This window comes from Lampetra fluviatilis, chromosome 34 (assembly GCF_964198595.1).
Source record: "Lampetra fluviatilis chromosome 34, kcLamFluv1.1, whole genome shotgun sequence".
NCBI classification, from domain to species: domain Eukaryota; kingdom Metazoa; phylum Chordata; class Hyperoartia; order Petromyzontiformes; family Petromyzontidae; genus Lampetra; species Lampetra fluviatilis.
In genome coordinates this window covers 3748901-3820989 of record NC_136308.1, presented here as the reverse complement: position 1 = coordinate 3820989, position 72089 = coordinate 3748901, and the positions used below count along the sequence as shown (strand labels likewise).

The window sequence follows — 72089 nt, the reverse complement described above, 5'->3', positions numbered from 1 at the left end:
AGCAAGCATCGTCAGCGGTTGGGATCGAATCCTCGACCTCCTGCATACCAGGCGAGGTCGTAAACATCCGCACGCATCGTCTCGTCGGCGAAAACTCGCCCCCCCCCCCAAACAGCTAATTACTCTTTTTCGATTTAAAGCTTTCGTGACTGCAGGGATTCATCTTCTTGGTTCTTTCGGTAAAGTCACGTAGACGCTGTCTCCCCGACAGAACTGGTCTTCACCTGATGGCGGCTGCTTGCGTTGTGGCCGAAACGTCGTGAGAATTATTTTATTATGTTTTATTTTATTATTTTTATTGTTTCCATTCTACGTGACTTTACCGAAAGAACCAAGAAGAGCTAATTACTCGCTTGCGCTAATTACGCGCCAACGCGAATTATCGGACCGAGCGTCTCCACGTCTCTCCGCCGCTGTGCGTTGTGGCTGGGAGGGGTGGCCGAGACGGGTGGGGAGGGGGCGGCGGGGGGGTGGGTTTGGTGGGGAGGGGGGGGTCTAAGTTGGGGTCACGGCGTGGCGAGGTCACGGCGTGGCGAGGCCGCGTTAGAGAAGATGCTGCTCGCCGATGGGAGCCCGCAGAGCTCGCCCGCTTCCTTATGGGAATTCCAAACTCTGACCACCGCCACGGCCCAAAGTCATCGCGACCGCCGCTGGGGGCTGTCGACGTTGCGAAATCTCGCGAATCCCGGCGAAAGCAGCGGTCTGCGTGTTTCGTGTGTTGTGTATTACGCTGTTTGCGGAGCGGTGGGTGTAGTGGTTAACGCATTGCACGCTGCAACCTCGAGAGCCCCAGTTGACCCGAGTTTGAATGCAATTCAAGGCTAAGGTCACCGGCGAACGACGTTTGGGTCGGCGTCTGGGCCCACCCTAGTTTGAGTCAGCCACAAATGAGTGTCGTGGTGCGGTTGGTAACAGTCGGCAGTGCGTCGTGACAGCCTTAATAGGCACTCGCTAATGGCACTTGCCCCCAACAGGCTGTATGATTACATGGTAGACCTTTGTATTTATACATACGGGGGGGGGGGGTTCAAATTGCTGCAACACTTTGAGGGGTAGTAAGTGTCACCAATACATTTACCGTTCTATTTTAGCTTCTACGTAAAGATTTTAACTAATCAAAATAATTTCATGTTTTAGCAAATTAACCCGGTATTTTTAAATTTAATTTCATGTGTTTGTGTGTTCCTCCCCCCACACCACCACCCCTTGCTATAGAAGCCAAGTTGATTTAACAAAGAAAATAAAATAATATATATATTTTTGGAATGTATCTGTATATGTGTCTGTCTCTGTCGGCCTGTCTCCGACTCAATCTCTCTCTCGCTCTGTGTCTTGCATAAATCTCCCTTGTCTTCCCTTCCCTTCCCTCCGCCAAGCCATCCGTCAATCCATCCATCCATCCTTCCTCCGTTCTTTCATGGACTTTATTCGAGTCACTTTGAATGGCACCCGCAGAGCACGGGAGCGTAATCTACGCAGCGGGGCCATACACAAAGGCGCTCTTCACGACGTACGCGAACAAACCGCCGTCTCCGGATCTTTCCAGAAATCGTCGTTTTAATGACCGACGAGCCGTGCGATTGCGCGAACAAAAAACAACGGTGGAGGAGGTGGCCCGACGCAGTGCCATTGCGCAAAAAAAACCACACGCAAAAATCCGCTCATTTGTAACACGCGAACAGTTCAATCGCTGGCAGTGATCGTCGTCGTGAGGATTTAGCGCCGCGTGCGAGCGGCCGCTGCCTTTGTCTCTTGCCGCGTTTAAAGTACCACGCAGATGCAATCGTACACGCACAAAGACAAAGATTCCCCCCTCTCGCATAGCCTTAGACAGACGTTCGGGCAAGTGCTGTTAGCGAGTAGCCATCTATGAAGGCCGGAAATGGCACACGAGGGGGTGAGTGGCCAGCAACCACGCCCGGCCACGCCTTTGTCTCCCGGGTGGCGATGTTTACACACCGCGCAAGCTACTCATTTGAGGCTGAGCCGACCTGGGGGGGGAGAAGCCTAGGACCGTTTCAAATATTCGCCACTGTTAATTGATCGCGAACGGGAATCGAACTCGAGTCGCCGGGTGCGTAGCGCAGCGCGCTCACCGCTTCACCCCGGCACGTGCACAACGCGTGACGCGTCCCCACGTGCATCATGATTAACGCGATGGTGCACGATGCGATTTGTGCATGTTAAGCAGCGCCGGTGTGTTCGGAGGTAGCAGCTAGGCCTCGGCAAGGTAAGGTAATTGTACCCTTTTTACCGGGCAAAAGGGTAAAGGGTAAAGGTGTCGACATGCCAAGGGGTAAAGGGTAGGGTAAAAGGTAGGCTCGTTGGTTTTTACCTTTTACCTTACCTGCTAAAGGGTAAAAGGTAGGGTATAGTGATTGTATTGTGGTAAGGTAAAAGGTAAGGTAAAAGGTAGGCTCGTTGCTTTTTACCTTTTACCTTACCTGCTAAAGGGTAAAAGGTAGGGTAGAGTGATTGTATTGTGGTAAGGTAAAAGGTAGGGTAAAGGTAGGCTCGTTGTTTTTACACTTCTACCTTACCTTGCCGAGGCCTAGTAGCAGCACGCTGCCACCGTGACTCTGGCGCTCTGTGATCGAAGCGTGTGAATTTCCTCGCCGCTGTTTGTTGCCCTCTCACGCTCAGAATATTTGTTTTAGGCTGGAGGAATCCGATGAGCAGTGAAGCTCTTTAGTCACAGACGTTCAGTGGTTTCACTGCCGAGTTGGATTTCACCCCCCCACCCCCACAACCCACTCCACCCCGATGGGTTTGTGCGAAGGCCGATTGGCCCGTTGGGTTTTTGTTTTTTTCCCAAGCCCCCCCCCAGCGTCGTGTCGCGTCTCGTTCAGTCAAACGTCGCAATGGGGAACGCTGCGACGTCACAATGCGGGGGTTGGGGGGGGCAGCGTTTATATCGTATATACCCACAACAGCTGTTTTTGTCACTCCACTGCTAGATGAGGACCCCCCGCTCGCATCTGCATGGGTCGCGATGGTTACGTGACAGTACTTTAGCACGCTGGTCAGTGGTGTGGCTTGGTGAAGGCGGTGGGTATCTGGGAGCATAGACGTAGAGTACAACAATGGGTGTTGCTGCGCCACCATCTGCTGCCACACAATCCGTGCGACAAACCTGTTCGCGCATCGGGACTACCCACCCGAGCGCTATCCACGCTTATCCTCGCTTCGCGCCCGAGCTGCTCGCATTTTAAACACCACCCGATATGTTACTCGAGGCTATTTCTGCACATTGTTTAGGCAGCAGTGTCGCTGAGCTGTGTAACAGGCTCATTTAGGATGAAGCCTTGTGCGTCTCCGCTTGGGTGTTCTGATCACAACAATCGCAGACTCGCCAAACAAACCTGATCTCGGCTGCGACGAGTTCTTTGCTGTAGCGATGCACAGTAAATGATTCTTGACTCCATTCTTGCAGTGGTTGAATTGTTTGTTTAGGTTTAAACAAAGATATATTGGGTGCCGTACTCTAATGTCCTTTCACATCCCCAAAACACTTCTAAATGGAACTGACCAAACATATGAATGCAGACTCCTCCTGAAAATAATATAATAAGGAGTCTTGAGACTCATGAAGACTTTCATGGGTTTATAAAGTACACTATTAGTATTTTAAAAAACAATGTGTGGCAAAGTCATCAGACGTGGTCGCCTCAGTGGTGGAATGTTAACTACCTCGCTTGGTATATTTTGGAGTTTGCGTCTCTCTCTCTCTCTCCCCGTGGTGGCGTGGATTCTTAGCCGGGTACTCCGGTTTTTTGCCTCCACATTTAAAATCAACATCACTCGTTTAGAGTATTTGGCCGTTGTACATTTCCATGTCACGAGCCACTTCATTGAGCTATCATTACGTGTGGTTAGGGCGTTTCTAAAAATATTAATCGTTACATGACAGCAGTGTGGTAAAACACACGTTATTTGATTTAACTGACTTGAACAAAACAATTAGGTAAAATAAATTACTACTATTGCAGGCAAAATTAAATCCACCTTCTTTTTTTTAACCAAAAAGAATAAAATTCGAGTGTGCATATCTAATGAAATGGCAATTTTTGTTATTATTATATCAGTCAACAATGATTCACTGTCGCATTTGCAGTTGCTTCCGCAAAGGCTCCTAAAAACGATGGCTCGTGACAAACCCTTTGCTGACTTCGAAAAAAAACATTTCCATCAGCTTTTTTTTTTGTTGCGCTGGCCCACTTGTTGATTGAATGCCGGATCATATGGCTCGCCAGATCTCAGACAAAAGGGGTCATTATTACCACCACCACCACCATCATCATCATCTCCTTCCCAAACCGCCTCGCTCCCTCCCTCCCTCCTACCTTTTTTTTCTTCGACCGCTTTAAGTGAGAGAGAGAGAGACGGAGAATCGCGACAAAAGTTCGCTCGCTTTTGACACAAGCCGAACACGGCCCGCTTCGCGATCGCCACGATGCTCGTGACGCCGCACGTGGATTTCCTCGACCCGAAAGAGTCCGCGTGTTGTCGCGGCACCAATACAAAATGAACGGGGAGAAGGGGGGGGGTAAAGGAAACGACTTGCAGCCAGGGTGACATGGCGTTTAGGCATCGGGGGGAGGTGGGGGATGCCGTGGAATGCCACTGCATGGGTTTAAAGCACTGCCAACAGCACGGCCCTCCTCGCATTATCTCATCGCCTCGGGCCCGTGCACACACCTGTGCATGGTGGAGGGCACTGGGGGGGGGGGGGGGTCGGCAAACTATGGCTGCCGGGAGCCACGTGCGGCTCTTGCAGGGCTGGCCTCGTGACGTTGTTTATTGAGGACCCACCACCGTCTCGTTTTCACCACACATTTGCATTGTGGCTCTTGAAATATTGAGGGTTTTTGTTGTTGCTGTTGTTGTTTTATACCGAATTGGACACACACACAAACAATTGCCTCTTCTCGATTTAAAGCTTTCGTGACTGCAGGGATTCATCTTCTTGGTTCTTTTGGTAAAGTCACGTAGAAGGAAAATAATAAAATAAAATGCGTTGTGGCCGAAACGTCGTGAGAATTATTTTATTATGTTTAATTTTTATTATTTTATTATTTTCCTTCTACGTGACTTTACCGAAAGAACCAAGAAGATGAATTGCCTCTTCTTGTTATTTTTATTTGCCGACCCATGTTATAGGGAATGTATCTTGGGGGAAAGGCTGCTGTATTTTCAAACGAATGAACTGATCCTGGGTTTAATTCTGTGTTCCAGCCATACGTGATTAAACCACGCTGTCAAGTCTAATCCTCATTTAGTATTTTGCAGGTGACTTTTTTCCGTATAGGGATGCGGTTTTGGCCAGCACCAGTCACAGTGTATGATTTTGTTTTAGCTATGTGAAGAAACTGGAAAACCCAGTAGAAATCTATGGAGCACAGAGGGCAGAACACACAAACCCCACTCACTTATACGAGACAAATATCCCCCCGTGTAGCCTGTTAACAGACTGTAGAGGCAAGTACAAGCACGGTTGAGGGCCGAAATGGTACACGAGGAGGTGAGTGGGCATGACCACGCCCGACCGCCTTTGTCTCCCCTGGTGGCGATGTCTACACATCACACCAGACACTCATTTGAGGCTGAGTGACCTATGAGAGGCCCAGAACCGGTTCAGATAATCGTCGCTGGTATTGGCGGCCGTGATCAAGAATCGAACTCGGGTCGCCGGATTCGTATCACAGTGCACTAGCCGCTACCCCACAGCTCCCCACACTCACTAACACACTCACTAACACACTCACACTGCAGAACAGGGGTAGAGCGCACGAACCCCACTAACACACATTCTCACCAATTCTATATTGGAAGCTTTCGTGACTGCAAGGATTCATACTCTTAGGTGTTTTCGGTAAAGTCGCGTAGGTAAAAAATAATAGGAATAAAATAATAATTGAAAATAAATCAATTAAATCACGACGTTTCGGAGGCAACACAAGTCTACGTCTTCAGGTGGGACCGCCACAGCTAAATTTACTGTATCAAATCTAGAATTTAGTTGTTTTCATTTATTTTATTAACCGTTTTACCTACGTGACTTTACCGAAAATACCTAAGAGTACACATTCTCACGCTCACACGCACACGCAGAGCAGAGTGGGAACACACAAACTCCACGCAGACAAAAAACGCACCCGAGTCGGGAATCGAACTCGGGCGCCTTCTTTCTGCCGAGGCCCGAGTGTGAATCACCGGTGCTACCACGCTGCCGCACCACCCGACTCTCCGCTGAGCGGCTCCTGTTGGCGAGACGCGCCGTGTCCACTTGCGGCCGTTGTCCCACCGTAGTGCCAACTTGATTGATGACGGAGAGAAAAATCCGCAAGAGGGGGGGGGGGCACGGCGAACCGGACAAACATCTCACTCAGTGTGGCATTATTCAATTCGGTTTGACGTAAAGCCCCGTCCCCCCCCCCACTTCCACCCCCCACCCCAAAAAAAACCCCGCCGTTGTTAAAATAAAAACGGGAGGAAGGAACGGGCAAAAAAAGTGAACCTAAAATAAGGGAGCAAACTTAAAAGGGCGCTGTAATTAGTGTCCGTCGTGACGTGCAGTCAGCGCAGAATGTTTTGCCGTCCGCGTTGTCAGAAGAGTACTGGGACATGCGAATTAACTTGAGCTATTCAATCACGAAGGGCGCGGGGGGTGGGGTGGAACTTGGGGCGCCGCGGTAGTTTGCTGTTAACTACCTCGCCTGGAATGCAGGAGGTCGTGGGTTCGATCCCGACCCTGACGCCTGGATATTTGGAGGTTGCGTTTTGTGTTCAGTTGTTCTTCCGACGCACAACCGATTAGCGCGGTTGGCTACGTAGGGTGTGAAAGAAGTTCAACATACATACATACATGCGAATACGACGTCCCCTTAGCTTGCGTTTGTTAACTTTGCCCCGAGGCATTGGAGAGAGGCCTCCTTGCAGGAGACATAAGACAGCGCCAGTTGCGAGGGTCAGACGCGCACGGCCTCTCCTTCTTGGAAAAATAATAATACATACTTCCGCTGTTTAGCCAAGTTGCTCTGAGCAGCTCTGTTATCTGCTAAGAAAACACGAGAGCCCAAGTCCAGAGGGAAGGCAAAATAACACCGCAACTTTGGCACAGGCTCAGTGACGTCAAATTTGGGCTGTGCGCTTTTATTTATTGCCTTGGTATTCCGTTATTTTTTGTTTTTAGAGAATGACAAATATGTTTACTTTTGGGTTGAGTGTTGCAATTATTCGAGTCCGGCTGCGGATTATCAACGTGTGGTTTTGTCTTATTATTGTTTTGTATTATTAGCTGGTTGCAGACTCGTCATCAAATGACTCCATGCATTCACATTTCATAGCTGTCAACCCATACGGTTTAACCAGTATTCTTGTACAGGGGAATTGAGTTTTCAGGTCCACACGGCGTACAGCCGTTTCAATATGGGCAAAAAAATGTTGTTTGTCTATTTGTTTGTGTTTCTCCCTTGTGATGGGACTTTGTATGATGAACGTTGAGATTTATAAGGGCACCGCGGGGTGACCAATAAGGTCTGAATTGTTCTGTAACAAGGTGGGGCACTGATAAGGGGTTGACAGGTATGACATTGTTCGTTCCATCACGTTATTTGGCAAAATTCCTGGCCGAAATATATATTTTTAGTTTTTTTTACTGCCGTGCAAAAAAAAAATACCAAAAAAAAACATTGACTCTCCTATGCAGAGTGGGTGGGAAAGTGCCCGCGCTCCAACGCGTGGATCAGAGAGGTCACGTGAGGGCATCTCAGCGGCGTGGATCAGCGATTTCCGCTTCCGGCGGGCCGCTTCTGCAACGCGCTGCTGATCGAGGGATCGGAACGGAAGAGTTCGTCGCGACGCCGACATCGCGGTCGGGATGAAGTTGGGAGGGGGGACAAAAAATGACACGGAGGAGAAAAATGCATTTCATCAACGGTGATTTTTGGGAAACGTTTTTGTTGTTTTTTAACAATTTTATTATTGTTTAACCATTTTATTATTGTTTAACCATTTAATTATTGTTTAACCATTTTATTGTTGTTTAACCATTTTATTGTTTAACCATTTTTAACCATTTTATTGTTTAACCATTTAATTATTGTTTAACCATTTTATTATTGTTTAACCATTTTATTGTTTAACCATTTTTAACCATTTTATTGTTTAACCATTTAATTATTGTTTAACCATTTTATTGTTTAACCATTTTTAAACCATTTTATTGTTTAACCATTTTAGCCATTTTATTGTTTAACCATTTTATTATTGTTTAACCATTTTATTGTTTAACCATTTGTAAACCAATTTATTGTTTAACCATTTTATTGTTTAACCATTTTATTATTGTTTAACCGATTTTTTACAATTTTATTGTTTAACCAATTTTATTGTTGTTTACCCATTTAATTGTTGTTTGTTGTTTAACCATTTTATTGTTGTTTAACCATTTTATTGCTCGGCGGTGGCTGCGTGTCCGATGGGCAATGTGTTTGGACGCGCGGTTATTGCTGAGCAATGCGCGATAATTCACGCGAAGGCACCGACTGGGGGCGCGTGTGACAGCGCGGATAACGCCTCTGTGCCAGTGTGAACCTTGGCTGCTGAAAATTGGCCTCGGAATTCGTACTGAGTGGGCTTCGGCAGTGTGTGGCGTGGTTACTCTGACACGCGTTTTATCATCGTCACGGTCAACACTATCATATTCGTGATAAATCAATAATCAATATCATTATCATTAATTAACAATCATATTCATTATCAATATTCAATCAGCATCAAACATCATCATCATCACAATCATAACCACCACCACTTTTATCATCACAACTCCGATCATCATTATCACGATTACCATCATCATCAAGCACATAATAGTACCACTCTCATGAACATCATTATCACCACTACCATCACCACGACTACTACATCACTATCATCAGTCAACACCACCGCCACAACCACCAACAGTGGTCAATCGGCTATCTCAACGTGTCATGAGCCCAAAGGCCACGCTCGTGCGTGAGTTGTTGTCTCTGGAGGAGACTCTTCCCTTCTCTCCGCTGTCCCCATTGTCTAATCTGTCACAAGGAGATGAGATTGGGAGGGGAGGAGGAAGTTCCCCCTCCCGATCGAGCCTCATCTCTTCCCACGCTGGAGATCTCCGTTGTGATATCGGCCCGGCCTCGAGACCATGCGGACAGAGATCGTGCCTACAGAGACCATGCGTCTCGCTACCTAGCCCATGTCTACAGAGACCATGAGGACAGAGATCGTGCTTACACGACCTCTGTACAGGAGGTGCAACTGTGCACGGGCCCACAGGGCAGAGAGGGGGGGGGGGGTTATCCAGGTGCGGGGCTGTGAAGGAGCGAGATAATTTTATAATGATAATTATTATTGCATTTGAAACAGTCATTCATGCAAATTGCATTCCACAACGCTGTACATTCATGAAAATATAAGGGCCAAAAACTACGTGCAGCTACTGCCAAGCAAATGATAACTCTCAGGAAAAAAAGATGAATATAAAATGAAGAAATGGCACCAAAGCCGAAGGCACAGAAAACAACAACAAGGGCAAAACGTTATCAGAAGAGAGAAGTGAGTACATTATGGTCTGTGGGCATCCCAGATCACATTCCCAACTTCTCACACTCAAGCCGGGAAACCTTCCGAGGAGGGGCGGTGTTGGAGGAGAAAAACAGTTCCAACGACCATCTCTGTGTGCCGATGTGATGTCTGTCTGCTTGTATGTCTGTCTATAGTTTTCTAGTTGGATGTTTGTTGCTCACACAGCCGATTTGTGTCCTCTCTCTGTGTGCCGTTGTGATGTCTGTCTGCTTGTATGTCTGTCTATAGTTTTCTAGTTAGATGTTTGTTGCTCACACAGCCGATTTGTGTCCTCTCTCTGTGTGCCGTTGTGATGTCTGTCTGCTTGTATGTCTGTCTATAGTTTTCTAGTTGGATGTTTGTTGCTCACACAGCCGATTTGTGTCCTCTCTCTGTGTGCCGTTGTGATGTCTGTCTGCTTGTATGTCTGTCTATAGTTTTCTAGTTAGATGTTTGTTGCTCACACAGCCGATGTGTGTCCTCTCTCTGTGTGCCGTTGTGATGTCTGTCTGCTTGTATGTCTGTCTATAGTTTTCTAGTTGGATGTTTGTTGCTCACACAGCCGATTTGTGTCCTCTCTCTGTGTGCCGTTGTGATGTCTGTCTGCTTGTATGTCTGTCTATAGTTTTCTAGTTAGATGTTTGTTGCTCACACAGCCGATTTGTGTCCTCTCTCTGTGTGCCGTTGTGATGTCTGTCTGCTTGTATGTCTGTCTATAGTTTTCTAGTTGGATGTTTGTTGCTCACACAGCCGATTTGTGTCCTCTCTCTGTGTGCCGTTGTGATGTCTGTCTGCTTGTATGTCTGTCTATAGTTTTCTAGTTAGATGTTTGTTGCTCACACAGCCGATTTGTGTCCTCTCTCTGTGTGCCGTTGTGATGTCTGTCTGCTTGTATGTCTGTCTATAGTTTTCTAGTTGGATGTTTGTTGCTCACACAGCCGATTTGTGTCCTCTCTCTGTGTGCCGTTGTGATGTCTGTCTGCTTGTATGTCTGTCTATAGTTTTCTAGTTAGATGTTTGTTGCTCACACAGCCGATGTGTGTCCTCTCTCTGTGTGCCGTTGTGATGTCTGTCTGCTTGTATGTCTGTCTATAGTTTTCTAGTTGGATGTTTGTTGCTCACACAGCCGATTTGTGTCCTCTCTCTGTGTGCCGTTGTGATGTCTGTCTGCTTGTATGTCTGTCTATAGTTTTCTAGTTGGATGTTTGTTGCTCACACAGCCGATTTGTGTCCTCTCTCTGTGTGCCGTTGTGATGTCTGTCTGCTTGTATGTCTGTCTATAGTTTTCTAGTTGGATGTTTGTTGCTCACACAGCCGATTTGTGTCCTCTCTCTGTGTGCCGTTGTGATGTCTGTCTGCTTGTATGTCTGTCTATAGTTTTCTAGTTAGATGTTTGTTGCTCACACAGCCGATTTGTGTCCTCTCTCTGTGTGCCGTTGTGATGTCTGTCTGCTTGTATGTCTGTCTATAGTTTTCTAGTTGGATGTTTGTTGCTCACACAGCCGATTTGTGTCCTCTCTCTGTGTGCCGTTGTGATGTCTGTCTGCTTGTATGTCTGTCTATAGTTTTCTAGTTAGATGTTTGTTGCTCACACAGCCGATTTGTGTCCTCTCTCTGTGTGCCGTTGTGATGTCTGTCTGCTTGTATGTCTGTCTATAGTTTTCTAGTTGGATGTTTGTTGCTCACACAGCCGATTTGTGTCCTCTCTCTGTGTGCCGTTGTGATGTCTGTCTGCTTGTATGTCTGTCTATAGTTTTCTAGTTAGATGTTTGTTGCTCACACAGCCGATTTGTGTCCTCTCTCTGTGTGCCGTTGTGATGTCTGTCTGCTTGTATGTCTGTCTATAGTTTTCTAGTTGGATGTTTGTTGCTCACACAGCCGATTTGTGTCCTCTCTCTGTGTGCCGTTGTGATGTCTGTCTGCTTGTATGTCTGTCTATAGTTTTCTAGTTAGATGTTTGTTGCTCACACAGCCGATTTGTGTCCTCTCTCTGTGTGCCGTTGTGATGTCTGTCTGCTTGTATGTCTGTCTATAGTTTTCTAGTTGGATGTTTGTTGCTCACACAGCCGATTTGTGTCCTCTCTCTGTGTGCCGTTGTGATGTCTGTCTGCTTGTATGTCTGTCTATAGTTTTCTAGTTAGATGTTTGTTGCTCACACAGCCGATTTGTGTCCTCTCTCTGTGTGCCGTTGTGATGTCTGTCTGCTTGTATGTCTGTCTATAGTTTTCTAGTTAGATATTTGTTGCTCACACTTAAAATTCTAACTTAGCAAATTTTGAAACACGTAGTCAACCAGGCCATGCGTTAATTGTGTGTTAACCGACTCTCTGTGTTGTATTACATCACATTTCAATATTTTACTAGGTTATTTAATTGTCGTGTGCCTGTATACTCCTCTCTATGTGTGCCGTTGTGATGTCTGTCTGCTTGTATGTCGGTCTATAGTTTTCTAGTTAGATTTTTGTTGCTATTTTATTTTATGCCTGATGATGATTGCTTGTGTTGCAATCGAAACGTCGTAATGTGTGGTTTTATTTTGATTTATTATTTTATTTTTAGACGTGACTTAACCGAAAAGAACCAAAGAATAGTTCCGACTCGTTCGGACCAATCGCTCCAATGTCCATCACGTGCTCTTACATCCATCCGCAGATTCTCAGATGAATACAAAATGCCTTCGGTTCGAATTTGAATAATACATTCGCGATAATGATAATGCGACGGAGTCCATTTGTCGGTTGTGGAGTTGGGAGGGCATTCCGGACTGTCGGGGCTGTGAGTGACATTATTGGACAGCAGTGGAGGGCACCGTTTCGTTTCCCTGCGCGAGGCCCCGCGATACGCGCGCCACCACCACCACCCCCACCACAACCACCAGCACCAGCACCACCGCCACCACCACCACCGCCACCACCAGCACCCCCACCCCCACCACAACCACCAGCACCAGCACCACTACCAGCACCACCACCACCCCCACCACCACCACCACCACCACCACCCCCACCCCCACCACCCCCACCGCCACCACCACCACCCCCACCACCACCACTACCACATCGCAACCTCGCGGGGGCCAGGCGGCCAGAGTCTGCGCCGTGCGGCGGTGAGCGGAGCGGGCGGGGAGGTCGTTCCCGCAGCAGCCGTCACGCTCAGGCGACACCACGAAGCCCCCTCGCTTCGCTTTGAAGTCGCCGCGTGCCCGGCTGCCACGGGGATCCCAGCGACTTCAGCCACGGTGGGACGCTAATTTGATCAATCGGAGCTGTTTTAAATAATGCAATGAAAGAGGCTGTGATGATGATGGTGGTGGTGGGCTGCTTTGGTGGGGGAGGATAAAGTACACGTGATGTGCTTTGGAGACCCGCAGCGGTGTGAGTGAGAGCGAGAGAGAGTGTGTAAGAGGGATAGAAGAAAAACGAGCATTAAAAGTATGAAAAAAAACTTGTCCCGGTGATGTTTCAGCCCTCAGCTGTGCACAGGGTTGAAAGGTGCTCATCGGTCTTTACGACAAAGCTTATTTCCGTTGCGATATGGCCTGCCTGTCACTCGCGTGTCACGCAGCCGTCTTGGATATATAAAGGGCTTATTAGCCCGTGCAGTGGATTTTTTTTGGGTTTGAAAGAAGAGGAGGAGGAGGGTGCGGTGGGGTAGGGATGTCCGGGGTTTTCCGGGGGTTTGAGGGGAGGCACGGGGGAGCAGCGGGGAGGGTTAGGTGGGAGGGCACGAGGAATGAGATCGGGAACATAGGGAGGGGGTAAGACACACACAGACACACACAAAACTTTTTTTTCGGATTAGTGAGCAGTAGAGTATGCTTGGGTGGTTACACAAAGAGCTCTCACTTGATCCTTGTAAGTACAGGCCTCCTTGTCCCACTCACTCCCTTGAAGTGGAATTAAAGCCATTTGCGCGCTTCATAGCCCCCCCACCACTGATTTCACTCGGCCGCATGATAGGTGGACTTTTCATCGAGTGCGCGAGTGTGGCGAGAGGCAGGGCTACTGAGACGCCCTCCCCAGCAAGCTGAACATCAACATCACCCGGGGCTGGCAGGAGCTGGAGGTGGCCAGGTGGCCCAGAGGGGTGGAATGGGTGGGTAGAGGGCCTTAGTGTTGAGTTAGATTCACTGAGCCAGCAATCCTGAGAACCAAAGTTGACATCTGGGTTTCGGCCGCCCCACGGTTATTATTAAGACGAGTTCTCCAAGCCATCGTCTCAGCTCGTTCAGCAATGCCCGCACACGTCCTACTGAAATACACTCTCGCGGAAATTAACTCACACCGGCTCCCAAATATTAAATATTTGTGTGTCGATCAACCCGCGACGAAGGGAATCATACAAAATTTTCTCTCTGGTGTGGATTTAGAGGCCAATTGAAGGCACTTATGCGTCGCGTTTAGCTTCTTGTCGCTTGGTGGGCGACGTCCCGTGCGGCAGAAGTTGAACACACGTGGGTAGACCACGATGTGGCTCTGCGGAGTCATCTTCCGGGGCTGTTGTCTGCCACAGCGCGGTAACACTGGCAGCTGCTGTGAGAGTTCTCAATGGACATTACAGAAACACAACGGACGGGAGAAACGCATTTAACACATTGCGTAATTCTCGACACACGTTCATACACAATACACATCTACTTCATAATGGAACGGTGTCCATCTGTGAGTGAGTTTGTGAGGGGGCAGCACTTGAGCACATATCATCGCACAGAGTCGAGGGCTAGTTTTGACCGGCAGGAACCAGTATTGATGATGAGCTGTGGCTATGATCTATTTGACCTCAGTGGCAAAGCGTGTCACCTCATCCATAGAACTGTCTTGGTCTGCTTGGTTCTTTCGGTAAAGTCACGTAAAAGGGAAATAATAAAATAATAAAAATAAAATATAATAAAATAAAAATTCTCACGACGTTTCGGCCACAACACAAGCAGGCGTCCTCTGTTTCTTCACCTGAGGACGGCTGCTTGTGTTGTGGCCGAAACGTCGTAAGAATTTTTATTTTATTACGTTTTATTTTTATTATTTTATTATTTCCCTTCTACGTGACTTTACCTAAAGAACCAAGTAGATGAATCCCTGCAGTCACGAAAGCTTTAAATCGAAATTTAACTGTCTTGATGTCAATATATCATAATAATAATTCACGACACTTTATCAATCCACTACAAGATGAGGGCCTCATAATAACGTTAAATTAGAGGTTTTTTAAAATTTGATTTTAAACGACACTTCACCAAAAATGTTGAGTACGAGTTGCTGAAGGTGGGGGGCTCGGGACTGATTCAACTGTCACTCAGCACCGATGTCAGCTACGACCAGGAGTCAAACTCAGGTGAACGGGGCTCATGGCACAGCGCGTGAACCACTGAGCCGCTGAGCCACTCCTCGAGTAGACACGTGATCGACACAACGATTGAAAACGAGTGGATTTGAAAACTTTGGGGTTTGCTAATTTGGACTCTTCATGATTCCCGCTGTGCTCGGTTGTCGACGAGAGCACGGTCAAGTCCTCGCGACTCCTTCCGGGAGGCCTTGCCAGCGTGGAAGAGTAGGCCAAAATACTGCTCGTTGAGATGTCTTCTGCAGCACACAATGCCACAATTGTTAGCATGCGATTTTAAATAGGACAAATATTCACGGGAGACAACCAAGCCAGTCATCGTCACGTGACGTAAAACAAAACGGCCGTATGCATGCGTGTCTTCGCCGCTAAAGCGAATGGAGGGAACTCAAATGAGGAAGACGTAAGCTAGCGTCCAACCACGTTACATCTAACATCGTTACATCCTATCACGTTACATACAACATCGTTACATCCAACCTCGTGACACCCAGTCACGTTACAGCCAACCTCGTTACATGCTACCGCGTTACATCCTATCACGTTACATTCAACCACGTTACATACAACATCGTTACATCCAACTACGTTACATCCCACCACGTTACATCCAACTACGTTACATCCTACCACGTGACATCCTACCACGTTACATCCAACCACGTTACATCCTACCACGTTACATCTTACCACGTTACATCCATCTACGTTACATCCAAACGTGTTATATACGACCAGGTTACATCCAACATCGTTAGATCTCACCACGTTGTTACATTCAACTTCGTTAGATCAGTGTATGAAGCTTGTGCCGAGGGAGAGAGAGAGAGGGGGGGAGGGAAAGAGAGAAAAAAACGTTGTAATTGTTTTTTTGTAATTGACTGGAATGCATTGAAGCCATACTTGGGTGAACTCCAGTGGCCCTCATTAATTGTTACTATTATCGCTAGAATAACAAGACTTCAAAACAACATCACAGAGAGAAAAAATACCCCCCCCCATCCATATCCGCCAACAGAAAATCTTCTGACCATCTGCATAACATTTTTTGGCTGGATTTTTTTTCCTCTCTTTCTCTTTCTCAAAATCTTTGACCAGTGAGCGGTTTTGGCCGATGTTTGCCCCCTCCCCCATTCCTACACACTTGCCGTACCTTTTCTTCGGGGCTTCTCAGTGAGCGCCGGGGAGGGTGCCACCCAGGGAAAGCGGTCGGCCCCCCGTGGACTTCCATGGGGAATCTCGACGCACGGATTTCAATTGGAAGTCCCCGCACGCGCTCCGCACTGCACCGCGCAGGTGGCTGTCGATGAGATGTTAACTCCCTCGCCAGGTATGCAGGAGCGCGTGGGTTCGATCCCGGCCCTGACGCCTGCTGCTGAATATTTAGAGTCTGCATGTCTCTCTCTCTCATCATCATCATGATCACAGTGGCGAGAAAATGTTAACTCCCTCGCCAGGTATGCAGGAGCGCGTGGGTTCGATCCCGGCCCTGACGCCTGCTGCTGAATATTTAGAGTCTGCATGTCTCTTTCTCTCATCATCATCATCATGATCACAGTGGCTAGGAAATGTTAACTCCCTCGCCCGGTATGCAGGAGCGCGTGGGTTTGATCCCGGCCCTGACGATGCCTGCTGTAGATTGGGAATTTTGCATGTCTCTCTCCCCGTGACAAAGATGTTCAACGGTCGTAGGTAGAGGAGAGGCTAGGATCGTGATGCCGTGCTCTAGGATCGGAAACGAGTTTCATCGCGCTCCCCACGTGCACACCACAGAGACAAAGATACCCGTGTAGCCTTCCGCACCGACGTGGCAAAGTGTTGTCAAGGGAAGCACCAACGGATGCTGCAACGCTACCCAATGAGGTGGCAGCACTAAGCTCGCCTTCCTTTGCCTCCGAAAGATGCCTCACGCTGCAGGAGCTATTTATTGCATTGATTTAGACCCCTCTGGGGGGGGGGGGGCATCACTCGTCCAGATACCACTCGCGACTGCCGTTAGCCATGGCTGGAAATCGAACCCGGGTCGTTGGGTTCATAGCGCAGCGCAGTGACCACTGTTACCAACCGACATGTATACGAAGACAAATATCCCCCGTATAGCCTTAACAGACTGTTGGGGCAAGAGCTGTGAACGAGGAGCACCTACGAAAGGCCGGCACGGCACACGAGGGGGTGGGTGGCCAGCACCACGCCCGGTCGCCTTTTTCTCTCCAGTGGCGATGTTTACACACCGCACCAAGTACTCATTTGAGGCTGAGTCGACCTAGGAGAGGCCCAGGACCGGTTCAGATAATTAAGTATCTGAACCGGTCCTACACTACACACACAGACACACATTCCCACACAGACATATATTCCCACACAGACACAGACACACGTTCACACACACACATTCACACACACACAGACAGACACACGTTCACACACACACAGACAGACACACGTTCACACACACACACAGACACACACACACACAGACACACATTCACACACACACAGACACACATTCACACACACGCAGACACGTGCACAACGTTGTCCCTCCCTGCACTGGGGCTGACCTTTAAGTTTCGTTTCACCCTCCCACCCACGCACTCCCCCGAGCCCCCGACTCGCCCGAACGGCAAGGGAGTTACTTAATGGAGCCTCTTCTCTTCGGGACACGTCAATTAAGAATGCGGGCGGCGATTTTGACAAACTACCCCGGTCTGATCGGGGTGCGAGGAAACATTCCCTTACCCACAACCAGGGCCCGATTATGGTTATGAGGCGCCTAAGGCTAATAGGAGGGAAGGCCTCAAGTACGCATTACTATTTACGAAGTTAAATGCTGAAGCCAGCAAACACATTTATTTACTTAATGTAAGATAAACGAACTCGCTTCACTCAATTCACCAAACGCTCGTAATTTTCCCTTTCAGGCTTCACAACTGGGACTTTTTTCATCCTGTTAGGCCCATTGAGCTATGTGGCTCTTATTCAGAAAGCGACCTGGCCACAAATAATAACTCCACGAAGTGGATTATCACGTGGGAATGCATAGCAGCCAATGACTCTAAATGCATATCGATTAAATTTCGATTTAAAGCTTTCGTGACTGCAGGGATTCATCTTCTTGGTTCTTTCGGTAAAGTCAGACCTGGTCTTCACCTGAGGACGGCTGCTTGCGTTGTGGCCGAAACGTCGTGAGAATTATTTTATTATGTTTTATTTTTATTATTTTATTATTTCCATTCTACGTGACTTTACCGAAAGAACCAAGAAGATGCATATCGATTCTAAACGTGGAGGGAAACACGGGGGGACCAGTCAGTTAACCCGTAACACCTGGGGGTGTAACCCATGACCTCCTGCCAACAAGCCGTCACTTATAGTAGCAGCAGCACAAATACTCGAGACGTTTGTTGTTGCTAAATGTGGACAGAAAAAACCGGAGGACCTGGAGAGAGGCATGCCAACTCCAAATACACGTAAGATAGGTTGCTTTTGGGGTTAGATCTCGTCAATATGAATGTGTCGTTAAACCCGCCACCACAAATCTGGCTGTCGCCTGACGAAGCTAGTTGTAATTACTGGCGAAACGTCGTACTCAGATTGTAAATGTTGTGGCTTGGCTCTCCAACGCACCGGTGTGCTGTACTAGTAATACATTGGTATGTTCTGTTTTCGTGACAAACCTTACTAATTGGCTGTGTCGGGTGGTGGCGGGTTTTAGAACACATTTATATTTACGCGATATAAAAAAAACCGGGAGTATGAATGATATTGGTCGCGAAAGCCTACGTGTCAACTCCAAATATACAGCTGCAGGAGCCAGGGTTGGGATCGAAGCCACGACCTCCTGTATACCAGGCGAAGTAGTTAACATCTCCTAGCCACCGTAATGATGACAGACAGAGACACGCAAACTCCAAATATACAGCAGCAGGCGTCAGGGTTGGGATCGAAGCCACGACCTCCTGTATACCAGGCAAGGTAGTTAACATCTCCTAGCCACTGTGATGATGACAGACAGAGACACGCAAACTCCAACTATACAGCAGCAGGCGTCAGGGTTGGGATCGAACCACGACCTCCTGTGTACCGGGCGAGGTAGTTAACATCTCCAAGCCACCGTGCCGTTGGAGCTGCGGCAGAGTCATGAATGATGCCGTCGTAATTCACAGACGACACGTGGTTTTGTTTGTCTTCACGACGGCCGCGCCACCGTCGCTTGGCTTGTTGCTCCAACGTGGGATGGGAGGGAGGGCCTTCAAGGAGATGGGGGTGGGTTCCAAAACACGATGGCCTCTGGGTTAGTGAGGCACTGCTTACGACCCAGCTCCAGGTTAAGACACAGCTACAATATCAATAACCGATTGTTAAACAACAACAACAACATATATACACTGTCAATAGTTGACCGGGTACTTCAGTGGGCTAATACCGTGTCGCAGTGCGTCGCCGCCAGCACTGCTGAGATCCTGCGCTTGAATCTTGGTTTTCAACTGCTTCTTGATGAAAGTGGATTCTCAAGTTTAGTGATCGGCAATGACTGCACGCAAAAAAACAAAGCCCTCAAAATATTAAATAAGAGTGTTCACTTAATTTAATGCGCGTCACTTAATTTGACGAAGTTCCAGCCTCGAGAATTAAAAAAATGTTGGTTTGATTGGCATGCCACGAAGGCTCTTTGAAGTCTAATATAAAAACGAGTGCTCCTAGCGAGGACAAAGAGGTCTATTGAAGCGACTATACAAATAGCTCCGTGACCTCATCTTGCAGGGCTGTTCTCTAACACAAGGTGGTGCACTGATAGCTGCAAGCGTTCTCTTCGTCTCGCGAGGACAAGGCGTCGAATTTGATTTGGTGAGAGATATTTTTTTTGTTTCAATGCAAAAACAAACAATTGACTCATATAAAGTGTCGAATCGTCATGCACTATTATTGCTTCAGCTGTCCCTTGCAAAATAGCCGGGCAACTGACTCATCCACGTAACAAATCGAAAATAATTTTAATTTCTTGCAGATACCACTTGCTACTTTATCGCGGCTGTAAATCCAACCCGGGTCGCTGAGTTCACAGCGCAATGCACGAACGATTGCTTCCATCTCACACGTATACAAAGACAAAGATCCCCGTAAAGCCTTAGACTGCTGGGGCAAGTGCTGTTAGCGAGCTTTATAGCTCATCCGATTCCTCCAGTATAAATAACTACTCTGTTTAAGGCCGGCACGGCACACGAGGGGGTGGGTGGCCAGCACCACGCCCGGCCGCCTTTGTCTTCCTAGGTGCGATGCTTGCACACCACACCAGGGACTCAATTGAGCATGAGTCGACCTAGGGGAGGCCCAGGACCGATTCAGAAATTCGTCAATGTTGATGGCCAAGCGGGAATCGAACTCGGGTGGCTGCCGCTCTCCACACATGCACGTGTGCGTGTGTGTGTCATTCATTATTTCTGAGGAGGCTTACCGGAGAGCCGTGAGGCGCTGCAAGGATGGGTGGTGGTCGCGGGTTGCTGAGGAGATGAAGTCTGCCTCAATGGCCCGCGATCACAAATCGCTCTTTAATTCCATCAAAAAAGTAACCTGCAGGGCCACACCTATTACCATCATTAGGGGAAAGAACGGTGATCCAATCTCTGACCCCCAGGAACAGGTTTGCAGATTTGCTGAGCATTTCTGTGTGGTCCTGGGGGAGGGGACATCCCTCAGCCAGGATAACAACGTGGGACAAATGGGGATGACCCTGCCGAGGCTGCGGTGCCTCAAATATTGGAAGTAGTCACCCCTTGTGAGTGGCTGGCTGAGGTGCATCTGTTGAGTATGTACTGAAGGTGATCCAGAGTCTGAGACCAGGAAAGACACCGGGCAGAGATGATCTCCCAAGCGATATGCTGAGGGAGGGTGGCGTTTTTGCACAGACTGCCCTACATGACATCATAACAACAGTCTGGACCACTGGACGTGTTCCACAAGATTGGAAGGATGCCCTTGTGGCCCCCCTCTTTAAGAAAGGGGACCGCACAGACTGTAACAACTACAAGGGCATCTCACTCCTCAGTGTGCCGGGAAAGGTACTGGCAAGGCTTATTCAACATCGCCTTGCTGGGCACGCTGAGGAGAGGCTTGCAGAGCCCCAATGCGGTTTCAGGAAAGGGCGGTCCTGCACATATACCATATTTTCTGTCCGTCTGCGACAGCAGAGGTGGAGTGTTGATTTGAAGCTTTCGTGACTGCAGGAATCCATACTTCTTGGTTCTTTCGGTAAAGTCACGGAGGTAGAAAAAATAATAGATCACGACGTTTCAATTACAACACAAGCAATCGTCATCAGGTGAGACACCTACGCCTACTTCAGCAGTTGTCTTGCTGTAGTTGTCTCACCTGATGACGATTCCTTATGTTGCAATCCAAACGTCATGATCTATTATTTTTTCGACCTACGTGACTTTACCGAAAGAACAAAAGATTATAGAGGTGTAGTGAATTCCAACATGACCTACATCTCTGCTTTATTGAGTTGGTCAAGGCCTATGATCCCATCAGTAGGCCTGGGCTTTGGGTTGTTCTTCGTTCTTTCAGAGTGCCTGACCCTCTGCTCACGATCATTAAGGACCTTCATGATGGTGAGCGGGCCCAGGTAAAACTACGTGGCCGGGAGTCAGAGCCATTCCCTGTACACCTTGGGGTGCGACAGGGATGTCCTCTGGCTCCCACATTATTTAACATCTATTTTTACCACGTAGTTCGTGAAGCCTTCAATAGCTGTACCTGAGGAATTTATATCCGGTACAGATACAATGGGAGGCTGATCGATGCCCGGGTGCGGTCAAGGGATGGCTCCCTATTGCTCAACCATGTTATGCATGCCGATGATCTGGTAATTGCTGCTCACTCAGAGGAGGAGTTGGAGGCGCTGCTGCTGAACCTGGAGCTTGCCACCAAGAGGTGGGGCCTTACCATCAGCCCCACCAAAACTAAGCACCTGCCTGGTTATTTTGTACCATCGGACACTCCACCCCCACAACTCCCAATCGGTGATAGGGCAGTTGTGGAGAGAGTGGGGCGTTTCCCATTCCTGGGCAGTGTGTTCATAACCGGCTCTGGTTTAACAGCAGAGGTCTCACTCCGAATCAGTAGAGCAGCATTATCTTTCCATCGGTTGCGTAACGCTGTGTGGAAGCTACCTGGTCTCTCGCTCCGCACGAAGCTTCAGGTCTTCTTGGCAACAGTCATTCCCTCCCTTCTCTACGCTTGCGAAACGTGGACCCCCCTAATGGAACATCTTCGCTGGTTAGAAACATTTAGGCTGGCCTGCCTACGATCCATCCTGGGTTTACCCAGACTGGATTGTGTGAGGAAATCACACATCCTTGAAAGATCTGGACAAAGTCCCATCGGTGAGCTCCTCCGGCAGGCAAGGCTGCATTGGCTGGGTCATGTAGCCCGCATGTCCAGTCACCGCATGTTTAAACAGCTTTTGTTCGGCCGGATCGAAGGGGCTAGACGTGCGCGGCACGGGCTAGAGAAGAGATGGAGTGATGTGGTACAGGAGGACGTGGAGCTGAGTGGACTTGCCGATGACTGGTTAGAGCGGTGTCAAGATCGGTCTCTGTGGGAGAGGCTCGTCAAGGACGCTAATGGGCAATTGGAGGCAGTCGCCCTCATACAACAACGGAGGGCGGAGGAGCGACGCTCACAACAACGAGCGGAGCGCCGGGTGGCTAAAGCACAGCAAGTTGCCACAATAGGGGGCGCAGGTGGTGCATCAGACAGTCATCTCGGTCATCTCAGTCAGTCGACCCGTGGCACCTGGGTGACCTCCTGCCAGTGGGCGTTCGACACTTTACGTGGCCTCAAGGTGCACATAGCCTGGCACAAGCGTCGTGGTGACGTCACTGCCACTTAGTGGCGAATGGCGGTTGTTGTTGTCATTCATTCTGCATCTCCCCAGCAATGGAGACGCGCTAGTGATGCAGTGGCTAGCAGACTGCGCGGTGAATCCGGCGACCCGACTTCGATTTTCCACGCACGACCAATAACAGCGGCGACAATTTGAGCCGATCATGGGCCTCCCCTAGGTAGACTCAGCCTTAAATGAGTACATTGCGTGGCGTTCAAACATCACCACAGGGGAGACAAAGGAGGCCGGGTGTGGTGCTGGCCACTCACCCCCTCGTGTGCCGTGCCTTGCTAGCAGCACTTGCCCTAACAGCCTATTGAAGGCTACACGGGGGATCTTTGTCTTTGTGTATTTTTTTGTCTTCCCAGCAACGAGGGAGCGAAAATAGCTGGGTGCGGTGCTGACTGCTCCATCCCAGTGTGGCATGGAAGGCGTAATTGGTGCTTCCTAACAACAACAACACTTTCACCAACAGTCAAACACGTGAGCCCTGAAATTTCACCAATACCGTTCTGTTTGTACGTATCTTCAACTTCTTTCGCACCGTATATAGCCAACCGTGCTCATCAGAGGTACCGGGGAAAGACAAATAAACTAATAAGCTGTTCTAAAGAAATCAGTTGTCAATCTAGATCAGGGGTCGGCAACCTGCGGCTCCGGAGCCGCATGCGGCTCTTTTGAACCTTGACCGCGGCTCCGGGGCGGATGCTAGCGAGGGGAGGAGGCGCACTGTGACACCTGCTCTGGCGTTGCCGCTGCTGACAGGTCGCCGCTCAGCTCCACACTGCCCGCCCGGTGACAGGCAATAACGTTGCCGTTGCTTTGTCACATGTTTGGAAGAAGTAAAAACCTTCCTGGGCAGCAAAGAGCTCACCTTTGCTGAGCTGGAACAGCCAGAGTGGCTGGAAAAATTACATTTTATGGTAGACATGACAGCACATCTAAACACGCTAAATACAACCCTTCAGGGGAAAGGAGGCACAGCCCTGCACATGCTGGAGGAGGTTTTGGCATTCGAGCGCAAGTTGACAGTGTTTGTCAAAGATTTACAGAGAGGTACACTGTCTCACTTTCTCTCTTTGAGAGAGTTCAAACAAAGTCATGATACGATAAATTTGGAATATTTCAAGTCTGCAATCACCACAATGCAAAGTTCGTTTGGGAAACGATTCTGTGAGTTCAGAGAGGAAAAAACGACATTATCCTTCCCTGTCACTCCCCTGGCGATCGATCCATCCCTATTGAATATGACTGCATTTGCAGGTGTAAGTCAACCTGATCTTGAGATGGAACTGGCCGATATAGCCGACAAAGATATATGGGTGTCCAAGTTCAAATGCTTGACCGCTACTCTTGAGGATGTTGCCCGTCAGAAGGCCATTCTGGCTCAGAATCATAAATGGAGTGATATTGAAAACCTTCCCAAACAGGACAAACTTGTATTCGAAACATGGAATGCCATCCCCAACACTTATATAAACATGAAAAAGTATGCATTTGGAGTCCTGTCGATCTTCGGCTCCACATATGTATGTGAGCAGGTCTTCTCCAACATGAACTATATTAAAAACAAACATCGATCACGCCTCACAGATGACAGCTTGCAAGCCTGTGTGAAAATGAAGGTGACGTCTTACAGCCCTGATGTGCAGACACTGTGCACTGAGGTTCAGGAGCAAAAATCCTATTAACCAGGTAATTTAGCTATTAATTTGCAAAAATATATTTTACATTGTTAAGTGAAAAAGTCCTTTTTTTATTCAGATTGACAGCTGACTGCACGATCCTGTATATAGCAATAAGGTAAGAAACAATATATGCAGTGTTATATTTGTTTTAATAGTTGCAATGGTTTTGCGGCTCCCAGTTTATTTTTTCCTTCGGTAACGGGTCCAAGTGGCTCTTTATGTCTTAAAGGTTGCAGACCCCTGATCTAGATTATATAACACATTCCTGTGGAGGGAGCTGGTAGGAACGTTGGGTTGCTCGGTCAATGGCCAGGGTCAACGGCGGCGTGGTGTATTCCGCAAATATGGCCGACTGTGTTGAGTTTTATAAGGGCACCACAGGGTGACCAGCTCCTCCCCACCCAGCCCCACCCCTCCTACACCCCACCCAGCCCCACCCTCCCCACACAGCCCCTCCCCACCTTCCCCACCCAGCCCCTCCCCACCCTTCCCTCCCCACCCAGCCCCATCCTCCCCACCCAGCCCCACCCTCCCCTCCCCACCCAGCCCCTCCCTTCCCGACGGACGGACACAATAATCCCCTGTGGGCTGGTGTAACCAGGAGGTTCCTACCAGTATAAGTGCACAGCTCCAGTTGCTTCCTCATATCGGAAGGGAGAGCGTTCCAGACGGCTGCAGACGCGCTTCTGAAAGCGCGTGGTGCTGTGACCGTCTTTGTTCTCATCACCGTGTATCGTGAATGTGCACATCTTGATTGAAATCGGAGCCTCGCACTCCGTGAATGTTCCTTGCGTGAGTCTCAAGACCTTTGCGGAAGGGTCCTGCAATTTTGACCTTGAGCCACATCTCCTTTAATGAACGTATGCGTGTTGAACTTCTTTCGCAACGTACGTAGCCAAACGTGCTAATCGGAGGTGCGGAGTGAAGGACAACAAACTAAACACAAGAAAAGCAGTTCTAGAGAAATCAGTTTTCAACCGAGATGTTTTAAAAGTGCGCGGATCGAGTGTGTGGGCTGTCATCTCAGGCTGAGACAATTAGAGAAAGTTCCAGTCGAGGTTCAGATGCCCGTCACCACTGATGCTGTGCACGCACGGCTGTAAATTGAGCCGATGTCACTGGGATTATAGCACATCGCGCTCAAAACAAACAAACCACTGTACTACTCCTGCTTGTGCCAGGCTATGTGCACTCTGAAAACCACGCGACGGCTTGTTGGCAGGAGGTCATGGGTTACACCCCCAGGTGTTATGGGTTAACTGACTGGTCCCTCCGTGTTTCCCTCCACATTTATAATCGATATGCATTCAGATAATTTGGCTGCAATACATTCCCACGTGATAAGCCATTTCGTGGAGTTATCATTTGTGGCCAGGTCGCTTCGGGAACAAATAGCCACATACCTCAGTGGGCCTTACCTGCTACAATACAACATAGACTGTGATTGGCAAACGCACTATCTGCACTCCCCACGTACCACCTTGCTTGTGTTTTAGCTGCCGCCAATTGCTCAGCAAGAGCAGCATCGTTCCCGAGCCCCCCTCACTCGGCTGACCACTGGTACGAGTCAGCAGAAGTTCACCCAGTTTCAGGTTTCAGCTTTACCACGTCAGCCCATCTCCTCTGTAGCCCGTGTCATACCCGTTTGGCTCCTTCGATCTGGCCAAACAGGAGCTGCTTGGACGTGCGGTGGCCGAACATACGGGCTACATGACCCAGCCAGCACACTATACACAGACAATGACAAAGATTCACCGCATAGCCTCGACAGACTGTTGGGACAAGTGCTGTTAGCGAGTAGCACCTATGAAAGCTGGCAAGTCACACGAGGGGGTAGGTGGCCAGCACCACGCCCGGCCGCCTTTGTATCCCTAGTGGCGATGTTTACACATCGCACCAGGTACTTACCTAAGGCTGAGTCGACCTAGGGGAGGCCCAGGACCGGTTCAGATAATCGTCACCGGTGTTGGCCATGAGCGGGAATCGAACTCGGGTCGCCAGGTTCGTAGCTCAGCGCGCTAACCGCTACTCTACCGCTTCCCACACGTATACATATACATACACGTACACTCGCGCGCGTGCACGTGAACACACCATCACCATCGGTGCTGATTGTGTTGCAGGTAGGAGCAGTCTCGTGCACTCCGGCGCAGCCCAGTCGAGCCAAAGTGGATGTGATGGAGCAACTGACAGCACCTGTTTGCATGCTGCCCGTTCGTGTCGCCCATCTCGTGGTGTCACCCACCTCGTGTCAACCATCTCGTGTCATCCACCCCGTGTCGCCCATCTCGTCGTGTCACCCACCTCGTGTCACCCACCTCGTGTCACCCATCCCGTGTCGCCCATCTCCCATCACCCATCACGTGTCACCCAGTTCGAGGTTCACTCAGCCTCATGCGAGTACCTGGTGCGATGTGTAAACATCACCACCAGGGAGACAAATGCGGTGGAGCGTGGTGCTGGCCACCCACCCCCTCGTGCGCCTTGCCGGCCTTTATAGGTGCTACTCGATTACAGCACTTGCCCCAACAGTATGCCAAGGCTATACGGGGGATCTTTGTCTGTGCTTCGTGTGTTGGCTGGGTCATGTAGCCCGTATGCTTGGCCGCCGCGTGTCCAAGCAGCTCCTGTTCGGCCGGATGGAAGGTGACAAACAGGTCCGGCACAGTCGAGAGGGGATATGGGCTGATGTGGTACAGTTAGCTTTTTCATAACAACATTATATCGAAGCCAATTGATTTTTAGTGTCGAATTTTAAAGGGCATTGTCTTTACACATTCATGATCAACTCAGCTCAGCAGAGTTGATTGCATATGATGTATGTACTGTATATATATATAATGGGTGTGGCTGTATATATGACTGCAGGGGCATAATCATGTACAATGTAATTTACTTATCCAGGAAAGTCTCACCGAGTTTCAAGTCTTAGAAGGGTCACGCAATGGGATATTTTGGCAAATTCATGACTGTTTGGCTTATCCAATATATGCACTCATTGAATGTATGACTGCATGTCTGTGTGACTGCATACGTGAATATGTGGATGAGTGTGCGCGTGACCAATCATACATTCATTATTTGTGACTCCACAACGAGCCACGCATGACGTCACACATCGTACACGTGCAACTTGTGTTAACATCTATATGCCAATCGACTTTTGCCATGTAACTTCCTTATACACACCAGCCTATGCTAAGCCGGTCATGGGTCTTGTTTGACCATACTTCAGCGGCTGGTAAATGCAGGTTGGCGAAGGGGGGGGGGGGTGTGCTGGCCCTATTTAGATAACACTGATGCGAGCCATCGCTAGGAATGAAGCTCAGGTGGCCAGGTTCAAAGGCGGTCACTGCATCGCGCGCTTTCAGATGCGCTGCTGCGGACGTCTGGAACGCTCTTCCTTCCGATGTTATGAAGACTGAAAATTTATTTCTTTAGAAACTGCTTATTGCGTTTAGCTTCCTGTCCTTACCCCGGCACCTCTGATTAACACGGTTGGCTACGTACGGTGCGAAGGAAGTTCAACATACATAATGCATAATTGAGTTGTTTTGGATTAGATCGCGTAAATCAGGCATGTCGAAAGTCCGGCCCGCGGTCAGATTTCATGCGGCCCGCAGCTTCGGTCTTATAATGTGTTATTTATGGCTCGCTAGCTCTGTCAGAATAAATACATAATAAAACTCATGGAAATTTAAGGTATTCTATACAGTTTGTTCAATGTCATCTGACTGAATGAAAGGCAGAATTGCGTTTTTAGAGTTGTTCACGTCTGCCTGAGTGGCTTATATTTGGTTACATTGTCATTTGAAAAATAAAGGTAATTGTGACAATGAAAATTGTCTACACTATGGGAACCTCATTTGCCAGTAAAAATATGATAATTGGTTTTTTACCCTTCTATCTGGCAACAAAACTGACACCTTTTTACAAGGAGTCATGTTTGCATAGACCGCAATACCTGCAGTCATAATACAAACAAAAGACAACTCTGATAATGTGCACTGTCCTTGAAGTTGATTGGTCCACACCCGAGGCAGCTTTCCTTTGAGCCTAGTCTTTTGTTTGTATTATGACTGCAGGTATTGCGGTCTATGCAAACATGACTCCTTGTAAAAAGGTGTCAGTTTTGTTGCCAGATAGAAGGGTAAAAAAACAATTATCATATTTTTACTGGCAAATGAGGTTCCCATAGTGTAGATGCTTGCCCCGAGCTCTCATACTCTGATGGTGCATTGTCTTTGAGTTGTGCGCCTTTTGGCGTCATCTGGTCCAACCCATGTGAGACTAGGCTCAAAGGAAAGCTGTCTCGGGTGTGGACCAATCAACTTCAAGGACAGTGCACATTATCAGAGTTATGTCTTTTGTTTGTATTATGACTGCAGGTATTGCGGTCTATGCAAACATGACTCCTTGTAAAAAGGTGTCAGTTTTGTTGCCAGATAGAAGGGTAAAAAAACAATTATCAATGAAAATTGTTTTATAACAGTGTGTATTTCCACGTAACTTGTGTGGTTAAAACAATGTCAAAAGGATCTATTGGCCCCCGGGCATCTTCACTTTATCAAATGTGGCCCTCTTTGCAAAAAGTTTGGACACCCCTGGCGTAAATAATACGCACGTGCCCAAATAAAGATTACGCGCGGACCAACGCGCCACCGCTCCCTCCACCCGACAAATAGCCACGCGCGTTCAACACGCGTCACTTGTTTGAAAGTCTCGACGCCGACAGCGCAACAAGTTTCCCCGTCCGCCTCGCCCCCCGCAGGGACACATTTGTCATCGGCAGTTCGCGGCGGCACCATAAACTCCCGATGCCTTCAGACAAAAGGACGCGTCAATCAAAGGTGCGGCGCTCCGAGGATTCGGGGTAAAGTTAACGCGTCAGCGCTGCGTCCCCACCCCTTGCAAGAAGAAAAAAAAACAGCAAATAACTCCCCCCCCCTCCCCAGGCTCAACGAGGTCCACCGAAGAAGTCGTTCATCCGCAGGCGTCGAGACGAACACGTGGCTCTCGTTCACGTGAGCCGTTCGGCAGCAACGCCGCCGCAACACCCCTGCTCCCTCCCAAGAGCTTTGGGGAAGTGGCATCGCCGTGCCCGGATGGCCGCGAGTGTGAAAGGCGTCGGAGTCGACGTTGATGAACACGCCGGCGAGTGTAAGCCCGCCGGCGAGATGGAGCCAGGCGAGACGGCCCATCCATCACGGACTCCCAACCCACCCCTGCCGCCCCCCCCCGCCAACACCAACACCACCAAGGGGGCGTTAAGCTAATAACGAAACTTGGCGTCCAATGTTTGGCTGCCCGTGCCACATCGTCGGCCTGCAGAAACACCGCCGCCGGTGTGCCACTACCCAGAGTTGTGTAACTGAGACGGAGGGTTTTTGTTGTTGTTTTTGTTGTTTCACTGGCACGTCTTGAGCCCGAACAACGGCACTCGCTTACTTTACGTAATCTTTCCGAAGCGCACTTTGTAAAACGATGCACGATGGGCACCTTTTTTTTCACAAGAAGGACACATTTTTTCAGATATTATATTTTTGATTTAGCCATCAAACCCCCCCCTCCCCACCCTGTTTCTCGTCACCGTGTGATGCTACCCGCAATGCGTCGTGGCATTTAAAGCCATCGGAATGATTGCGTCGTATATGCGTGTCGATAATCGCACGCGTGGCATCTCTAGCTTGTTTGGCCGTCGTGGCAGGCGCCGAGCTATCGTTGTTGTGATGCGACCCCTGACCCCGAATCTCATCCCAAGGTCTCCCGCGCCTCCGATCAGCACGGCTGACCGCGCACTGTGCCACATACGTACAGACATACGTACAGACAAGGATAATTATTTGAATTGACAGTGCCCTTCAATGCCCCAGCAACACAAAGTGCCTATCATTCCATCAATATCGTCATCAATGCCCTGCTGCAGTTGAGATAAGGGTACCCCCAATGGCAGCTATCCCCACCTGGCACGTGTAATAAAGGGATCTGCTTCATCAGTGAGTTCTCATCTGTTGTATATGAAGAAAAAAACTACATATGCTTACCATGCATCAAAGCAGTAGGCTCTGAATATATATTATACAACATATGTAGATGTGAGAGTCGCTGTTTTTATAAACGTATAACTCTCCATGTAGGCCACATCCCAATAATCATTACGTAATTAAAACATCACTCTTGTACCTGGCACTTGTGACGCATCATTGGCTTTGCCCCATGATGTGCATGTATATCAATTGATATTGCTGTTGTCAGTAGATGAATGATTGCAAATACATGAGCCTAACATTCCTAGCACGATAGACCTACGGGTGTTTTAAATGCACAATGCAGCCACTCCTGGTGTACCATCAAAGTTAAAAGCAGATGACATTGCACGTGAACACAATGTGCACACGTGGAACTTTGTTGTTCAAACCACTGCTGACCGAGAGCCTTCATAGCACTGCACGCGGGTCACGGATAATATTTGACCCCGGCGGTCACCACGCCGTGTCGGTACGGGTCGGTGACGGTGGGAGAAACGCACGTGGGAGCCTAGGAGTACAGCTCAACACTGGGCCGTGCGATGCAGCTGACCATGTAGCTCAGCAGCAGCACTTTGCTGTGTGTGCGTGGTGGTCACCCATCCAAGAGAAAACTGCAAGGGTGCTGACACGTTTACTTGCCAACCACCTATCAACCAAGGCCTCAACAAATTCACCTCTCCGCCGACTCAAGACCCAATCCCCCCCTTTGGGATCGCGCCGCTGCCAACCAGAGGTCGCAACCGGGTACCCGATACCCGTACCCTACCCGATACCCGGCTACCCGTACCCGGCCGGGTACGGGTACGGGTAGCCGTTTGCGACCCTGGTGCGGCCGGGTACGGGTAGGCCGTGAGTCACCGGTGAGTAACCGTTTGTCACTCATTTCGGGTAGGGTACGGGTACGGGTAGCGTACGGGTACCCGTACCCGGCCGGGTACGGGTACCCGTTTGCGACCCTGGTGCGGCCGGGTACGGGTAAGGAATCAAAACCCGTTTGCGACCTCTGCTGCCAACCCATCCTAGAACCTCGCCCCGATCCTGAAGGACGCAGGCGGGCAAAGTGGAAAGGCGCGGACGTTCCGAGTAAAGACCTCATCGGGGGGACCCAACCATCGCAAACCTCCCGGCTCTGATGAGCCTCCGCCAATGTGAAAACTCAATGCGCGGTCACGGCAGTGCCACCGTGGGGCCGTGACACCCAAAAACGATGGAGCTCACGAGTCAAACCCATTGCAGTTTGTGATTCTTCAACGGAGGAACACCGAGAAATTGGTGAACTCTCACGACCCCCCGAAGAAGCGCCTTTGGTGGCGAGCAGACCTCGACATTGGCATGTATCTCGTGAACGTGTTGCCATCATACGCAAGATGGCAATACCCATGGCAGCGATTTTTTCAGGCTCAAACCAGCCGAGTTGTCCACAAGATGGAAGTGACATCGGGCATGTTCCGGATGATGTGCTAATCGGCGTACGGAAAATGTAATAATGATGATGATGATGATTACGAGCCACTTCGTGCAGTGGGCATGCTCCCGTGCAGTGCGGCGGTGTGCACGTCTCGCTCGTGATGTCAGCGTGCGCGCCTGACATTGAATTGAACCTCAGGTGCGTTATGCAACACTGGAGCGCGTCTGTAAGTGCGTGTGCTTAGGGAATGTTGCACTCCAAGTGAGGGTGAGGGGGGGGGGGTTATCCTCCCAATACCCCCTTTCCCCACACACACACCATTAACAAAGCGTAAACGTGAGATTATTTTTGAATATGTTTTTTTTGTTAGCGATTCTGGCGCATGACGGAATGTGCGTTACTGCAGCTGATGAATTTGAATAGTGTGTGGGTGGGGGGTTTCAGAACATTTCATTTTTTGCGTTTGTCATCGTCTGCCTTTTTTTTGTGGCAATGGAATTTTCATTTCCCTTTCCCTCCACCACCCCCCCCTCCCCATGTTCTTTAAGTACGCATGTTGAACTTCTTTCGCACCGTACACACATCATCACATTCTCATCTCAACCATCGCGGTCGGCTCATCGGAGGTGCGGGGGATGGACAACAAACTCCACAACTACCCCCGTCGCTTACAAATCAGAAATTCAAAGGCCACTGCAAAACAAAATTTTTAGAACAGAACGTGAAAAGTACACCGCTCTACGCCAAGTGCTTACAATTGTATGTTGTTTGTGCAATTATTATCACTGAAGCGTCGATGCAATGATTTTGTTACGCAATTAGCGCCTAACACTTCGGCATTCAAGACAGTCTCGCGTGTGATAGGGGTGTAGTTCGGCATTTATATTAAAACATCTCAATTGCAAAAAAAACATACGAGCTACACCTGTGGTACGTGTGGGTGCCTGTTTATACACACACACATATACACGTTGCCATTGTGTGTGTGCAGATGCCGGTGTGTGTTGTAGGTGCCTTAATAGATGCTCACTAACATCACTTATAGTCGACAAGGATGCACATGCTTACTTGTACAAGTGTGTGTGTGTGTGGGTCTTGAGTGCGTGCAGCTCTCAACGCGACCTCATCGCCTGCGCATAGTCTGTACGGCTATGATATTGAAGAAGACATGACGCTCTCTCTGTTGTGCACGTGTGTGTGTGTGGGGATGCAAGTGGGGAGCGGTGGTGTAGTGGTTAGCGGACTGTGCTGCAAACTCGGCCACCCGAGTTCGATTCCCGCTCATGGGCCAATTACCAATGACGATTATCTGAACCGGTCCTAGGCCTCCCCTAGGACGACTCGGCCTCAAATGAGTAGCTGGTGCGACGTGTAAATATCGCTACGATGGAGACAAAGGCGGTCGGGCGTGGTGTTGGCCAACCCCCCCGCCCCCTCGTGTGTCGTGCCGGCCTTCATATGCGCTACTCGCTCACAGCACTTGCCCCAACAGTCTGTCGAGGCTATACGGGGGATCTTTGTCTTTGTCTTCGTCTGCAGTCGCCAAGTCCAACAAGAAAATCGTGTTTTGTTATTTGATGCCGTCTGTGTGCACGTGTTCCTTTGCGCACCACGAGCTTGCGAGCGAAATATCTTCGCTCTGGACTTTTAAAAGGAGTGACAACGCTGGGATATGTTCATCCCGTGACGTGAAGTGGTAAGCGCGCTGCGCAAAGAGACCGTGGCGGACCCAAGTTCGATTCCCGCTCACGGCCAACACCAGTGACGATGATCTTAACCGGTCCTGAGTACCGGTGTCAACATCATTTCTGGAGAGTTTAAAGCGGCCGGGTGTAGTGTAAGCAACACGCGCCCTCGTGTGCCATTCCGGCCTTCATAGGTGCTCGCTAACAGCACTTGCCCCTACAGTCTGTTGAGGCTACACGGTGGTTATTGGTGCGTGCGTCCTGCACGCGTCTGCATCTGGGTTAGGTACTAGATGGAGAACCGTCGGACTTGAACTGGAAGCCACCGATAGCTGAAATCTATTCCTCCATGAATATAAATAGCTTACAACAACGGTATAATTCTTTTTTCCGCATTTAATGTGTTTTATTCGTAAACATTGCCGATAATGATAGCGTTGTGGGTATTGCTATGAATTTGCGATAATTACTATATGATAAAAAACATAACCATAGTGCTTTGGTTATTGTTATAACCTTATGATAATTATTCTGATGTCACAAATATAACATTGGTATTGTATTATTCATTACATTATTGCTTGCTATTAATGGTAGGTAGTGAGATCATCATAAACGTTTGGTAGCATTTTTATACACGAATATTTCCGAATTATATTTACAACTATCATGAACACTTAGACGATGCGAATCTACTGTTGCGTGAAGGTCTCCTCCACACGGTGCGTTAGTTGAGGGACTCCCTTAAACCACAGCTCACGATGCTTAAACAGACGCGTTGGCGACGCTGTCTCATTTGCAGCGGTGCAACAGAGGGCAGTTAACAAGAAGTCGAGACGAACCACATCTTGTCAATTTGGCCTTAAAACATAAGAGGCGTGATTTTGGTCAATGGCTCTTTCTGCATAGCACAATGAGGCCCAGTGAAGGAAGGCACAGAGACCCGTCCAGGACATTGCTCGCCACTTATATTAGCTGTACTTTGATTTCTTGAGTTTCATTCATGGCCATGGTAGAAACAAACAAACAAAAAATTCAGTGACGAGTGATGCCCCAACCGGTCCAGGGCAGACCCCTTCACAAACTCGCATCAACCAGCGTGCTGCAGTCATGGCCAAACTACTCCCATGATGGACACGGCATGGAGAGGGCCTTCATCCAGCAGTTGATAGACAAAGGGATACACTATGCACATAGGACAGGCGTCACCAAATAAACCAAAAACAGATAGCGGTTTTTTTTTGTCTAGCGTCTGGCTTCAAGGGCTTCACCACTGCCCATGCAATGTATATTTAACATTAGTAGGCACTGAACCGTAGTTGAAGGGGTTGGTAATGTTCTACCGCTCAGACACGAGTGTCCCTGTCCAAGTCCGTCCGTCTGTCTCTTTGTACGTCTCTTGTCGAGCCGAAGGGGATTGCGAAACGATGGCTGGAGGAGGAATCGCGGCGGGCGAAGTTGCTGTGAGCTTTTGCGCTCCTGCTTTGACCAGAGCAAGGCGGGTTTGTGTTTCCATGGGGGCACTGTCATTGCGCGCTGTGTACGGCTTCACATAGTTGGCTGGCGCTGTGCATTTGCACTTGACAAGCCACTTCAGTTGAGCATTTTATTTGTTTGCCAGGTCACCTCTGAAAAGAGCTATACAACTCAGTGAGCCTTACCGCGTTTAAAAAAAAAACATTGGAAGTTAGACTTTGTTGCTTCCTTGGGACAAGTTCCAAAAAAAAACGTATATTTTTTCGTCTTTTTTTTGTGCTTGCTAAGGTCAGCGGTAAGTGCAGCAGGCGCTGTTTTATAGGAGCTTTTAGCTTTCAGTCAAATATCGGCGGATTCGTGTTAAGCAAGAGGGGTGGGGTGGTCGCGCGGGGGGGGGGGGTGGCGCACTGCACTTTGAAATCTGGCCACCCGTAATTATGGGCTAAACATGCTTTTCCACGTGTATCGTTAACATTTACAAGATATACTTTTGTCCAAATTATAGCTATGACCCAAAGCTCTTTGTCAATACCAGTGCTGCATGAAGGCCTCCCCCGTGAGCTGGCAGTGCTGGACGTTGTTTGTTCTCGTTTCACCACACAAGGCAGTGTGCTTTGGTGAACGAGGGCCCACAAACCGGTTAAGATTTCGTTCATCGCCGATGATAATTTACCTCAGAACTTGCCTCAGAACCAGAGTTAAATAAATACGTTGACCGACTGCAGGCTTTCATATTCTTGGTTCTTTCGGTAAAGTCACGTAGAAGGGAAATAATAAAATAATGAAAATAAACACATAATCAAAGAATTCTCACGACGTTTCGGCCACAACGCAAGCAGCCGTCCTCATGTGAAAAACAGGTCTGTCGGAAAGACAGCGTCTCAGGTGAATTATTTTTTTTTCACCTGAGGACGGCTGCTTGCGTTGTGGCCGAAACGTCGTGAGAATTATTTTTTATCTTTTTATTATTTTATTATTTCCCTTCTACGTGACTTTACCGAAAGAAACAAGAAGATTAATCCCTGCAGTCACGAAAGCTTTAAATCGAAATTCGACTACACGCTATTGTTGAATTAAATTGCACCAGCAGGGCTGGTACGAGACAGGTGCTGGCGTTGGGCCATGCACCGCCAAATGTCCCTTTGGCACCACTCCAGTTGACCCTCCCCCTTACAGGTGCATCTCAAATGTAGAGGGTCCTACACGACAGCTCTGCTGCCCTCCCATCTGAGAGGAGCTGGCGCTGGGCATGTGTGTCTATGCATCTATGTTGAGCTTATTGCGCGCCGCACGTAGCCATGGGTACTTGCCAAAGCAAAACGAGGGTTCATGATTCTGGCCGATGACCACATCACCCACAGTAGGCCCGATCTAATCAGATCTCGGAGGCTCAGCAGAGTTTCCGCCGACAAAATGTTTGTATGGGTGAGCACCATGAATATGAAGCGCCGTCGGCTGCAGGGCCACAAATGGTGGATGTTTCGAGGGCAGTGCAACAAAGATCCATTGCCGTGCCGTATCTCTAGACTCCCACATCTATACTCCCCACATCCACCAAACCACGATGACCAGGTATCGGTGGCGAGATGTAACCTACTTCACCTGGTGGACACTAGGTTCTATCCTGACCCTGATGCCTGTATATTTGGAGTTTTCATGTTCTCTCTGTGGTCACGTGTATTTTTCTCCGGGTCTTTTCCCTCCACATTTGGAAACACGCGTTCAGAGTATTTGGCCGCTTTACATTTTATACACGATAAGCCACGTCGTTGAGCTATCACATGTGGCCAGGTCGCTTTTGAAAAAAAATACAAGTTCAATTGAATAGCTCCAACAGCCCACAATCCAGCGGTATGATTGATAAAGGGCACTTGTACGCGTGTAAACGTTTTTTTTCAAACATACAACGCCTTAAATTTCGATTTAAAGCTTTCGTGACTGCAGGGATTCATCTTCTTGGTTCTTTCGGTAAAGTCACGTAGAAGGGAAATAATAAAATAATAAAAATAAAACATAATAAAATAATTCTCACGACGTTTCGGCCACAACGCAAGCAGCCGTCCTCAGGTGAAGAACAGGTCTGTCGGGAAGACAGCGTCTGAATGAATACAACGCCTTATTCAGGCGCGTGGCACAGTCTCAGAAATGGGCCGTGCTGATCCAAGCGAACTCCTTCAGCGATGGGGCGCTAAATCCAAAACCAGAGGGTCATGCGGCGAAGTCGCAAATTTTATGGGCAGCCCCAGGACAGACAAAAAGAGAGAGAGTGAGCGAGCGGACAGGTGAAGAACATGGCAAAGGTGCATCCCTGAAATTGCTCGCTCAAGCCGCTGCTGGTGGAAGGGCCTCCACGAGAGTAAACTCTGGAGAGCACCTCTGCCGGGTGCATTTGGCCTACTCTTCCACGTTGTCGAGATGTCGTCGAAGAGATGGGAGTGCGTACACTTTACCCCCACCACGCGCGGCCTGCTAGCGCCTTAACCGTGGTGAACCGATTTTTCGATTTAAAGCTTTCGTGACTGCAGGGATTCATCTTCTTGGTTCTTTCGGTAAAGTCACGTAGAAGGGAAGTAATACAATAATAAAAATAAAACATAAGAAAAAAATTCTCACGACGTTTTCTTTTTATTATTTTATTATTTACCTTCTACGTGACTTTTACCGAAAGAACCAAGAAGATGTGGTGAACCCATTCACACCGCTGGGTGGACAAAGGCGGTGGGGACGGGCAGAATTGTCGCACCATCGTTTCAACGGCTGCACCCGGTACATAGAATCGAAACGGCGACCTCTGCATTGCAAGCCCAGTGGCGCTGCGAACTCATTACGCCGCGGCCATGGCAGCATCTCCAAGGGGGAGACGTAGCCGGGAGAACCCATCGTAATTCCACGGCGCTTGAAATAACACGCTGTGCTCACCTGCAGGCAACGCCGTCACGGCAGGGCGGGGACGATGAGCGATGTCTCGGCGGGCGTGAGGGTGGGAGGGCGGACGGGTGGGCGGGTGGGCGGGCGGGTGAGCGGGCGGGTGAGCGGGTGGGCGGGTGAGCGGGTGGGCGGGCGGGTGAGCGGGTGGGCGGGCGGGTGAGCGGGCGGGCGGGCGGGCGGGTGGGTGAGCGGCGGGTGAGCGGGTGGGCGGGCGGGTGAGCGGGTGGGCGGGTGAGCGGGTGGGTAGGTGAGCGTTTGGGGGGGGGGGGGGCGTTTGAGCGGGCGGGCAGGTGGATGGGTGGGTGAGCAGGCGGGCGGGCGGGCGGGTGAGCATCGCGACGGACGGGCGGGCGGGCGGGGTGGGATGCAAAGCGCTCGTCTGGGGTGTCGCGAGCGCGTGCGCGCGCGCGCACTCGCGCGCAACTCCAGCAATGCGGCTGTCAATTTAAATGCTGCTTAGCCGGCAGGGCAGCATTAATTCAGTCACCGTGGCAAGTCGGTGCAAGGCACTAATCCCGGGTACAAGCCCCGCGCGCTTCCATTTCTACACAATGCGCCAAGATAAATAATTTCATCGCTGCAAGGTTTATGTGCTGTGTAGGTTGCATGCGTGCAAGTATGGTGGGCTCTACGTATGTTTGTGTGCGTGTGTGCGTGCGCTTGAATGCCTGCGTTGTGTGAAGCCGTGGTTGTAAATACAAATGCAATCCGCTTAAGAGTGCATGTAAATAATTGTGCTCTCCAAATAAATATGTAACAGAAAAACATTGCCTCCTCCCCCCCCCCCGGGTTACTCGTGAAATATTACGCTTTTAAGCAATCGGCACGCACAATAAGATGTAACTTTGACACTGCTCTTCGTTATTTACTTCCACTATTGAATAGGGGCTCAGATGGCTTTTTATTTTCTCCCAAGAGAAATTGTCTTTTCGCAATAACACGACGACAATTTAGGAGCATTTGGGCATCTCTTACAATCGCCAAAGTGTCCGCCCCAATGCCGGTGTCGTTGTTTTCTCCTGTTGCATTTGCATTGCTGCTGCATTGGCATTGCTTCTGCATTGGCATTGTTTCTGCATTGGCAATGCTGCTGCATTGGCAATGCTGCTGCATTGGCATTGTTGCTTCATTGGCATTGTTGCTGCATTGGCATTGTTGCTGCATTGGCATTGTTGCTGCATTGGCATTGTTGCTGCATTGGCATTGTTGCTGCATTGGCATTGTTGCTGCATTGGCATTGTTGCTGCATTGGCAATGCTGCTGCATTGGCATTAGCTGCCCCGCCCATATAAGCAGTTTGTCTTTAGAGGCTAACCCCCCTTTTCCTGGTGACGACCGCTTGTGTTGCGATCGAAACGTCGTGGCTTTTTGTTTGTTTTTTATTTTTTTATTTTTCAGGCTACAGTCTACATTATAGACTGCCAGTACACTCACCGAGGTTAAGAACCAGGCTACAGTCTACATTATAGACTGCCAGTACACTCACCAAACTTAATAACCAGGCTACAGTCTACATTATAGACTGCCAGTACACTCACTCCGATTAAAAACTAGGCTACAGTATTATTTAAAATGTTTCTAATTTTATTCACTTTTTTTTTTCTACGTGACTTTACCGAAAGAACCAAGGAATATATTTCGGCATTATTAAGGAATTACGGGTGGGTCGCCCTGCCACTAAATTGTAAAATGCATACCGATCGCAGCGAGCATTAATGCAGCCGCAGTAAAAACAGCGTTTCAGCTTAAAAATGTAAAGTCAGTGACGTTTTTTTTTAAGTCCATTAAAGCGACGGTAAAGTGACAGGTGTGATTTATAGGGTTGCTGAAATGGCCATCATGGAGACTGAAACCCTCAAACCCCCGCGTGCTGTTTTCCGAACACTGGCTGGTATCAGGGAAGTCTTGTGAAACGGGGCGGACACTTTGGCGATTGTAAGAGAAGGCACAGCGATGCCTTCCTGTGACCTGTGAAATCGTGACAGACGCTCTTCAATCTTTTCCACCGCTAGCGTGCAACCCGTAATTCATTTGCGCCCTCCGTGGTGAAAAAAAAACAACCCACTACCTTTCTACAAATAAACTTATTTCTGAACAGTTTGACTCGAACAAAATCAACCTTATTTTTGTTGTTGTGCTCGCACGCGGAAGTGAAACAGATTCCTATGGTAGATGTGGCGGCAAAGTTGCGTAGGAGTTTTGTGAAGTTTTGAAGTTTGTGCGTGGGCTTTTGAGAGTTGTTGTGGAACATTTTCAAGTTTGCGATGGGTGATTGAGGCAATAAGTCGTCGAAACGAGGTGTCCCCCCCTTTTTAACATTTCCAGCACCTTGGTTGCACCTGCCACCTACAGATGTGCATTCTCGTTTATGAGCAATAGACGTTCACAGGCAAAACAGATCGGCAGTTTCTAGCCCGTTTGAGCGGGATTCCAGGAATTTCAATGGAAATAAAGGTCTGAGCAACTTGGAGTTCAAGGATTTGAAGAGGTGAAGGGGTGCCACCGATGCTACGCGTAGGAGGTTGGTACCGGCGTGACACACTCACGTGTCTGTTTGTCGATCTTGTTTCGCACCGTACGTTGCCGGCCACGCAAATCGGAGGTGGGGGGGGGGAGATGGAAAACAAATATTGAAGAGAGGGTGGGTTACTCAGACGACAAGAAGTGTACGACCAAGTGAAAGACAGAACGCGAGGTGATGGTGACGAGGCTGAAAGAGCAAACCTTGCCGGGTCAAGTGTCAACCTTGCAGAAGGAAGTAAGCCATGGTGAGGTGTGGTAGCCTGAAGAACAGTGACCCTAATGACCTCTCTCTCTCTCTATGCTGCTGTCAAACTAACACGGGTTTTCTCGTTGCCCTTGAACATTAAAATATCCTTGATTTGAAGCTGTCGTGACTGCAGGAATCTCTACTCTTCGGTTCTTTTGGGAAGGTCACGTAGTTGAAAATAAAATAAAATATTTTATTAAAATAAAATATATGTAATAAAATATTTTATTAAAATAAAATATATAAAATAAAATATTTTATTAAAATAAAATATTGTATTTCTACCTAAATAAAATATGTTATTTCTACCTACGTGACTTTACCGAAAGAACCAAAAAGTATTAACATATCCTTCACGTATATATTTTTTTATCAACCGTAAGTTTGCAAGTTTTTTTGGAATTAAAGTTCCCGAGCGGATGCTAACTTCAGCGAAGTCTCCCAAGCTGACTTGCAATCGAGGCCTCCTCTGCACTGAATTATATGAGTTTGGGAAATATGATCCACTCCCATGTCGTTATTATTATTACCACTACTACATTTGGGAATGGAATGGTGTACGTTAAGTGCACAGCTTGCGGGTCGATGCTTAAAATCTACAACACAAATAATTTACTTTGAAATGCACGGCATTTACAAACTTTCCGTCATATTTCGTCTTAATCAATGAGTGTCTCTGATCATTTTTGGGGGGGGGCTGGATTTCATTTTTTTCTCTCTCTGCCAATTGTATTCCAATTGTACTGTTGGCATCAAGTCTTGAGATTAAGACATTTCCACTCATGACTCCAATACAGCGATCAACTCATCGCTCGCTGTCAAAGAGTAGCCCCCGGAAGGTGATGTCACGTGACATTGTCTGAAGCAACTTAAATGCACCTTTGTCCGCACTTACGGCAAACCTAATAACCCCGCTGCGAAGGGTGGGCACCGCATGTCAATCAAACGAAAACTTGTATGTTGAGGTCTTGAGGCTGAATGATGGATGGAATTAGTAATTTGCATTTATTTATTTGATTTCATGAACTCACAATCATTCCATACAATGCATGATTATCAGCCATGGTCCATCCACTGCTGTATGATGGCCTCCTCAAACCCATAACCATCTCTCATGTTACAATGCTCAATGGGGTGAATTTTCTTAGGTTTTCTGCGCAGTCACTGGTGACCAGACTGGGACCACCATTTCCGCTGCAACAGAGAGTCCCGAATGATTACAGACAACTGCTAAGATTAGAACCCAGCTCCTGAGCAAGTGCTAACTTGGTGTCTCCGACGCAGCAATTTACCTCTCGGAGCCACCCGGTTTCCTTGAGAGTCTTGAAGGTTTTTTCCTCCTCCACATTTGGAATCCAAACGTGCGTTGGAAAATATCAGGCTGCTTTATATTATCACGTGATCCGCCACTTGGTTGAGCTATCATCTGTGGCCAGGTCGCTTCTAAAAAAGATCTATATAGCTAAGTGGGCCTTGACCTGATAAAATAAAAAAGTAGTTTAATTTCATATTCTTGTTTCTTTCGGTAAAGTCACATAGAAGGGAAATAATAAAATAATAAAAATATAAAACAATAAAATTATTACGACGTTTCGACTGCAACACAAGCAATCTTCACACCGGATGATGATTGCTTGTGTTGCAGTCGAAACGTCGTGAGAATTTTAATTGTTTTATATTTTTATTATTTTATTATTTTCCTTCTATGTGACTTTACCGAAAGAACCAAGAATATGAATATTTACAGTCACGAAAGCTTTAAATCAAAATTTCGTTTAATTTCGTGTAGTATCATGGGTGGTTTTCATTTTTTTTTTCAATAAATGTCACGGTGGCCGGATGGAACGTTGTGTGCATTGATTGCTGGCTGTTGCGAATGTTACCGACAAATGCAAATCGACGGTCGAGCCGGGCATTATGAACCGAATGTTCAACGGAAGCCTCCTCAGTGCCGATAATCATTTGGCAATTGCTTGGGCATTTGCCAAGGAGCGGTAGGCAAAATCCGTGGGGACGGCGATAGTGGTGCGGTTCGTGCACGTTGTAAAAGTCAAACTCATTCCTCACCTGCACCTCCTTGTGAATGAGCTAATTTGTTGACCTTTGCGCGATTTCTAAAGTCGACTTTTTTCGTGAAAGATAAAAAAATATATCAAGTCGTGAGGTCATAGCGCAATCTCGTTGGGTAACAATGAAATGCTTAGATAAACAGTTCTCAGGAGCGAATCGATGACTGAACGATGATTTTTATTTTATTTTGTTCCAATTCCGTTGCTTTTTTATTAGCCTGTTTGCAAATCTCCAATCGTCCTTCTCGCTTCTCGTATTTTTTTACATTGAACATTCACAAAGGTCTCACAATTGTTTGTTTTTAATAATAACAACAATTTAGAGCCCTTTGTAACGCCACTGCCGGGTGGAGACCTCCCAGTGCTCTAAGCATGTTGAACTACATCGGCGCCGTTTGTAGCCGACCGTGCAAATCGTAGATAAATTCGTGAACGAGATGTGCTCAAGACCGGTTCAGATATCACTCACCACCGATGCTAGCCGTGGGTGGGAATCGAATTCAGATTTGTCAGACTCATTAGAGCAGTGCACCAAGAAGGGTCATACCGCCTGAAGCGTTGCCTATTATATCTATATTGTTTTCTTTTAAAGCAGTGTCATTGACAAATGTGTTGAGTTATGTTGTTAATTGTGCACCAACGCAGCAGCAGCAGCAGCATCACCACCAACTCATTTGTTTAATAGTGGAGTACAGTCTTGGGTTCTACTAATACAGAATTACAGAGGTCAAAAGTTAGTCATTTCAAAAACAAGAATTAGGTAAACTTTGAGTAATGGCAATTACGGTAAATGTGATCGTTTATAGTTTGTCATTACCACTGGCACATTGCGCTTGGCAGTGTAAATGTCACTGTGCGGACCGGCCGCTGTTTGAAGCGGTCAGGTGCTTCGGGCAGCACTACATGGAGCATTTCACGTAACGTGTTATATATATATTATATACATATACATGGGTGTTACTTCCTTAAATGTACCACAGAAATGCCCGCAAAGTGCGCGGCGGGGAAACTAAAACGATAGAAATTCAAAAATGTCATCATGTTCAACCGACCGTTGCAATCTTTTCCACCGATTTAATAAATCGCTTAATCAGAATCTATTTTTAGACTGGAGGAACACGACGTGCCATGAAAGCTCCTTTTCACGGACGTCCGGTAGTGCTTTGCCCCGTACGCAGGAACGCGAAGACGCGCAGGGCAGCCTTTGTCGTTTCGCTGCTTGGTCCGCCAGTGTCACAAAATTACCACCGCCAACCGGCACGACGAGGGGAGGGCCTCATCCAGCAGTGAATTGACACAAGGGGCTTCTGAGCAGAGGTCGCAACCGGGTACCCGATACCCGGCTACCCGTACCCTGCTGGGTACGGGTAGCCGTTTGCGCCCCTTGTGCGGCCGGGTACGGGTACGGGTAGGCCGTGAGTCACTGGTGAGTAACCGTTTGTCACTCATTTCGGGTAGGGTACGCGTACGGGTAGGGAACGGGTACCCGTACCCGGCCAGGTACGGGTACCCATTTGCGACCCTGGTGCGGCCGGGTACGGGTACGGGTAAGGAATCAAAACCCGTTTGCGACCTCGGCTTCTGAGGTACATTATTCAGCGTGGCCCAAAAGTCAGGACACACAGGGAGCCACGGTGGCGAGATGTTAACTTCCTCGCCTGGTATGCAGGAGGTCGTGGATTTGGATCCCGACCGCGATGCCTGCTGTTGTATATTTGGAGTTGGCGTGTCTCTCTCCCCCGTGGTCGCGTTGATTTTTCTCCGCGTCCTATGGTTGTTAAGGCCACATTTTGAATCAACATCACGCGCTTAGAGTATTTGGTTGCTCTACATTTCCACATGATGGTAAGCCGCTTCGTTGAGTTATCATTTGTGGCCAGGTCGCTTCTGAAAAAAAGTTACTTTAACTCAGTGGGCCTTACCTGGTAAAATAAAAATAGCTGTTTTAGTATTATATTTATTTAAACAAATATCCAAATTGACTTACATTGACATAAATGCATGCCTGAAATATTATTTGAAATTTATTTAGGACGTTTTAAAGATTACAGCTGCCTTCTTTAGCGTACGTAATGACTAATTAAACTCGTTCGTCTTGAGTCGAGGTTCCATCCATTGTTAGATGTCATCCGAGAAGGAAGAAGAAAAATAAATATTACTAATGATAATATAATAGATAAAACATTAACTGAAAGAACAAACCGTTAAAATGTTTTTATGCCAGTGTTAAAAATAAAATAACCTCTCGTTCCCTGACCTCTGGGCCACCCTGCACAGTACATACTAAGACACATTCAACACGTATATTTTTTCTCGTGCACATGCAGTGCATAAATTCAGCACGGTATGAAGCTAAGAATGATGCACGCATAGCGGTAACAGAGGTGCAAAGCACTCGGAGAGCCCAGCAAAGACACTCCTATACGCGAGACTCTGAAAGTAACGACTCCAGTAATGTGCACTCATGTACGACATCGTGACGGCGATATTACAGATAGGTGACCTTTGCTTGTGAGCAGGGAAAATCCCTAGTTCAAAGAATATGTCCAGCCGCGATAGTTGTCTAACTCTGGGGCTCTGTTTCTGTGTAAAAGTCAATTGTTGGTACTGCTGCTGGACGGATGGAAAAGTTGACCGATTTGTGTGTCACGCTTGTGTGTGTGTGTGTATCACGTTTGTGTCATGTGTGTGTATCACGTATATGTGTGTATCATGGTGTTGTGTGTATCACGTGTGTGTGTCACCTTTGTGTGTGTGAATCACGTTTGTGTGTGTTTCGCGTGTGTGCGTATCACGTGTGTGTGTGTATCACGTGTGTGTGTATCACGTGTGTGTGTGTATCACGTGTGTGTGTATCATGTGTGTGTGTGTGTATCACGTGTGTGTGTATCACGTGTGTGTGTGTGTATCACGTGTGTGTGTGTATCACGTGTGTGTGTATCACGTGTGTGTGTGTGTGTATCACGTGTGTGTGTGTGTATCACGTGTGTGTGTGTGTATCACGTGTGTGTGTGTATCACGTGTGTGTGTGTCACGTGTGTGTGTGTATCACGTGTGTGTGTATCAAGTGTGTGTGTTTGTGTATCACGTGTGTGTGTGTGTATCACGTGTGTGTGTATCAAGTGTGTGTGTGTGTGTATCACGTGTGTGTGTGTGTATCACGTGTGTGTGTGTATCACGTGTGTGTGTGTCACGTGTGTGTGTGTATCACGTGTGTGTGTATCAAGTGTGTGTGTTTGTGTATCACGTGTGTGTGTGTGTATCACGTGTGTGTGTATCAAGTGTGTGTGTGTGTGTATCACGTGTGTGTGTGTGTATCACGTGTGTGTGTGTGTATCACGTGTGTGTGTATCAAGTGTGTGTGTGTGTGTATCACGTGTGTGTGTGTGTATCACGTGTGTGTGTGTGTATCACGTGTGTGTGTGTCACGCGGACGAGCGTACGGACACGCTGTGCTTTTGCGACAGAAAGTAAGTACCATGTGTCAGTAGAAGCCCTGTGGGTAGAGTGTCACTGAAGACTGCCCATCATCTACATTTCATCCGAAGTGAAGAGCAATCTTCCTATTCCCAGCAATCTTTACTATCCAAGTGGAAGCACAGATGAAGATGAGGGGGACATTTGTGATTTGTTGGTACAAGGCGGGAATAATAACAAAAGCCAGCGTGAAATATAACCTACTTATTTGTCGATTTTATTTTGTCACAGAATCAGAGATAATTGCGACAACAAATTGTTGTTGAGTCAATACGTTTGGCCCTTTCACCGGTTCCTTTAGCATTTACGTTTGTATTACCTCGTGCCTCACGGTGTCGCCGTGAGAATTTGAACGAATCACACCCATGGCAAGTTGATAGTCACGATTCAGGATCTCGATTCAATCCAAGAATCATTTGTATTATTCTTCTTGGTTCTTTCGGTAAAGTCACGTAGAAGGGAAATAATAAAATAATGTATTTCCCTTCTACGTGACTTTACCGAAAGAACCAAGAAGATGAATCCCTGCAGTCACGAATGCTTTAAATCGAAATTTGTATTATTATTAACATTGTGGGTGAATGTACAAGCCATTACTGTCTCCGGAGGTCATCTGAACCGATTATAGTACAACATAAAAACCAATATTATCAACCCTGGATGAAGACTTCACCTTGTCGTGTCAGTCATGTTTGACCATACATCACCGTGCTGGTCAGTTGTGGGTTAGTGATACGAGGTGGGGCCTAGGACCGGTTCAGATATCACCGCTGATATTAGCCATGGACGGGAAATGAACTCAGGTCGCCAGGTTTTCAATGCGACCACCGCCCCCCCCCCCCCACGCGCACACACATTTGGCGGATGCATCAGTCAGCTGAAAGAATCGCGACTCATTCATTCACCGAGGCGCTGTCGAACCTCCGGCGTCCCCGCACTGCGCCGGAGAAGTCTCCCCGCTCGTCGTCGTGAGCAGCTCCCAAGGGCCGCGGTGGAATTCGCGAATTCCTTTGAAATGAAAAAGTCGCAGCGTTCCTCGCATTCCTACATGGGGGAAAAAAAAGACTCCCCCCCCCCAAAAAAAAAAATCTCAATCCAAATTCTTTCACAGTAATCATCACTTTATTGACCCCCAGAAGTTATGATATGCTATGAGTTCCATAATATATGTTTTTTGGGTTATATCGCGTAATTATAAATGTGTCGGTAAACCCGCCACCACCCGACACAGCCAATTAGTAAGGTTTGTCACGTGAACAAGAAATGCCAATTGGTTACTCGTTAAGCAAACTGATGTGTTGGAGAGCAAACCCACAACATTTACAATTCGAGTACGGCGTTTCGCCAGTAATTACAAGCAGCATCATCAGGCGACAGTCAGAGCTGTGGATAAACCCTGCTCCTGTTTCGATCTACAAGTTGACCACGATTTGAACGCTCCGTCAACATCTTGCTCGGATTCGGAATGCCCACAGGTCCCTCCCGCCACCGATTACACTGGTCAACAAAAAAACATTTTTTTCTGGCCTGGACTTTTGCAGCTGTTTTAGACTAATTTCAGGGTGCTGATTCCAAATCTGATCTCAGATTTGCTCTATCACATCTCATTTTTATGCTATCGGCATACCCCATTTTCATTGATTTTACCCGAAATTAACTTTGTCACTTATGATTGCAAGTTGTTGCGAGTCAGTGACTGCTTCAGTGTTAAAATATGGTGCTGTATTTTTAGGATAGTGTGTTTATAATATCATTGTATGTAGATATCCACATTTATTGAATATCTTTCTTCTGCAGTTTTTATTGAAAATGCAATATTTGATATCTCAAAAACCTGATGTGATAGACAAAAACTAATGCCAGATTTGTAATCAGCACCCCAAAATTACCTTAAAACCGTTGGGATACCTTATGCCAGAAAAAGTGTGTTCACCAGTGTAATCTTAACTCTGTCACTTTTGATTGCAAGTTGTTGCGAGTCAGCGACTGCTTTAGTGTTAAAATATGGTGCTGTATTTTTAGCATAGTGTGTTTATAATATAATTTTATGTAGATAAACATTTATTTAATATCTTTCTTCTGCAGTTTTTATTGAAAATGCAATATTTGATATCTCAAAAACCTGATGTGATGGATAAAAACTTATGCCAGATTTGGAATCAGCACCCCAAAATTACCTTAAAACCTCGTGCCAGAAAGAGTGTGTTCACCAGTGTAATCGCAGTCGCACTGCCGGCACGCGCTCAATGGCTCCGCCGCTGTTTGCCGCGCGCGCCGAATCCCAACGTCACGTGGCCACGTGACGACGCGACGCATCGCAACGTCACGTGACCACGTGAGGCTCGGGCCAAGCGTGGCCCGGATGACTCAGGCGGCGTGTGGTGGTTCGCGATGGTCACCATCACCACCATCACCACCACTATCACCACCACCATCATCATCATCGTCGCTCAGACGGTGGAAAATCGAGTGACTCAAACCTTCCAGGCCAGAAACAAAACACTGTATGGCCTCGCAGCGTGCGTTTGAACAATAAACATGCAATTGAGAGGTACACGATGGCTGTTGACCTGCTAGGAGTCATTTCAGTTACCACGTGGATCATGTATGTATGTTGAACTTCTTTCGCACCGTACTTAGCCAAGCATGCCTATCGTAGGTGCGTGTCACGCAGGAGAATTTAAAATCAATAGGGCAACTCCGTGGGCCTTAGTCGGGTTCATGTCGATTACATTTGTTTTGCATTTGTAGCGTTCGGGCAAGAACGAGGCAGACGAGGTTTTGTGTTGCTTTGCTTAGAGATAACACAATCGTCATCATCGTCGCTGCAATCGTCATCATCATCGTCATGTGTATTATTGGCCAGAGTTGAATTGGTAAGTGAACTTTTGCCTTGAGACAGCATGTATGCATTTGCTAAATGCAATGCCTAGTTCAGCCAAGTAATAGTTTTCTCTCGACTCGTATGGATATACGTGAATTTAATTAAATAAAATATGTTGGTATATTGCCGTATTTTCTGTTTTGTTTAACGATTTATTGTTTTATTATATTTGTTTAGTCCCGAACTTTACTCCTACGTTACTATTGTTTGCATGCGAAGAGATGAAGACGACGTTCTTCTGCAATCCATAATAGAGGTTTTTTTGGGTTAGATCGTGTAAATATATAAATGTGTCGTTAAATCCGCCACCACCCGACACAGCCAACTAGTAAGGGTTGTCACATAAACAGAACGTGGCCAATTCGTCACTAGTACAGCACACCGGTGTGTTGGAGAGCCAAGCCACAACATTTACAAACTGAGTAATTACTCTCCAACACATCAGTGTTGCTGTACGAGTGACGAATTGGCCACGTTCTGTTTACGTGACAACCCTTACTAGTTGGCTGTGTCGGGTGGTGGTGGGTTTTAACGACACATTTATATATTTTACGCAATCTAACCCAAAAAACCTCTATTACTGATGATATTGGTCGCGGAAAAAATGTTGACGGTTTGGAAGCGCACCACCAGCCTGTCTGTGCTCTGGAGAAGAGCCCTCGTGGTGTGACGTCACAGGGCTACTCCTGTTACGTCACTCCAGCGGGTATAATTTAGTATTTTGCCCGGGCTAGGTTTTGTTTCGTCACACGTCAATGGAACAAACTTTTTATTCAGTTCACACAAAATTATTTCAGAACGATTGAGCCTCGTGCAGTCGCTGGTGACTGGGCTTGGACCATCTGCTCGTCACGCTCGACAACCCGGTTCAACCACGGGTGTCTGCCGACGATCGAACCCAGGGTTTTAGTCGTTTAGAGACAGCGCGGACTCCCCGAGGCACCCTGCCGCTGATGCTTTAACCGTGTGCACTTATGCATGTGTATGCGTGTTGAACTTCTTTCGCACCGTACGTAGCCAATCGTGCAAATCGGAGGTTACCAAAGAAGGACAACAAGCTGAACACTAAAAGCACTTCTGAAGAAATTCGTTTTCAGTCGATATTTAAAGGTGCATTGCTTTATTGGCTTCCTAATATCGAAACGGAAGAGCGTTCCAGACGGCCGCAGAAGCGCACCTCAATGCTCGCACTGCGGTGACCACCACCGTCTTTGTTCGATGTCCAGCCAAAAGCCGCCGCTGCTGCTACTGCTGCTGCCGCTGCTGCTGCTGCTGCTACTGCTACTGCTGCTTCTGCGGCTACTGCTACTGCCGCTGCTGCTGCAGCTGCTGCTGCGATGACCGGAGTGTCGCGTGATGATGGTCCACGCTCCTTGCCGACTGTTGATCAGAGAGCGAATGCGAGTTGGAGAGAGAGAGAGGGACAGACATGGCAGTGGCGAGCAAGGGTCACGTGGACCTGGCTAGATGGGACGGTGAACAGCGGTCTGCAGAAGCCTTCGTCCAGCAGTGGATAGAACGCGGCTGACGATTATTTGTCGGCCGAAACTTGCGCGGCGAACAGCGGCGAAATGAGACCGTGGCGTCGAGAGTTTGAACGGTTGTATTTTTAAAATTTTTATTTATCTTACAATCTCTCAGTTCCTTAAATGAAGCCCTATCATGTTGCTAAATCGGTCACCGTTTTTATTTCCCGCCTCTCCAGCAATTTGACGCCGGCTCGTTTTGTTGTTGTTGTTGTTGGCGTTGTTGCTAACGTTGGCTAAAATGTTGTTTCATTTGACGGGTTGAGGATACAACAAAGCGACTGATGCACCTTCAAACAAGCCGGAAAGTAGTTTCAGGCGCAAAGTGCACGCCCCGAGGGGTACATTGGCACGCGGTATTTTACGTGGTCTCGCCTGCAAGTAACTTTGAAATCGGGCCTCGTTTGAATGCACGATGAGAGGCGCGATGGTGGAAGTGCGTGGTGATGCGATGCGAAAATTGGGCCTCAGTTGTATTGACACTTCGTTACTTTCACTAACATTATTTAAAAAATTAGGTAAGGCCCACTGAGCCATATCGATTTTCTTTTGTTCAGAAGCGACCTGGGCCACATGTAATGATAGTTCAACGACGTGGGCTCATCACGTGGAAATCTATAGCAGCCAAATACTCTAAACGTGATGTTGATTCTAGACAAATCCACGCGACCACGGACAGAGAGAGAGACGCAAACTCCAAATACACAGCAGCAGGCGTCAGGGTCGGGATCGAAGCCACGACCTCCTGCACACCAGGCGAGGTAGTTAACATCTCCTAGCTACCGTGATGATGATGATAGAGAGAGACGCAAACTCCAAATATACAGCAGCAGGCGTCACGGTCGAGATCGAAGCCGCGACCTCCTGCACACCAGGCGAAGGAGTTAACATCTCTTAGCCACCGTGATGAAGAGAGACACGCAAACTCCAAATATACAGCAGCAGGCGTCAGGGTCGGGATCCAAGCCACGACCTCCTGCACACCAGGCGAAGGAGTTAACATCTCCTAGCCACCGGACCTGGGCGCTTTAATCGGATAACAGGAAAATAGTTGGAGAAAAAAAGAGGCGTCGCCTCTTTTGCCACGTGGGTTTGATGCCGGGCCACGGCTAATATCAGTGGCGAGTGATTATCTGAGTCAGTGCGAGGCATCCAACCCTCTCTCCCCAACCTCACAAACCTGCACCGACCAGCACGGTACAGTGTGGTCAAGCAACCTCTGTGACTGGCGCGGCGTGGTGAGGCCTTCATCCAACAGTGGATTGACAATGGGCTGTGAATTGCTATAGTTGAAGGGCACTTGCCAGGATATAACACGACTATATATGGAACGATACACGAGAGGGTGGGTGCCTAGCACCACATCAGGTAGTAATTTGAGGCTTAGTCGACCTAGGGGAAGCCCAGGACCGGTTCACATAACACGTCACTGGCGTTAGCCGTGAGCGGAAATGGAACTCTAGTCGCCGCGTTCGTAGCGCATGGCGCTACCCACTGCACTACCGCTCCCCACAATATCACACGTACACCCCCACCCAGAGACCCCACGTGCAGCCGCGATGCGGCAACGCGCCCGGCCCTCAGCGAATCTCCCACGGCTAACGCGCGGTGGGTGGGGGGGGGGTTACCTGAAACAGGGGCGCCGCACGTGCCCCGGTAGTTGAGTGGGACAGAGCGGCGGAGGGGAATTCCCGCACCCAACCCCCCCCCCAAACACTCCCCTCTCTTAAATGTGGTGGACTACACCTGGGGCCAACCGGACCCCACCCCACCCCAACACTGCCCCGTGCCGCATCCAATCTAACGGCTCCGCTACCCCCATCGTGGAAGATCGCAATGCGCGATTTTACGCGCAAAAATTAAATTTCAGGGTCCCCATTAGAGGACGCGTCCCACTAGTTGAGAGGGAGGGGGGGGGGTGGGGGTTGAGAGGGGGTGGGGGGGGGCTTGGGGGGTAACGGGTGCAGAGGAAGGAGACAGCGACGGCGGTGCCGCTCGCTCTCTCGCAGCGGCCGCACTTCCCGATAAGGTCCCAGATCCATCAACCCTAATTGACCCCGGGGTCGTTCGGGGACGGGCGCTGCGCGTAACGCGCGACGGGGAACACGAGAGACGGACAAAAGCCAAGTGGGCAGAGGGCGCGGCGGGCGGGGCGGGGCGGGGCGGGGCGGGCGGGGAGAGATTGTGGGGGGTGGAAAGTGCGCGGCTGCTGCTGCTGCTGCGCCGCCGGAACCGCACCGCGAATTGACGCTAATTTACGAGTAGAGGACATTCAATGGGCGCAGGGATAGAGGCGCGGCCCTGCAATTGCTCGCTCGCACTGCCGCTGCAGCTGCTGCTGCTAGCGGAAAGCTCCGGCGAGCTCTCCCAGAGGGGGGGTGGGGGGTAACTTTGGCCCCCTTATTGCTCCACGCTGGAGAGACGTCTCGGAAAATAAAATAAATGTGTGAGTGCTCACGTGGCAACCCACAGCACACGACCTGCTGATTGGCTAACAGCGGTGCGCCCGCTGGGTGGACATAGCGCGGGGAGGATGGGGGGAGGGTCAGAAGCTGGCACCGATGTTTCGACTGCCGCGCCCGGAGAGTGAACTGGTGACCGCCGGTTTATTTAGGCTGCTGGAGGAATCCGGTGAGCCATGAAACTCTTCTTCTTGGTTCTTTCGGTAAAGTCACGTAGAAGGGAAATAATAAAATAATAAAAATTCAACATAATACAAATTCTCACGACGTTTCGGCCACAACACAAGCAGCCGTCGTGAGAATTTTAGTATGTTTTATTTATTATTATTTTATTATTTCCCTTCTACGTGACTTTACCGAAAGATCCAAGAATATTCATCCCTGCAGTCACGAAAGCTTTAAACCATGAAACTCTGTTTCACCGATGTCCAGCAATAGGAGCGGGTCAGCAAGCTACAACAACAAACAAGTCAACGACTGTATGAGAGCAAGATAGAGCAAAAGGTAAACATTTAGCAAAAAAATTATCTATACAAATTAAGTATATAAAAGTAAAAATTGTTACAAATACATAAATTGGACATTATGGCAATATAATGTTCAATGGGAATAATCAACATTTCGTCTTGTATATTTAGCGATGTACGTGTGTTGAACTTCTTTCGCACCCTACGTAGCCAACCATGCTAATCGAATGCTTCTCAAGTGATCTGCCCCCTCCGAATGAATGTCCACGTGGGTGAGCCACTGTAACAATCAGCAGCATCCCTTAGCTCGATACATTCAACACTATCGCAAGTTTATCGCTTCAACTTAAATCCAGTCTCTCTCTGCTGTCGTGTAGCGGTGAGCGTGATGCGTTACGAACCCCGGCGCACCGAGTTCGATTCCCGCTCACTGCAAAGATCTGAACCGCTCCTGCCCCTCCATTGGGTTCGCTCAGCCTTAAATGAGTACCTAGTGCGGTGTGTACGCATCTCAGCACCGGGGAGACAACGGCGGTCGGTCGTGGTGGTGTCGGCCACCAGACCGCCCCATCGCGTGCCGTGTCAGCCTTCAGAGGTGCTGCTCGCTCACGACCCTTTGCAACAACAGTCCGCTGAGGTTTTTTGGGTTGGGGGGGGGGGATCTTTGTCTTTGTCCTGTCCGCTGACGCGCGTGTCCAGGTGTGTCTAAATGAGCAGCAGTGAAAGGTGGCTGTCCGGGGAGGAAAGGAAGAGTCGCAGACAGCTGGCAGAGGTGACAGGACGGTGGCTTTGTCTGGCCGGCACGCGTCTTTGCAGGGACCTGCCGTGCCATCCATCTCTCAGCGTGCCCGTCAATTACAGTCCTTTATTAGCTCTTTCATTTCAACTTCCCGCACCCCCCGCCCCTTCCGTTATAATTTATATATTAATTGTTATTACTTAACCGGCCGGCAGCAGTGGGCAGAGCACTTGGCTCGCTGTTACAAGGTTGCGAGGTCAAAAATCCTGGTCGGTGCTTGACTCTGCGTTTCGTTTGTCCCTTAGGTCGATAAAATAGATACCACGTTGTGGGAAGTCAACGGTGGTTGTCAAAATGGATTAGGCTTGCCCACCCCCACCGGCCAACAGGTTAGGGTTAGGGTTTAGGGTTTAGGGGTTAGGGGTTAGGGTTTAGGGTTTAGGGTTAGGGGTTAGGGGTTAGGGTTGTGGGTTGTGGGTTAGGGATTAGGGTTAGGGTTAGGGTTATGATTTATGGGTTAGGGTTTAGGGTTATGGGTTCGGGTTTAGGGTTATGGGTTAGGGTTTATGGTTAGGGGTTATGGTTAGGGTCTAGGGTTAGGGGTTAGGGTTTAGGGTTAGAGTTCGGTTTGTGGGAATGTGGAATTCCTGCCACTGGTTGAGAATTGTAAACACGCGGGGAGTCTTGACCATTGCTCTGCGGTTTGGGATGCAACTTGGAATATTGTCACTTGACAGTTTATTTCCCCGCATTGTAATGAGTGTCCAGCAGTCTTCTCTTCAAGAGAGATTTGCACCATAAAATACGTGTTTTTCAATTGTTATTGTTACTTCGGAAATTTTCACTCTGAATTTATAAAATTACCCACGAAGAGCCCGCTTTTGGAACGCGTCTCCAAATCTCCGTTCCAGAACGATATACGACGCTGTGCTTATGTTTGAGTTTACGTAAACGTGGGTGAAAATCAGAGTGCACGGGCAAACACCACGCGTGCGAGCATTCTCTTCGTGACAGTCCACCTACTTGCTGTACCGCCATGTCAACATCGCGAGTCATCTTCGTCGCGACATTGTCTCTGCTCGATCAAGCCCCCCCCACCACCCCGCGCGACCCAAGCCTCTGCAAAGTCGCCGTGGAATACAAACAGACAGTCAAAAACTACTTTTGGGGGGGTGGTGGGGTGGGTGGTGGAGCTTTAAATAAATAGTTAAATCTTCCGCCTGTGACTCGGTAGTTTGATATCAAAAACAGAGCAACCCAAATAGCTGCGCCCTTTGAAAGTGGCTGGCACGATTAGCATCGGAGGAGCCGGTTATGAGGACACCTGCTGCATGCAGATTAGGGGGGGGGGGCGAGAGGGGAAAGGATGGCGGGGTCCCGCTCGTCGTTTGTTGGGCAATCTGTAAACAGACAATGACTCATTGATTCACGCGTGGTTCAATAACGTGCTTTCAAATGAGAGATCAAAGATAGCTCGGAGCCACCTTACTTTGTTATCCCCAAAGCGTAAATTCTTGTAGCACTATTTACCGAGGAGCAACCGATAGCATCATATTGCTTGTCCTGCCTTTGTCAAATGATTTATGTGACACATGATAGACGATATTGTGTTCGGGGTAATGAAATTTTCTGAAAATGGTGCATTTCGCTCCCCCCTCCCCCTCCCGCCAGCCACCTCGCCATCTCCACACTCTGTCTCTCACCTCTCCCCCCCCCCCTCTTGCAAACAAAACGCAGAGGGTGCCCGACCGTTGTTTAGCCTGGCGCGTTTGGAAACTGTTACGCGCCAGGCTAAACATTCCGCTCGGAGATAGCGAGCGCCCCGTTACTTTATCTTTGGCCGGTGTGGATTTTTTTTTCTGGTTGTTGCAAGTCTGCTTCTTTCTCTCTCTCTCCCTCTCTCCTCTCGCTTTCTCTCTGTGCTAAGTGCGTGCGTCGGCTTAGCGAGGCAGGTGCGCGCGCCTGACACGTGCGCAGTTCATATTGCCATCCACATCGGAGCATCGACAGGCCGATACGCGACATCTCTTTCATGAATGGGAAAATTAAAGGCGAGCCAGGGTAGCGCGAATGTGACCATGCAACACCAACTATTGACCCTCGAGTTAAAAACTAGACTATAAAGGATTTTGTAAAAAAAAAAATGTAACCAGGTAAGGCCAACGGAGTTACATAGCTCTTATTCTCAGAAACGACATGGCCACAAATGATAGCCCAACAAAGTGGCTTATGATGTGGAAATGTATAGCAGCCAAATGCGAAAGAAGTTCAACATACATACGTGCGTACTTTAAACGCGCGATGTGGTTTCTAAATGTGGAGGGAAAAATCGGAGGACCCGGAGAAAAATCCACGCGACCACGGGGAGAGAGACATGCAAACTTCAAATATACAGCAGCAGGCGTCAGGGTCGGGATCGAACCCACAACCTCCTAATTGATCATCATCATCATCGTCGTGAGCCATTTTCTATCCACTGCTGGAGGAAGGTATCCCGACGCTGTCACCGTGATTCACGCGCTTGTGATGCTACAATTCACATTCACCGTTTCATTAAATGCACCGTACATTGTTAGCATGTGTATACGTGAATACGTGCGTGTGTGTTTATCTGTGTGTGTCTTTATATGTCGGGAGAGTGGTGGTGTGGCGGTTAGCGCTACGCTGCGCTACGAATCCAGCGACCCGAGTTCGATTCGCGCTCAAGGCCAACACCGGTGACGATTGTCTGAACCAGTTCTGGGGCCCACCCTATGTCTGCCTTAAATGAGTACCTGGTGCGATGTGCAAACATCGCCACTGGGGAGACAAAGGCGGCCGGGCGTGGTGCTGGTCACCCACCCCCTCGTGTGCCGTGCCGCCTTTTATAGGTGCCCACCGACAGCACTTGCCCCTACAGTCGCTTAAGGCTATACGGGGGTTCTTTGTATTTATATGTATGTATATGTATCGGTGGCAGAGTGGATAAGCTCACTGTGCTACTTTACCCAACAGGCTAAGTTCGATTCTCGGTCATGATCAACATCAGAAGTGGGTTATATCTGAATCAGTCCTGGTGGGCCACCTGTTCACACAGCGTGGTGAAGTTTGGACAAACAACCTCCATCCAGCAGTGGATTAGCAAACGGCTGTAAGTTATTATAATTTGTTGTGTTTAGTTTGTTGTCCTTGCCCACATCTCCGATTAGCGCGGTTTGCTACGTACGGTGCAAAAGAAGTTGAACATACATGAACATGAATACACTGACCATTCAAAATGGTAAAAACTAAATTTAATAACGTTAATATGATCATCTCCAAGGTTTTCTTTTTTACAATTCCCGAAATTGATTTGATGCCATCATAATGTAAGTTTTACCCTTTGCAAAACAGATTAAGTATCTCAATTTCCTCTTCGTCATTACTAGCCACAATCAATCGACTGCTGGGGCATAAACAGAACGCATTCAAACACAATTGGGACCTTTTTGCCAGAATCAAAGTATCAAAAAATAAGAATAGGGTTTACCCTCTCTGGCAATAAAACAGGTGTTAAGATGTTCAAACACCAAACAGATAATTTTTTTGCAAGGAGTCAAGTTCGCATTAACCACACAGAACTTGCTGTGAACAGGCAAACAAAGCATGCTCTGATATAATATATGGGCATTGTCCCTGAAACTGATTTGCCTACACCAGAGGACAGCAGCCTTCTTGAGGGCCTCGTCTCACCGGTGTCAGACCAGAGGACGCCAAAAGGCGAACAGTACAAAGACAATGCACTCTGGATTCTGACCATCACTACGTACAATCACTACGTACAACTGACTATCACTACATTCTATCACTACGCACTATCTACGCACTATCATTACGCACTATCACTACGTACTATCACTACGTACTATCACTACGTACGATCACTACGTACAATCACTACGTACAACTGACTATCACTACATTCTATCACTACGTACAATCACTACGTACAACTGACTATCACTACGTACTATCACTACGTACAACTGACTATCACTACGTACTATCACTACGTACAACTGACTATCACTACGTACTATCACTACGTACAACTGACTATCACTACGTACTATCACTACGTACAACTTGACCATCGCAATGGGCAGGGGTTGACAGCCGCATGTGGCTCTTTATTGGACCGCTTCGTCAAGTTGATTTGCTACTAGCGGTTAGTACCCGGCGTTGCCTGGGGCGAAAAAGGCAGACACACACTTGGACTTACACACAGACATCGACCCACACACATAGAAACACATCGACTTAGACGCACACACACACATACACATATGGTTAAACCCAGGATGGATCGTAAGCAGGCCAGCCTAAATGTTTCTAACCGGCGAAGATATTTCATTAGGGGGGTACACGTTTCGCAAGCGCAGACCCCCACCGTCTCGTATTCAAGTGAAATATTGAAGCAGTTATTATTTTTTAAAATACCAAATCCGAACATGAATGGCTCTTCATGTCATTGTGCTCGCCGACTCCATGGCTATGGAGGAACCAGGTGCCTCTCGCCTCAACGAATATTTTTGTGGCAGGGGGAGGAGGGAACACGTGTAAAAAATAATACATTTAGTTTATTTAGTTTTACTATGGTAACGTCTCAATCAGCATTATTGACATTAATATCAAATATTAAAAAAAACCGGGGATTATATACAACGCCCGACAATGCGAAAATATTACAAGGCGCGTAATTTTTTTCAATTAATGCTCTTTATATATATATGTTATGCTCTTTCTGCCTCTTATTTATCGCACGCTTAATGCTGCTGCTTCAGTAGCGAGCATTCTCTGGGGGACCGCATAATCCTATTGTGACGAGAGGTTTTTTTTTCTGCTCGCAGAATAAAAAGCGTAGAATGGGACAATGCGATGATTAGCATGTGACGGAAAGCCTCCTCCTCTATTTAGCCTCACTCCTTCCAGACTCCCCCTGCCATCCCCTGTCCCTCCCTCCCTCACTTGTACGGCGAGCTTTGAACTGTTTATCCGTAGCGACAATGGGATTTGAGTCGAGCTGGTTCATGGAGTTGAGGGCGGATGGGTGGGGGGGGAGTATCTCACGCGTGGTGGCAGCGCGCGCGCGGGTGCCTAAGCGTGCGTGTGTCTAAGCGCGTGGGTGGGTGAGCGTGTGTCTAAGCGGGTGGGTGAGCGTGCGTGTGTCTAAGCGCGTGGGTGAGCGTGCGTGTGTCTAAGCGCGTGGGTGAGCGTGCGTGTGTCTAAGCGCGTGGGTGAGCGTGCGTGTGTCTAAGCGGATGGGTGGGTGAGCGTGTGTCTAAGCGGGTGGGTGGGTGAGCGTGTGTCTAAGCGGGTGGGTGGGTGAGCGTGTGTCTAAGCGGGTGGGTGAGCGTGCGTGTGTCTAAGCGGGTGGGTGGGTGAGCGTGCGGGTGAGGGCGTGGGTGAGCGCACGGACGGGAGGGATGGTGAGCTTTCGTGCGGGTGAGTGAGCGCGCGGGCGGGCGGGCGGGTGGGTGAGTGAATGAGCGAGTAGGTGGGTGAGCGTTTGGGTGGATGGGTGAGCGTTCGGGATGGGTGGGTGAGCGTTTTGGCGGGTGGGTGAGCGCGCGTGCAGATGTTTTCGTCTCCCTGGCGATGCCCTCTCTCGTGGCTCGGGTGCCCGGCTGGCGAGCGCTCTAGCGCGGCGCACGCGCGCGCTCGATTTGCGCGCACGTGAGCAGATGCACGTGTGCGTGTGCGCGTGTCTGTATGTATGCGCGTGACACGTACGGACGCACACAGACGCGCGCGCGCACACACACACATACACGCACAATGCAGACAGACGAATTGACACACAGACACGCATAGACGCACGCGTGCACACACAGATGAACAAACATATGGATGGACACATGCACAAACACAAAGATCCCCCGTTTAGCCTGTGCCAGACTTTTGGGGCAAGTGCTATTTGCTCGCACGTAACGTATAAAGGCCGGCACGGCACACGTGGGGGTGGGTAGCCAGCACCACGCCCGGCCGCCTTTGTCTCCCCAGTGACAATGTTTTTTTTACATTTGAGGCTGAGTCGACCGAGGGGAGGCCCCATGACCGGTTCAGATCATAGTCGCTGGTGTTGGCCGTGGGTGGGAATCGATCTCGGGTCGCTACACGACCGCTCCCCACACAGGCACATCTAGAAATACCCACACGTATCTATACACGCACAGAAAGACACGGGGACAGAGAGCGTGCCCGAGATGCGGATATGCGGCAGACTCAAACAGATGCACTCACACACTCGTCTCAAACCTCAATGCTCCCATTACTCATTTATTCAGTCACATTTACACAACAGGCCATCCGTGCCTGTCCGCGCCTCCCACTTAGTGTATATTCCCCAGCACTTGGAATAATCGACGGGACGCTTCAAAAACTATCAACCCTGGAGCCAGAGCGTATCACCAACCCTTTCCCCACTCAACCGGCAGAAGAAACAAAAAAAACCCTCCAAAGTGTCCCAAGTCCTCTGCGTAGCCTCTCTGTGCTTGAGAGGCACTCAGACAACGAGGGTTGCTCGTCACCGTTTGACGAGGCGAAGGGGTTCCTAATGAGGACGACTTATAAGCAGCGAACTCGAGGTTGATGTAGGGCTCGGGTTCACGTGGCGGATGCATTGTGCTCGAGCGTCTAAGGGTGGCGCGATTCTGAAGGGAGGTGATTTGTTGTTGTTTTTGGGAACGCATCTACCGCAAAGAGCGAGGGGCAGGACCTGCACGTGGGTAATCCATGCAAACGGCAGTGGAACGTTTGGATCCTTGACAAACGAGTGTGAGTCGAAAAGTACACGGTAGTTACGAGTACTATGCACATTATATATATACACATGCAGAGAGAGAGAAAGTAGGAATACTACTTAAATAGTACACATTCGATATATGATCACGTTTAGTATCGAGTGAAAGTCGGTTTGGTGTAAGGAGGCACACACCTCGGGTTGAGTGATGTTGACTATTTGATCATGAAACGAACACTATAGTCTTAAACAAACGGTGGTTGTTGCGTTGCTAGTTAGACGCTAGCTAGGTCACACGTCTCGTATGTACGTACGTATGTTGAACTTCTTTCGCACCGCACGTAGCCAACTGTGCAAATCGAAGGTGCGGCTCAGCGAAGCTGGGTTCGATCTGGCATTGATTTTTTTTCAGTCACCTGCAGAGACTTCGGAAGTAGCTCTCTGACATCATCTTCCACAACCATTTCTCCGACGCAAGGCGATGAACTCCCGACTCCCAAAGAATTTATAGACGGGAACCCTCTTTCTCTCTGGACATGACGCCGATAGTACAATTGGAATATGATGGCGGGGAAAAAATATAATGAAAATAATAAAGGCAGACTTGTTTCCTAGCTAGACACACAAGGAGGAGTCGTAGCCGTGTCAATCAGCTGGCCTTATGGGGAATTGTAAATACTGTTACAGCTCGTGATGCAGATAGCGATACGGATTATGTTGCTAATTTTATCGACAGACGTAACGAAAGAATGTGGACGAGGTTAGAAGGGGGGGCTCTGAAAAACACCGGTGCAAGATTTCTACAAAATAAATAAAAAACCCGCACTGTGGTTAGTGTGATGCCAGCACATTTTTGTTACGTATCTGTTTTGCTTTGATTCTTTCCGCCTCTTCTGCAGAGAGTTCAGAGAGGGTCCGAGCCAGCATTGAGAGTCTCACACGCGCGTGCGCGCGTGCGCACGTGCGCACGCAGAACATCACAAGACAAAGATCCCACCGTTTCACCTTATCATACTCTTGGGGCACGCGCTTTCAGCGGGCACATTATGAAGGCCGGAACGGCACTCGAGAAGTTGGGTGGCCAGCACCACGCCAGGCGATTGTGCAAAAAGGTAAAACCAGGCACTCGTTTGAGGCTGAGTCGACCTACGGGAGGCCTAGGACTGGTTCAGATAACCGTCATTGGTGTTGGTGGCCGTGAGTGGGAATCGAACTTGGATGGCTGGGTTCGTCGTGCTACAAAGACAAATATCCCCCGTATAGCCTTTAACAGACTTTTTGGGGTAAGTCCCCAACAGTCACAGATAGACGTGGCAGTAAGATGCCAAAAAACATGAGCAATCTACCGATAGAAGCCTAAATTGTTGGATACTCGCATGGATGTAACAATTTAACACGTAGGCAGGCTTTCGCGACCAGTATTATTCATAATCAAGGTGTTTTGTTAGATTGCGTTATTATAAATGTGTTGCAACCCTCCACCACCCGACACGGCTAATCAGTAAAAAATGTGTCACGTTGACAAAAGACAAATAGTTACTTCTTCAGCCCACCGGTGTGTTTGAAGAGTGAATCCACAACATTTAGGATCGGAAGCAGGTGGATGGCTTCACTATTCTGGCAAACCGCCCGCGAAACGTCGTACTACTCAAATTGTAAATGTTGTAGATTCACTCTTCAAACACACTGGTGGGCTGAAGAAGTAACTAACTGGCGTTTTGTTAACGTGACACATTTTTGACTGATTGGACATGTCGGGTGGTGGAGGGTTGCAACACATTTATACTTACGCGATCTAACCCAAAAACTATTATTATGGATGTAACAATGTTTGCCTTTCTGTTGATGATTCTCATCCTGAGCATCATTGCTGAGTGCAACCAGAGTCTAAAGCACTCTGATTCCGTGCCACGCGTTTGGTTAAGTACGACTGGCAACATCTCTTCAATGGGTTGGTGAGTTCTCGGAGTACCACTCAACTACTAAATGTTGTGTTCAATATGCGAGTTGTTTGCTGGGCTGTATGCCAAGCTACATGGCGTCACACGGGTGACAAAAACTATCCGGTCAAAAGTGATCACAGGCTGGTCAGCGTTCCACTCAATAAGTAACCTCTTTGTCAATCCACTGCTGGATGATGGCTTTCCCAGGCCACGCGAGGCATGGGGTGGCCTCATGCCCCCCCCCCTCTTCTCTGCTGCTCCCAATGTCTACAACTCTCTTCCACCAGACATCTGTGCTGTTGACTCCCTGTCCCTGGCCTAGTGCAGACTCAATGCCCTGCCTCTTCTCCTCTGCCTGTGACTCTCTTCTCTTGATAAGAAAAAAAACATCTAAATGCATCTTTTTTTTCCCTGCAATGCACGTGCCACTGCATTTCAGAAGATTTGTAAATCGAAATTAAACCACTGCAACCATAACTTTGCCAAGAGGTGGCCACGCGTACGGCCACAACGACCGTGGTGCAGCCAGGTTTCCTCGGCAACATCTCGAGCGATATCAGCGACAATGTTGCTGCGTACCGACACGACACGGGGACTTTGATGGACAGGGGTCAGCATTTCCCCATCGCCCGGTTAATGAAGTTAACTCATTGGAACTCCGCATAGAGTCCCATCATCATCGTCGTCGTCACCACTACCGTGCTAAGGCCAGACCAACTCCTACGGAGAATGTTCAGGGACCTCACCTACCTCCCTGTCTCTCCTCCACTTACTCGGGCTGTCCCGCGTCCTCGCCTATTATCAACGCGTTCAATCTTGTTCAATTAGGACTCGTTTCTCTCTCTCTCTTTTAAAGATGCACTCTTTTCCGCACAGACGTCGACCCAAGCGAGAGCTGCCCTACCGAGGTGAGTGGGGGAAGGGGGGCTCACTGCTTCCACTGAGGTTTGGCATCCGCTTGGCTCGGATAAGAGCTTGTCTTTTTTTTTTACGGCCGCATGCCCCATTACTTATTCATTGGGGCTGAGCCGTTTCTTCTCTAAAGCGCCCAAAAGGGGCCTCCTCCTTCTGCCCCCCCCCTCCAGTGCCGCCTCCCACAAGAAAAGAAGGGCCGCCTCGCGTGATGGACTCCATTTTTATTTTGTCGCTTGCCCTTCGACCACGCGGCTTCAATGCGTTGCCGCTTCGTCGTGCGAATTCGTCGAGCGAATTCGTCGTCTCACATCACCACCAGCACCAGCACCCCACCACCTCATTGTTACGTGGATTGGAAATGTCGTGGACGCTGTCACCGTGGGGTTGTAACGGGTGCCGCGAAACTGGACTCGCGATTCGAGAGGTCGTGGGCTCCATTCGATTCAATGTCGCGGCGGTTGAAACAACGGAGGAAGTTTCATTAGTTTTTTTTTATCCGGGTTCGTAGCCCCCGCGCTAACCACTACGCAACCGCTTCCCATAAATCCCCATGCCGCCTCTCTTCAAGCAGCAATTGTCAGGGCTGCACTGTTGCCTCCGCCACATTTGTTGACTTGCCGTTCGCATTTCCACCGCTCCAATGTCCCGACATGGCAAATGGGAACGAACGGCCAATCTTCTCGGATCCCACCCAACTCTCTCCACACGGAAGTATAAAAAGGGTACAGCCACATTGTATCGATTGGTTGATCGCGTGTGATGTGACAAAAAAAGTATGGGTACGGAGGACTCAATGTTTTGTTTTGTTTTTCGACAGGGACGTCAGGCCAACGTGGACAAGTAGGCCGAATGCCGTCTCCAGAGACCGCCTGCCTTGGAGGCCTTTCCAAAACACGGTGAGTTTTGAGGCGACCAAATTTCGGGACTGAACTTTGACCTCCTTTCTACGTCGTCGCAAAAATGTGCAAAAACAGGCGTGGAGAGACGCGAGCTCAGAGTTAGACTGGGAACAGGAAGAGAGTCACACCATGCGTTGGTGACTCTATATGTGCAGACGCCTGTCATAGACATCTCTTGACGGGCGATGAATGCAACTGCATGGGTTTGGGCAGGACACGTGGCCGGAAGTGTCGCGAGGGAATCAGTGCCGGATTAAGCTAGTGTGGGGCCTGTAGCATATGCTATATTAAAACAAAAAAACACATGAATATTAAAAACTAATTTTTTTACGTGCATAGTAAAGTAATTGTATTTTTTTCATTTGCTATACAGCCAGATAATACGACACATCGCTAAGCTTAAACACCCAGTCGTTCATAAAAGTTGAAGGCAGTATAGTACTATAGTAATAGAGCAAGTGCAGAATTACTGAACCGGAATTGATAGCTTGAAAGCATTTAGCGTGGGGCCCTTGAAAGTGCGGGGCCCGTAGCATATGCAGCTACGAGGATAATCCGGCACTGTAGGGAATTGCAACCAAAGGAGGGACGCCACCCGATCCCATTGGCTCCACCACAGAGGCGGAGTGATGCGATTCAATCAGAATATTTGATTATACCGGAGGAATCCGATGAGCTACGAAGCTCTTTTTCACAGATGCCCAGATTGGTGTACGCGCGCGCAGGAGCCAGACGGATCGTGGCATCATTGGACCTGCGGGAGGGTTCCGTCCAGCAGTGGATAGATCATGGCTGATGGCGCGCAATTGATTATGAAATAAGCTGCAATCTCCCAGGTCTGCTTCGTGCGAGAGATAGTACATGTCATTGGTCCGTAAGCTGATACGTATGTGTCTACGTTGAGTTTCTTTCGCACCGTACGTTACTGTAATTATCCCTTATTAGAAGTGTTCTGCTCAGGATCTAGTTGTTGTTATGTTCACATTTCCATCGATGGATATAAATAAAAGTGTCACCATTTTGTTGTTGTTGTTTTACATTATACAGCATTTCGATTGGCAGGTAGCGTGCAGTTGGAGAAAGTGTGGGCAAACGTCCATTCTTTTTACGTCCCAATGTGGACGACTTGGACGAACGCCCCACGACCTTGGTGCACGGGAAAGTTAAGGGGGGGAGGAGGAGGGGAGGGGGGGACTAGTGAATACGCATTTACAAAGGAATTCTCAAGGCGCGTTGTTATCGCCGTTCTTCGCGGAAAATATCGGAGGGGGAAAAAAAATTTGCGACAGGAGGAAGAAGGCAGAGAAGCAGCGTAGTACTTGGCACGACGTTTCGTTCGAGAGCCAGACTATAGGATAACAGTGCCGGGGCTGAGAGGATCAAAAACAACAAATAAACGCAACGGGGGGACCCGCAAAACCGGGCATCGTCTGGTTGTCAACCTCTGAGAACGGAGGCGTCGCCGCCAACTTAATTCGCCATCGAGTTAAGGGATCGCACAAAAGCCTCCTCAATTAACGCGGGGTGGCGGGCCGAGGGGTTGGATCGTCCCTCGCCCTTCGCGGGGGGAAGAAAAAAAAACAAAAAACTTGACTTTTATTCCATGTTTTATTGTTTGCTCTTTCACTCTCCCTCTCTCTCAGGGGGCATCCATCCATCAATGGCAAGTTGGATGAGTCGTTGAGTGCAGGGGAGGGAGTGAGAGCGAGCCAGGGAGGGAAGGAATGGGGGTGGTGAACGAAGGAGCGGTGGTGCAGCAGCAGCAGCAATCCGTGCCAGCTCCTTGTTCTTACAACAAAAGCCTATTGTTCCCAGAATGCATTGCGCATGTTTTTCCCCCGACAGCTGGCTCCTTTGGGTGGCCCGAACGCGACAGTTTCGTGTTAATTTCTCCGCCCCTTCTTAGCCGTTGTGCTCGCCTGGCTAAGCCCCACAATCCCACAGTCCCTGCCCCTCTCCCCCACACACAAAGATCCCCCACGCACAAACAAAGAGACACACACACACGTACGCAGACTCTCGCGGTGTCACGCGTGCACAGAGTGAAGACACGCCCCACACACGTCATAGGACAGCCGCCATTCGCCACCAAGTGACGGTGACGTCACCACGGCGTCTGTGCCAGGCCAGGTGCACTTTGAGGCTGTCGCGTGAAGTGTCGAAGGCTCACTGACAGGTCTTGGGACAGACCCAGCAGGTGCCGTGGTTTGACCGACTGAGATGACCACTGGTAGATGCACAACCAGCTGTACCCCCTACTGTGCCAGGCTAGGTGGAGGAGGTCTCGGGACAGACCCAGCAGGTGCCATAGTTTGACCGACTGAGATGATCATTGGTCGATGAACCACCAGCTGTACCCCCTACTGTGCCAGGCTTGGTGGAGGATGTCTCGGGACAGACCCTGCAAGTGCCGTGGTTTGACCGACTGAGATGACCACTGGTAGATGCACCACCAGCTGTACCCCCTACTGTGCCAACTTGCTGCATTTTATCAGCCCGGCTCGTTGTTGTTGAGTCACACACCCACAGTCACACACACGCAGACATAGACACTGGCGCACACACAGTGACACAAACCCTCCCCCGCCAAGGCCTCTCCAAACAGAATGGCTGTTCTGTTGTTGACACAACTAAACAGCGGTAAGCTGCAATGCAAATGCGGCGACACAACGGCGGTCATTCAGCATCCTTAATTTAACCACGAGATGAAATAAACACATCGAGACACACGGAGAAATATTGACCCCTGTGCAACGGCGATCTGGATATGAATCAAACGCGTTTTTTTAACGGAGTACGTATCGATTACGTGGATCCACAGGCGCGCGCATGTCTCTCCGTACTTTTATATCGCGTCCGTCGCAGAGGGAGGTTTTAATTCGGCCTTGTCCCATCGTCGACTCCTCTGTGCGTCCGTGAAACGCGGCACCGTCCTCGTAGCCTCGCAGCTCCGCGTAAAAACCACGCGTACTACATCACTGTTGTTGTTGTTGTTGTTTTTCTTATGATGATGATGTAATTATGAATAAAAGTTCTGTCCCTGGATTGCAGTCATTGCAATGGTGCACCGTGTTGTTGATACCGATAATGAAATTGAGTTGGTAATATATATTAGGTGATATATACGTTTAGTTTAAATCGAGAGGTGGACGCTAATTACAAATACATATGCGAGGAGTGTTGCATCAGCGCTATTCTGCAGCGAAATGGAATGAGTTCGTAAGACGTTCGCGAGTTTTGGATTTTAGCTCTGGCTTTTGTAACATGACGATGATGTGAACGAGACAGCTGATATATAATGTATTATAATTACCATATGGTTGATGTTATGATGCTGACCATTTTGATGATTTTGCAACAATTTCTTTGCCGTGAAATTTCATTTCAAAACACCTTTCCGACATCACCGTTATCATCACCGGTTATCGTAATTTCTAGTCATGGATAGATTAAATTGAACCGGTGCAAGCTGCCCGAGTAACAATCTTTATTTGCCCATGAACAAATCAGGCCTCCGAAGCAGAGCAAATTTGAGCCCAGATAATGTCCAATCATTATCTGGGTGTCCACCATGAACAACAGGTGATATAGGCTGAGGGGTTGTGCAATGTTGTGAGCAGCATAGGGCAGTGCGGCAAAAACAATCGCACTGGACATGCCCGACAAATTTGACCCCCCCCCCCACTCCCCCCACGTCTTCACCTACACGCACTGACCAGATTGGTGAAGTATGGCTCAATGAGCATCACAACCCTGACAGCCAGCATGGGGAGGCTTTCATACAGCGGTGGATGCACATCAAGGCTGTGCATGTGCAACAACAATAATGCTTTCTTTCTAGATTTGAAGCTTTCGTTACTGCAAGGATTCATATTCTTAGGTTGTTTCGGTAAAGTCACGTAGGTAAAAAATTAATATTTATAAAAGTATTTTACTTTCATAAATTTTAATTTAAAATTTTAAATTAATTAATAAAAGTTAAATACTATTATTAATTTTAATTACAATTTTTTACCTACGTGACTTTACCGAAAAAACCTAAGACTAATGCATTCGCCCAACAAGGCTTCAATGAAACCTCTGCCAAAGTTTTCCTAGCGTTGTTGATGTTTGGCCCATGCGTTTACTCGGCACGATTGTGCTGTGGAAGCATCTGGAGTGGCAACGCATTCACGGATAAAAGACTCAACATTAATACAAAAATGAGTTAAACAAAGAAAATCCTCCACTGCTGCTCACTGGTCAGATTTAATGCACGGCTCGCGATGTTCAGAGCGAGCACCTTGCACATTGAAGAGGCGCTAGTTCCGACTTTGAAATGAAAAAAAAGCCAGCTTTGGTAGAGCTGCAACAATAAACGTAATAATCTTGGTTGGAAACTTAAGGAGGGCCGGTCCTCCAACAAAAAAACAGCTGAGCAAACAGATCCTCGGGGCCCGATAATCACATCGGGGCAGCTGATAAGGGCCTTAGCTCCTAATCACTTCCAAACGCAACTCTGCATCTCGCCCACCGCTAGCAGCGCCACGATGGGAAAGCTTCCAGCAGTAATAACAACAACAACAGCAGCCGCAGCAGCAGCATTAACACGGGCCAGTGGGAACACGTCCCAAGGTAAGGCAGCAACTAATTCATTGATCAATCAGAATTAGCTCACGTGGTGGGGGGGGGGGGGTCTCGTTTATCCACGTAGGTCAATTTACGTTACAAGGGCAATTAACTTCACGGTCATTTAGTAAATAGATGCGGTATGTTTTGCGTAATTGTACACGGGGTTTTACGTGACCGCGTTAGGAGCAGAGGTGCAGTGGTTATGCGCACCACGCTGTGAACCTGGCGACGCGAGTTTCAGTCCCTGCCTCGGTTGATGAGCGATGTCTGGTCCAGTCCTTGGCCTCTCCAGCGTGGCGAAGCGTGGTCAACAATAAATGATTTCCATGGCAAGCATTGGATTTTGACAAAGGGCCGTCAAGTAACTTCTCGTTGAACGCGGTGGATGAAATTTACTGAAAAGTGTCGCGTTCAGTGGAAAATTCGCTAAGCAAGAAAATATTTCCATCATAAATAATGTAACGATCAAGTTCGGAAGGATACACTGACATTTCGGGACAAATGACTGAGTGTATGCTGCCGCGTTACAGTTGCCAGTAGTTCGATCGCTCAGACATCGCGTTATGACGGTGTGAGTCCCGCGTTATGTGAAACGAGTTCTATAATGCGCGAACCGCGTTATAGTGTGAGTACCGCATCAAGCAAAGACTTATCGACAATGTATACAAACGCATCGCGTGGTTCGTAACAGTCCGTGGCTTTAAATTACCATGACTAATTTGCTACTGAGCACAACATTAACTTTAAATTGGTTTTAATCAAAGTGGAGGTCCCTTAATGGCTGCTCGTTTATATTTGCACCCACCCCGTGCGTTGTTTGACTGATGTGGGGCCAGACAAGTGACAATAACGTCGGCTCCCCAGTCAATATGCAACGTCGATTGAACGTTGGCCCAACTTTCCGCGTTTTCTGGGTCTATCTCACTGGCCTTGTACAGTCAGATGACTGATGATGACAGCCGTCGTTGGGAATCGAATCCGGGTCACCAGATGCATAGTGCAGTGGCGCGTACCACTGGGCCACTCCCACTTAATCGTACAATCATCGAATCGTGCGTGCATGCTGCTTCATTGTATGCAAATGATAGAGAAATATAACATGAAAATTACACGATTATTTGTCTGTGTGCAATGAAAAAGGCACATTGTCCCAAACGGTCCATGTTAAATATAAATATATATTTTACTTTTAAGGCCACGGTATTATTATTGGTGAATGTGTCGAGTTATTCGTGAATTGTGCGTGTGCGCCACTGCCAATGCAGGATCACGCGACGATTTGTTTTTACTTGGCTAACGGAGAAGACAATGGTGTGCCTAAGAGACTGGAAACACACACAATGGACCGTAACGATGAGACGGTAACAACTGAACAGACACATTTTTTTCTTGACTCAAATTACGGCGCCGAATCGTGTCAATTTATTTGAATCACCGGGGGTCGAATTGTTATTCCCATCTTGCTAACTCCATGGCTGGTATCAGTTTTAGTCTGAGCTCATCTCGCGTTCGGCCGTGGCTAGATTTGCGCACCAATTTCCATTGGCACCGCGCCTGCTGAGATTGTTACACTATTGTGGATACAAACAACTGCATCACCACTCCTAGTGTACAAGCAAAGACGAAGATCCCCCGTGTAGCCTTCAAAGGCTGCTGGGGCAAGTGTTAGCAAGCACCTATTAAGGCTGGCATGGCGCACGAATGGATCGGCCTGGCAAACGCCATTCCCCGCCACCGATTTTGCTTTTGTCTTCCCAGTGCTAATAATTTACACACCACACCAGGTGCTCATTCGAGGCTGAGTCGACCTAGGAGAGACTCCCCAGGACCAGTCCAGATACCACTCGACATTCGCCCAACAGTGTTATCAGCAGTGGCCGCGAATCATAATCGGGTCACCGGGTTAATAGCACATTACGCAAACCATTGTGCCATCACTTTCCATCAACAAACATCAGCTGTATAGCCTTAAAGAGTCTGTGGGGGCAAGTGCTGTTTGCGAGTAGCACCCATGAAGGTCGGCACGACGCACAAGGGGTTAGATGGACAGCACCACGCCCGGCCGCCTTTGCCTCCCGAGTGGTGACGATGTTTACACACCGCACCGGGTCCTCAATTCGGTTTGGATAATCGTCATTAGTGTTGGTGGCCGTGAGCGGGAATCGAACTCTCGCTCACAGAGAGAGAGACGTCGCATCACCTATCACCCCCGCCTTCCCTGGGAAACACTGCTTCAGCTGGCTCCAGCAAGAACCACCAACCTTTACAGGCGCGGCGTGTGCAACTTACACGCACCCACATCCCCTATGAAACTCAGACCCCCTAGCACCCCCTCCCCCGTGACCAGCCAACCCCCGTGCATCTTCCTGCACGTGTCCCATCCACACCGCGCCACTCGTCCCACCACTCCTCCACCGCACCCTGTAATGCCACTGACACAGACGTGTGTTCGCTTGCCTGTTTAATTGTTTATCTATCGGGCCCTGTTTGACTGGCTGTTTAGCCTATCCCTA

At 48.6% G+C, this 72089-nt stretch overlaps 1 long non-coding RNA gene across 1 annotated transcript; it reads left to right on the top strand.

The window, feature by feature from the left end:
- Positions 1 to 12835: 12835 nt before the first annotated feature.
- On the top strand, positions 12836 to 66639 carry LOC144944296 (uncharacterized). The gene is made up of 3 exons (XR_013639572.1): positions 12836 to 12850; positions 64884 to 64962; positions 66609 to 66639. It is a non-coding gene; the product is annotated as an uncharacterized LOC144944296 (long non-coding RNA).
- Positions 66640 to 72089: the final 5450 nt, after the last annotated feature.